The 72,089-nt window shown below is 37.0% G+C and overlaps 3 protein-coding genes across 3 annotated transcripts; all 3 read left to right on the top strand.

The window, feature by feature from the left end:
- The first annotated feature begins 20,348 nt into the window (after nt 1-20,348).
- Nucleotides 20,349-22,033, top strand: LOC127078396 (bidirectional sugar transporter N3). Its single transcript, XM_051018858.1, has 5 exons — nt 20,349-20,571; nt 20,662-20,872; nt 20,961-21,125; nt 21,235-21,354; nt 21,468-22,033. Exons 1-5 carry the CDS (start codon nt 20,492-20,494, stop codon nt 21,786-21,788), a joined length of 897 nt encoding a protein of 298 aa, XP_050874815.1. The 5' UTR covers nt 20,349-20,491; the 3' UTR covers nt 21,789-22,033.
- Nucleotides 22,034-40,561: 18,528 nt separating this feature from the next.
- Nucleotides 40,562-42,067, top strand: LOC127079264 (uncharacterized). The gene is made up of 2 exons (XM_051019672.1): nt 40,562-41,780; nt 41,871-42,067. Exons 1-2 carry the CDS (start codon nt 40,562-40,564, stop codon nt 42,065-42,067), a joined length of 1,416 nt encoding a protein of 471 aa, XP_050875629.1.
- A 338-nt stretch (nt 42,068-42,405) lies between these two features.
- On the top strand, nt 42,406-45,784 carry LOC127079263 (uncharacterized). Its single transcript, XM_051019671.1, has 3 exons — nt 42,406-42,832; nt 43,456-45,092; nt 45,197-45,784. The coding sequence occupies exons 1-3, from the start codon at nt 42,406-42,408 to the stop codon at nt 45,782-45,784; spliced, it is 2,652 nt and encodes an 883-aa protein (XP_050875628.1).
- The last annotated feature ends 26,305 nt before the right edge of the window (nt 45,785-72,089 follow it).

The following is a 72,089-nucleotide window of genomic DNA, read 5'->3' as shown; positions in this document are numbered from 1 at the left end:
AAATTTCCAATGCATTTTATTCCACCTAAAAATCATAAAAAATGAAGGATTTAGATCCTTGGGAAGTTGACCCAAAATGAGGGTTTCAGTCAAAATGACCTATAATGTTTTGAAATTAATGATGACCTTCCAAGTTTCAAATGAAATTTTTATGAACATGAAAGTTGTTAATATGGTTCTTAAGAACTGTTTTTCTCTTGGGGTCATCTTCATTTGACAAACACATCAAAAGTTAGGTCTCAGTGGATTTCAAAATAGTCAGATGAATTGACTGATCAACTTCTCAAGTCCAAACTTCAAATCTTAATTAGTTGATGATTGAGGACACTCACATGAGATAATATATGCATAAAATGATGAATTAAAGAACTTCCCTTGATTTTATTTGATCATGGGTTGAGGTTGCTTCATGAGCAAGGCACAGTCAATACACAGATGAATTAGGGTTTCCTTGGGAAACAATCCTCAAGCCCTTTGGTTTATCTTGATAAAATTGGCAAATTAAGACACTTGGGAGGCATATATGATGATTGAGAGCTTTGTGAACCACTGTCATGGTTTCTTTCATCTTCATCTGGCCATTTCAATGAGCATAGGGACCTCCTAGGAGCCTTGGATCACATGATTGCTTGAGCTTAAAAAAAAACAAAGTTAGTGACATATTTTTTGTGCTTTTGGTTAGTAAACAAAATAAGAAAAGCAATAACATACAATTCAAGCATGCTTGGTGGTCTCAAACCAACTCAAACAAGTCCCAACCCAAGGGTTAAGGAGCCAAGATGATATGATCCTTGAGGCAAATGCAATGTGCAATGATATGGGTCAAAATTAGGGTCTTACAGATGCCCCTATTTAAGGTCATTCTAGCCGGAGATATGAAGGTTAAGATCTTCGTCTCGACGAGGTAGAATATGCTTAAATAATAACAAAGAGACGAATTTTGGTCCCTAAGAGACCTCATGATGCAAATGTATGTATGCAAAAGTTAATGCTCTGTGGGGATATATGTCCACAAAGGAAAAAGAAATCAGGAGAAACTGAAAATCCATATGAGTAATACACTCATAAATGGGACAGAGACTCTAGGGATTTTTACTGGGGAATAAAGGGGAATAAAATGCGTGAGCAGGTCACGACTTGAAACTTGCTGAGACACGAAGGGATTCCATGAAAATAAATCAATGGAAAGACTCGAGCTGACGCAAAGATGCATGTATTGGGGAATATGCCAATACAGCAAACTATCCACAAAGGATACTTCGAATAAAAATCTGGACTCGGGTGGGGAATGTCCGCGAAGGACTCAGCTGAGGAAGAAACAAACGAGGTATTACCGGTTACTGGGTAATAAGCTCAAAGAGACATGCGATCAAAACACCAGTATAAGGGTGAGAGAACAACACGCTCGGGGAGAAAGAATATCCAAGACCGGTATAAGGGTGAGAGATATCAATCATCCAAAACATCTGAGGAAAAACCTAAAAGGTACATTTCAACTCAGGAAAATCTGACTCCACAGGGGACAAAAGGTCATAATAGGGAGAAGAAAGGAAGGAACACCAGAGATACCGGTTACTGGGCATATAATAGGTGACCAACCAGGCGTGAATTGGGGAATATTTCTAAGACACTCATCATCCAAAAGGAGGGCTGAAAAGCAAACTCGATCACAGGATGGACATTCGATTCCATAAGGAAATACGAATCTTACTCGACTGGGGAAGAAAAGGACTTCGACTGAAGAGCGCATGAGATACATTATCTATTACCGTCAGAACATAGATAACATACTCGCATGGAAGATTATCCACAACCGGTTACTGGGTTAATAAAGGATAAATCGACCAAAAAGAAAGGACATCGGGATACCGGTTACTGGGTATAAAATGATGACCAATCAAAGGGAGAAACAATCATTACCAAATAAGGGTAAATGAAAGATGACTCGCTGGGGATACATTGCTTAATCAGAGCAATTATCCAAGAGATATACCACCGGTTACTGGGAGATATACTCAAAATGAAGGAATATCAATACCGAATATTGGATAAAGATAACCAACAAGGAGGGGATTACATCTACCGATTACTGGATAGAAAACCACAGAAGAGAGTAACCGTCATCGGTTAGGATGGACACAAAGCAAGGGTTACCTCTGCAAGGGGATAAAAATGGGATTTATAACTACCGGTTACTGGGTAGAAAACCAAAGAAGTAGGACTTACAACTACCAGTTACTGGGTAGAAGGCCACAACATCCGCTGGGGAGAGAATGAACAATTACTATTTACTGAGCAATTGATCACCTGAACCACATGGAAGTGCAAGGGATAAAACAAGAGGAGTCAATCTAGGAACAAACTAGAGAGACACACTGAAACAAGACTCAACCCAATGAGGATATAACTCAGGGGAGTAATTCTATCCCAATACATATTTAGGGAGGAAACTGAAGCAATAATCATCCATGAGGACATAACTCAGTGGGGATGTGGAAGAAAGGATATACACTTTCTGCCTATGGGGCTGACTCTATATGGGGAGATCATGCGCAAACATCTGCTTGGGGAAATATATATCACCATATAGCAGGAGATAACAAACAAAGATATATGGCAAACAAATGCAACATGAATATCCGAATGTTATAATTATGCGTGTATATGCATGGTTTATGTATGATTAATGCTGACAGACATACATATCTAACACAAACCGGTCCAAGAATCAATGGACAGACATCCGGTACTATATCTCAAAAGAGAAAGCCAGGCCCACAGGAGAAATCCAATCTGGTGGGGGCAACAAAATACCAGAAAACACCGATCTCTATAGGGGATAAGGACCAATGTTGAGGATCCAACAAATTCGTTGTCGGGAACAAAGACTACTGCTAAGGGAGCAAACAGAGGATCAATGGGGAATCAGAGACCGCTGTCGGGAATAAGCAAGGGATCACAATCACCAAAGTTGGGGATCTTCCAACAATACACAGAGACACAGATAAGATCAGTCAGAAAAGAAATCTACTGGGAATCTTATCAGGGGATGATGTGGAATTCTGTGGGGAACAACCACCAAACAGAAACACATCAAACAAGTATTCACTTCTAATCACGGAAGGAAATATCTCTGCTACGGAGAAGGAGGACCAGTCACTCCGTTGGGGAAGAAGACAACACGTCCTTCTCGAAGTTCCAACGCCAAACTAAAATCAGGTAAAGCTTTAGCTGGGGAAGCTATTTAATCACCACTAGGGAGCTTAACACGGGTAAGATCCACTGTAGAAGTAACTCTACTGGGGAAGAGCCAAGGAAAGATAAGAAACTCTGTGGGGAATAACTACCAAACAGAAGTTTCATTAATCATCACATTTCCTCACACTGTTGGAGAAACAATCTCTGCCGAGGAGAAGAGAAATCCCGCTTCGCTGGGGATAGAGAAATAAACATTCGTCACCCGCTCTGCTAGGAGGAAAACCATCCGAGAAGGAGGAAACAAACATCAATCAGGCTCTGATCAGGCAACTCCACTGGGGAACAACTGTTGAGGACTGAACCAGGAACAAACTGTAGGCGATCAGCTGGAAATAAACTGTTGGTGACCAAACTGGGGAAGTCTAATGTGAGCAATTCTGCTGAGGATGAACAAGAGGCAAACCTGCTGGAGATCAATGTAGGCGAATCCACAGGGAATAAGCTACAAACCAACTTTCCTAAAAAATTCCTCTCATGCTGGAATTTCCTACTCACTCTGCGGGGAATTTCCAATCTGAATAAGGGAAGACCAACTTCCTCAAAAAGATAGCATGTCAATTTATCAATCTATAAGGGATTTTAGGTCAATCCGCACAAAGGATGACAACCATATAATTGATAAAACACAAATGCTAGATCCAGACTCACCGGGGAGCTAGAAGATTACAACCAAACTCCAAACTCTCTGGGGAATCTGGGTGGTGTATCATCCTTCTCTGCGCTCACTGAGGAGACAATCCTGAAAGATGATGAAGAGGAAAACAAATATGCCAGGAATATGAACAAATGTCTTACCCTTTTGGAGATCATACTATCCTTGGGAGAGCACTGAAGATGTCCCAATTATACTTTTCAGTTTTTTTTGTGAATGTTCACTTTGTTTAAAAATAGTTTATAAAAACTTTAGTTGTTTAAAACAATGATATTTATCAATTAAAACATGCAAACATTTGTTGAACAGAAACAAGTAAGGGTGCAAAGAATTGGATAAAGGCTCAAATTTATTTGATGGAATGGTAGTCCGCAAATGGCAAGACTCCGTGGACCTTTACAAATTTGAAATTGGTGATATATATTGGAAAAAGGCTACATTGAACATAATGACCATTTCTCCACCAACTCTGAATCCAATGTATTTGAAGCTTCAGTTGACGATGTCTAAGCCAAATTCTTTGACAGAAGACGGTTGTAGAACAAAGTCTTGTCAGGATGTAGTTACTTGCCAAATCCCTAATTTTTTCCTAGATTGCCCCAGGGTGAGGTACTCAATCTAGCGAGATATATATATATATTCATTTTTTATGTCTCTAACTTTTGCCTGGACCGCCCTTTCGGTTTTTCAATCCACCGAGACGCTCATTTTTGCCTAAGTCGCCCTTTCGGGTTTTCAACTTAGCGAGCTATTCTGTTTTTATTTTAGGCGAAGTATTTCTTGACTGCATCTGAATTCACAGGACGAGTGAAATCCTCCCCATCCATAGTTGTAAGTATCAAAGCACCACCTGAAAAGGCTCTCTTAACAACATATGGACCTTCATAGTTTGGAGTCCACTTGCCCCTGGAATCGGGAGCGAAAGACAAGACTTTCTTGAGCACAAGGTCACCTTCTCGGAACACACGAGGCTTGACCTTCTTATCAAAGGCTTTCTTCATCCTTTGCTGATATAACTGACCATGGCACATGGCAGTCAATCTCTTTTCTTCAATTAAGTTCAACTGGTCATAACGACTCTGAACCCATTCAGCCTCAGTCAACTTGGCCTCCATCAAGACTCTCATTGATGGGATCTCAACCTCCACGGGGAGCACAACCTCCCTGCCATATACAAGAGAGAAAGGGGTTGCCCCTGTTGAAGTGCGGACAGATGTACGATAACCATGCAAAGCAAATGGCAGCATCTAATGCCAATCTTTGTACGTAACAACCATCTTCTGGATAATCTTCTTGATATTCTTATTAGCAGCTTCAACAGCCCCATTCATCTTGGGTCTATAAGGAGAAGAATTATGATGTGCAATCTTGAACTCGCTACACAGCTCTTTCATCATCTTGTTGTTCAAGTTAGATCCATTATCAGTAATGATCTTATCTAGCACACCATAACGACATTGATTCTTGATAAACTTCATAACCACCTGCCTGGTCACATTCACATATGATGCAGCTTCAACCCATTTGGTGAAGTAATCAATTGCTACGAGAATAAAACGGTGACCGTTGGACGCCTTTGGCTCTATCATGCCAATCATGTCAATTCCCCACATAGAGAAAGGCCATGGTAAGGAAATAACATTCAGAAGTGTCGGGGGAATATGAATCTTATCCACATAAATCTGACACTTATGGCATTTCTTCACATGCTTGCAGCAGTCAGACTCCATTGTCAGCCAATAGTAGCCTACTCTCAATATCTTCTTTGCCATGGCATGTCCATTGGAATGAGTACCAAATGAACCCTCATGGACTTCAGTCATTAACAGGTTTATTTCGTGTCTATCCACGCATCTGAGCAGAACCATGTCAAAATTCCTCTTATAAAGCACATCGCCATTAAGGTAAAAATTTCCAGATAATCCCCTCAAAGTCTTCTTATCTTTAACAGATTCCCCAGGCGGGTAAATCTGACTCTGAAGAAAACATTTGATGTCATAATACCATGGCTTATCGTCTTTCACTTCTTCAACTGCAAATACATGAGTTGGTCTATCCAAGCGCATCACAATAATATTGGGGACTTCATTCCAGAATTTCACCACAATCATCGAAGCAAGTGTAGCAAGAGCATCTGCCATCCGATTCTCATCTCGAGGAATATGATGGAAATTAACTTTAGTAAAGAACGTTGAAATCCTCCTCGCATAATCTCTGTATGGGATGAGGCCAGGCTGATTCGTCTCCCATTCACCCTTAATCTGATTAACAACAAGGGCCGAATCACCATAAACATCAAGATGTTTGATCCTAAGATCAATACACTCTTCTAATCCCATAATACATGCCTCATACTCCGCCATATTATTCGTGCATTTGAAAGTTAGCCTTGCTGTAAAAGGAAAATGTGGGTCCTGAGGAGTAATAATCACTTCCCAATACCATTTCCATATTGATTTACAGCGTCATCAAACACCATGCCCCAACGGGAACCAGGCTCTGGCCCTTTATCGAGTGTAGGCTCATCGCAATCTTTCATTTTCAAATACAGAATCTCCTCATCAGGGAAGTCGTACTGAACAGACTGATAATCCTCAATTGGTTGATGTGCCAAGTGGTCAGCCAAGATACTACCTTTAATAGCTTTCTGAGCTCGATACTCAATATCATACTCAGATAACAACATCTACCAACGGGAAATCCTCCCAGTTAAAGCAGGCTTCTCAAAGATATACTTAATTGGATCCATTTTCGATATCAACCAAGTTGTATGATTCAACATATACTGGCGTAAGCGCTTAGCAACCCAAGCCAGAGCACAACATGTTTTCTCAAGCATTGAGTACCGAGACTCACAATCAGTGAACTTCTTACTCAGATAGTAAATGATATTTTCCTTCTTCCCTGATTCATCTTGCTAACCCAGTACACAACCCATAGATTCTTCAAGAACAGTCAGATACATAATCAAGGGTCTCCCTTCCACAGGCAGAGACAGAATCAGAGGCTCAGATAGATACTCTTTAATACTGTCAAAGGCCTTCTGGCAATCCTCGGTCCAATCATGACGCTGATCTTTCCGGAGGAGCTTAAATATTGGCGCACATGTGGCAGTAATGTGGGATATAAATCTGGAAATATAATTCAAGCAGCCAAGAAAACCTCAGACTTGCTTCTCAGTTTAGGGCGAAAGCATTTCTTGTATTGCTTTGACCGATCAACTTCAATACCTCTCTCACTGACAATAAAGCCCAATAACTTGCTGGAACGGACTCCAAATGTACACTTGTTCGGATTCAGGCGGAGTTTGTACTTCCTTAAACGCTGAAAAAGCTTCAACAAGTGCTCAACATGTTCAATTCCATTCTCGACTTTGCAATCATATCATCAACATATACCTCGATCTCCTTGTGCATCATATCATGAAACAAGGTAGTCATAGCTTGTTGATACGTGGCTCCGACATTCTTCAAACCGAAGGGCATCACTCGATAACAGAATGTTCCCTAAGGTGTGATGAATTTTGTCTTCTCCATATCCTCGGGTGCCATTTTGATCTGATTATATCCGGAAAATTCGTCCATAAATGAGAAGACATTGAATTTAGTTGTATTGTCTACCAACATATCAATATGTGGTAGAGGAAAATCATCTTTCGGACTAGCTTTATTCAAGTCTCTATAGTCCACACATATTCGGACTTTTCCATCTTTCTTAGGCACTTGCACAATATTGGCCATCCATTGAGGATATGTAGAAGTCACCAGAAACCCTGCATCAATTTACTTCTGAACTTCTTCTTTAATCCTCACTGCCATATCAAGATGAGTTCTTCTGAGCTTCTGCTTCACAGGCACACACTCAGGCTTCAAAGGAAGGAAATGTTGCACAATATCAATATCTAGACCAGGCATGTCTTCATATGACCAGGCAAAGACGTCGACATATTCTCGTAGCAACTCAATCAACCCCTTCTTCACAAATTCTTCAAAGAGTGCCCCAATCTTCACTTCACGAACACAATCTTCAAACCCCAAGTTGACTATTTCCAGATTCTCAAGATGTGGCTGAATGATCTTCTCTTCGTGCTCAAGCAGACGGGTGATCTCATCAGGAATCTCTTCAACATCATCTTCTTCGGCCTCAAATACAGGGAACTCAAAGTTGGGAGATGGTGTTGGATCATTATGTTCAATGGGTTTGATCAACCTGCATAATGATTTTGGATATAAAAGAGATTTTAGAATTCAAACAAGGCAAATCATTATGCAGATGAAAAGATTGACTTTATTCTATCTTTTAGGGTTTTTTAGTGATCACCAATTTCATGCAAAAAGCAAAAAGTGAAAATAATTTGGAAAAACAAACATTTAACATGAATTTATTGAATGAATATCATTGTATTTATGGGCCAACAATGTCATCACTTCTCCTTTTGGCATGGGAGACGGGTTTTTAAACAAAAATGAACATTACGTGGACTTATGGACAACTGTGGAACATCAACAGCGATCCAATTATTGCAGACTCCTCCAGGGATGACAAAGTTTCCAGAATCTTCCTCTGCATCATCTTCCACTATAGCAGCAACCTCTTGGTCTTTGATCGTGTGGATGAAACCATCACTCTGGAACAGACCATGCTTGTTGAAAGTGCCCGAAGAGTACCCTATGCCAGCCCGGGATTTATTGTCTTCCAACTTGATCATTTGTCCTAAACCAGTAGTTGTGCCATGCTCAATGGCCAACTTCGCATCATTGTAGGACGCAAATGAAGAAGTTCCTTTCTTAGAAGGCTCAACAATAGACAAGGCTTAGAACGACATCCCAACCTCATCCTCACCATCAATATAAGAAAAGGAAGACAAATGGCTTACCAAGAGAGCCTTCTTTCCCCCTACCACCACCAACTTTTTGTTCTTCACGAACTTCAACTTTTGGTGTAGGGTGGATGTCACGGCGCCTGCCTCGTGAATCCATGGTCTGCCCAACAAACAGCTATATGATGGGTGGATATCCATGACCTAAAAAGTGATCTGGAAATCACTAGGTCCAATCTTGACTGGGAGCTCAACCTCACCAATCACAGTCTTTCGGGATCCATCAAAAGCTTTGACGATCACTCCACTCTGCCTCATGGGAGGCCCCTGATATGAAAGTTTGGCCAGAGTGGATTTTGGAAACACATTCAATGATGATCTTGTGTCTACTAGCACGTTAGACAAGGCATCATCCTTGAAATTCATAGAGATGTGAAGTGCCAAATTATGGTCCCTTCCCTCCTTGGGGAGATCAGCATCACAGAAGCTCAGGTTGTTCAAAGTAGTAATGTTTGCATAAATGCTATCAAACTGTTCTATGGTGACGTCGTGATCCACGTACGCCACGTCCAACACCTTCTACAAAGCTTCACGGTGTGGCTCAGAGTTAATCAACAAAGACAACACTGATATCTTTGAAGGAGTTTGTAGCAGTTGATCTACAATATTATATTCGCTCCTCTTGATGAGCCTCAGCATCTCATAACAGTCCTCTCTAATCATGCCATTCTGGCCAACAGGGACAGGAGCTCTAGCAACAGCGACAGGTCTGTCAACAGCAAGTGCCGGATTCGGACAAGAAGAAGAATTCCCCACAGGACGGGTAGCACTATCAGCAACATCAACTCTTCTGGTGTCAGCCCAGGGTTTCGGCGGCGCCTAAAAAACACGACCACTACGGGTCAAACCACTGACATCAACAATATTCACAATAGAAGTTAAGGGTAGGGGCACCTCCTTCCCATCTTCTAATGCAACCGCATTATAACGATAGGGAACAACCTTATTGGAAGAGTTGGGAACAGGGCCAGCTGGCTTAATAATGAGAGTAGGAGAGGCCTTTTGCTTGCTGCCATCGTATCTGACAACAACAGGCTCAGGTAATCTGAATACAGGCGATATAACATTAACTTCATCCTCATCACGATTCTGAAGTATCTCGATCACACCCTGATCCAGCATTTCTTGGATGTCTTTTCTGACTTGACGACATCCTCTCTCATTGACAGTGCAAACACGACAACTGTCATGGTCATGCTCATAGTGACTGTATCCACATAACAGTCTATGCATCTCGACCAGTGATTGTCTGATATGGCTGACATATATGACCTTGTATTTGCCAGGGCAACCCTGAACCATATTAACAGCAGATTTCCCATGCTCGGGCAATGGGTTCTTCTTGACGTTAGGACCTACGTCCTCGAAAAACAGAATACCACTTCTAACAAGGTCTTGAACCTTGGTCTTGAGAGGGTAGTAGTTCTCCACATCATGTCCGGGAGCACCGGAATGATAAACACAGTGAAGTTCGGGCTTATACCACCACTGAGGGTTGGTAGGTATAACAGGTGGGTCACGTGGAGTAATCAGCTTCCATTCAATCAGTGAAGGATATAATTCAGCGTAGGTTATTGGAATAGGATCAAAAATGACCCTCTTCCTATCATAGCTAGTGCTGGTTTGATTGTTGTTTCGAGGCTGGTAGGCCTGCTGTTGAGGACGGTGATGTTGTTGCTGATACTACTGATGTTGTTGTTGCTGGTTCTAATGCTGATAATGCTAGTTATTGGCCGGACGCACAGTCTTCCTCTTCACGGAGGGTCTTCTTGATTTAACATGGGAGGTCACAGCATGTGCCTTGCCATCTTTCTTCTTGGCAAACGCCTCATAACGTTTGGCAGAAGAGCCTTCTTCTTTGGTCAGGCGCTCTTCCCTGATTCCCTCTTCTAAATGCATCCCCATGTTCACCATCTCGGTGAAGTCAGAAGGAGCGCTAACAATCATCCGCTCGTAGTAGAAAGAGCTTAAAGTCTTGAGAAAGATCTTCGTCATCTCCTTCTCTTCGAGCAGGGGCACAATCTGTGCAGCCAATTCACGCCACCTCTGGGTGTACTCCTTGAATGTTTCTTTCTCCTTCTGGGACATGGCCCTCAATTGGTCCCTATCGGAAGCCATATCAACGTTGTACTTGTATTGCTTGACGAAGGCTTCGCCAAGGTCGTTGAAGGAGCGAATGTTCACACTATCCAGGCCCATGTACCATCTCAAAGCGGCACCAGACAGGCAGTCCTGGAAGTAGTGGATCAAGAGTTGATCATTGTCAGTCTGAGTCGACATCTTGCATGCATACATCACAAGATGGCTGAGCGGGCAAGTGTTTCCTTTGTACTTTTCAAAGTCAGGCACTTTGAACTTGACAGGAATCTTGACATTAGGCACGAGACAAAGCTCAACAACAGATTTGCCAAAGAGGTCATTTCCTCTGAGAGTTATAAGTTCCTTGCACAACTCAAGGAATTGATAATTCATAGCGTCCATTTTCTCGTACACATCTGGGCCCTCAGATGGCTCAGAGTGGTAAATGGTGTCATCTACTCTCGGCAAAGTACGCACGACTGGAGGTGGCACAACAAGGACTAGGCTAGATGTCGGCAGAGAAGCAAAAGTAGGGGCGAGACCCTCTGGAGCAAAATTAGTGGGCATTCCCTAGGGAAACCCGGCTGGCATAGCAGAAGGAGCAAAATAAGCACTTGCAGCAGGCACGGTAGAGGAAGCAACCTCTGAAATGACCATCCTCTGGGGAGGAGTTGAAGGTGTTGGAGAAGACTGGCTTTGGGCGGACAAGAATGACTCTATCAGGGCAGTCAATCTTGCCACTTCCTCCTTGAGTTCTCTGTTCTCTTGCTCGAGGTAATCCATTAGCTTTGATGAATTGGCTCTAGTGTAGTACCGGTGCGTCAGCTTGTCTTTAAAATAAATGAAGAACACAGAGTTAGACCACTGAACAAGAAGCCCTGGAACAAAACCTGCTTATGCGCATGATGCATGCAATTCTTGTGCATATGATTTTATTTTTTAGTTAGAGGAACTTTAGATTTCTATTTGCAACTATTTGGAAATATTAATCATTTAGACATATAATGGAATAATCATATCAATAATATCTGGGAAAAAGTTTACACCAAAGAAGTACAGTCTTGGTAACCAAATACAATACAAGAGAGAAGGAAAATGAACATCCTATGGAACCCTAGAAACAAATCATCCAAAGCTCTCGAGACCGGGAGATAAGCTGCACGAAGCCTCTTCACCTCTCTCTCATAGGCTGTCTCCATATCCGCCTTCTCCTTGGCGAGTCAATCGTACTTCCTCTTCCAAAACCTGGAAGACTGAGGAAGAAGAGAAGTCACCACATCATCAGGCTCGTCGATAACCTGATGCTCCAGAAACTCTATCAACACATCCTTATCTCTAAGCTGCTGAAGTAGCTCCTCTCGCTCACAGACCCAAGCACGTGAACGGTATTCATCTCTCAACTCCTCTACTCCTTGGTTAGGGAGGGTTAAAGGCGCAACCATAACCATAGGTGTAGGTCTCGGGTAATCATAAGGCATGTGGTACTCAGAAGCTCTCCTCCTCACCCACGAGGTGTAGGATTCCAAAGAAATACAATTCTTCGGACCAAGCTCTTTCCTTCCCTTCCTATAGATCTTGCGCCAAGCGCAGACCATCCTGCCCTTCAAGTTTTAGGGATCTTTACCCTCTTGAAAGAACACACCTTCTAACAAAATGTTATTAGGTTTATCCTTTAAGGGGAACCCAAGCTGACGACGTGCCAAAACAGGGTTGTAGTTAATCCCACCACATGTACCAAGAAGAGGCACATTGGAGAATTCACCACAAGAGTCAATAATTTGCACACCATCATATACACGGTTATACCAAAAGATATTATCATTAGTGAGAGACATAAGTCTCGTGGACCACCGTAGACATCCTTTGTTCTCCTTGAAGGCGGGCGTCTGTGGAAAGTGCGAAATAAACCACTTGTACAGCAGAGGCAAACAACACACAATGGTACCACCACCCTTTGCATTCCTCATATGCAAATATAAATAAGTGTCACCCAACAAAGTAGGAACGAGATTAAGAGTAGAGAAGATCCTAATAGCGTTCATATCCACAAACTTGTCGATGTTGGGGAATAACACTAGCCCATAGATGAGAAGTACAAATATGGCCATAAAGGCGTCCTCACTCGTGGCCTTCCCAAACATAGTAGCTTGAGCAATGAGGAAATCATATGGGAGACCTTGAATTCCACCTTTGGTAGTCATATGAGCACCAACAATAGATTCATCTATATGCAACAGATCAGCAATCTCTTGGGAAGAAAGAACTCTCTCCAAGCCACTGAACGGCAACTGATCTAGAATAGGTATACCCACAAGATAGGCATACTCCTCAAGCATAGGCAAAAGCTGGAAATCCGGAAATGTGAAGCAACGGTACAAGGGATCATAGAACTGCACCAACACACTCATCAGACCTTCATCCACCTGAGTAGCAAGAATAGACAGAAGCTTCCCATGGCGAGCTTTGAACTCCAAGGGACCTTCATCCAACACACTCCTTAACTCTTTCAAGTCGGGTTGTCTGAAACTGTACTTCTTCGTATTCCTTCTTTGCTTATCCATGTCTGAAAATTTGCAAATAGACCTCTTAAGTTCCTTTAAAATTTTCTCATTGTTGATGATATAGATGTGTATGAATGTATGAATGCATGGATGCAACAATCACACTCAAGGATCAAGCAAATCACACCACACAAAGGTCATGGGAATGATCAAGTCATCCTTAATATCAATCATCCATTTTGGTTGATTATGGTTTACACGCTATCAACACCTAAGTTCCATTGATATTAAGGATACCCAAGAACAGATCAACCATGAATCAAGGGTTTGTTACAAGTCACGAGCATGGAGTCTCGGTTAAGAACCACCCAAAGGGAGTGTACTATGGTTAAACCTGACAATCATGTTCTACAAGAGGTTCCCATAGTCATCATCCCATCTTTCGGATATTATCGGATAAACGACTACTCGTATTCCAAAAATATTCTCAAGAGAGACTCTTATGAATGTAGTATCGCGTAACAATCATATCAAATCTTACACTTGAACGACCTTCGCACTACGTCCTAAAAATAGGCCAAGATGGGCTTGGTAAACTAAGGTCCTTGGCTTCTAAGGCATATATTGGAAAGAGTAATGCTTAACCACGACTACTCGTGTGACATTATTAATCCCAACATAATCTCCACCAAGTGAATGGGCTTGCAAGTCAACTTGCTAAGGAATAACTCCACACAAGTCAACAAGACTATGCCATTCTCCTATCATAAGTGCACTCGAGTTCGGGTATAGAACTCATCTCACAAAAGACCACCAAGCATACAAGCAATTGATATATCAAGCAATTCATACATTACAAACAATATAGTCATCCCAAATTTGCACAAAAATATGTCACAAATAAATATAAACATACAATACAACAAAGGTAAAAAGTAGGCAAAACCCACTAGGCGCTTCATCCCCAGCAGAGTCGCCACTTTTTTGTAGCGGGGTATTCGTTACCTTTAGATTTATTGACTAAATCAAAAGTAAATCATACAATTCGAGTCGCCACCGCACTTCTATTTATCCAAAGGAAAGGTTAGAAAGCGAACAAAAACCGAGAAGTTTTATCAAATCAAAAACTAATAAAAATGTCAGAGATCTGGGTAAGGGGGTTGGTTATGCAATGGGAAGGTTTTAAGCACCCAAAACATCCTTAGTACTCTAAGGGAGCCCTTTTTACAAATGTTGTAAGGTAGGTTGGTATTTGTGAAAAATATTTGTGCAAACATGATTGGGGAGATGAGAGAAGAATATACAAATTATTTACAATTTTTGTGTTTGAATGGATAAACCCATTGCCTACGTACCATCTTAAAAAAGAGTAGGATCAAAACCTCGTAGTTCGGGGTAAAAATCTCAAAATAAGTTGGTGAATTGATTGGTCAAAAGCCTTAAGGTCTTTTGTTATCAAAGGGAGAAAACTCAACCTAAAACCACAAATCCACCATGTGAGGAGAGCTTCAACATGCTAGTGAGGGGTTAACCCTATAATAAGCATGGAAGACTTATAATCCATCACCAAGGATACAGGTGAGTATTATATCAACCTCTATGATAACTCAAACCTAATAGCTAATGTTTATGAAAAGCTTTAACACAAATGGTCATTGGAACCACAAAAACAATTTGAGTGAGTTGTATTTACAAATGAAAAGTACTCACAAAATAAGGTCAAAGTTGACTTTGGATTCAATTCAAAATAAGTGTTATGGAAAGAGTTCTAAAAAAAATCAGAGGCATAGTGCCTAAGTTTCTAATTTTATGGGTTTTATAGGCGTGCTTGGAAGAGAAAACGCTTCAAGTTAGCATTAATAGTTGATAAGTTAATGTCTGAACCCATAATTTCCTAGAGTCTAGGAAACGTGATGAGTGAAAAGATTCGGTTGTGGGCTGAAGAGACGTGGTTAGGAAAAAGGTAATGATGACTCTGATGTCACTAGACAGTTGGAGAAACTGAAAAGTTTTACAACATTAGAACACTTGGCACAATGTCAGAGTTGTTAAGGCGTCGAAGCATGGTATAAAAAAAGTCTTTTTCTCTCGTATGTCGAAAATAACATTTTGGGGGGGGGGGGGGGGGGGAGAGAGAATTTTTTAGCTCATAATTTCGACGCCCACTAAAGAATTACCAAAAAGGAAATCCTATGTAGAGATGTTTCGACCAGGAGGAGATGTTCGACCAGGTAGGGGTGTTTCGACTAGATAAGGGTAATAAGAGTTAGCGTGCAGTTGGGACTTCAGAAATATTTCTTAAAATGGTTGAAGACGATTGTCGATTGGAGGTTCGAAATTCAAATAAAGGAGGGAACTTTTCTCTTATCTGAAATTGTTGACGGTCCACGTGAGGCATAATGGATAGTTACATCCATGCAAGGTGCCATGTGTCTCGACGTGATTGAAGGGCCGTTAGAAACAGTTATTTTGATTGGGTATAAATAAATGGTCTTAGTGTTAGGATCAGCGGGTGTAAAAAAAGTGTGTACAGAGTCTGTAAATTTACCAAGTACCCGTGTGAAGAGGAACCGTAAATCAAAGAATGTACGTTTGTTTACACCATTGTTAGCTATTTTAAAGCAATACCATTCATCTTTATTTTTCTTCCAAAAATACATTTCTTTACTTATTTATTTCAAACAGTCTCCCTTTACTTCGTTAAATCACAGTCTTAATATTTCTTTATTTAGAATACTTATTGTTGCCACTTGGTTATCATCATAGTCTTTTACAATTTCTCTCCTTAATTCATATTAGCCTTTTTACCGTAAGTTTTAATCACAAGTCCCACTAATATTGTCGAAGTGTTCATGATCATTAAGATTCATTTTTAAAAAACAGTTAGCACATGTCTTAGGATCAATATGATCGATCCTGTGAGTAACCAAATTTAAAAATTTGGAAGATCAGCAGTTGTTTACTAATTTTCAAGGTAAACAGTTACTCACCCTCTTTCTCACCCACATTCATTTATCCACCCACACACAATAACAAATAAATACACAAAAAGTATAATTAAATTAAAATAAAATATTTACTAAAACTAGGGTGTTACACCGGCAGATGCTACGTTTACAAGCCACACAATGTCTCCGTTATTGTAACATAATGAACTCGCTCCTCAACAACAACAACGACAACGACAACATATACGACTAACTCTTAGTAACGATTCCATTTTAATTCCTTTTGTGCATGTTGTTGTTATGTTCAATTTGGATGTATTTGGTTTTGGATTCAATTACGTTGTGCTTGTGCTGGATCTTGATGTTGTACTATTGATGTAACGATATAAATATTCTATGTTGCTGTTATTTTTTATTTTGTCGCGTTAAATCGGATTTAATCCTCATAGTCGACATGATTCATATGTTGTTTCTCTATTGGATTTTTGTTTGATATATTGATGTAACATGTCGAAGCGTATGCATGTTGTTTGATCGTGTTCGACGGTATGTTTCACATTCATCGTGTTATATTAAAACTCGCGCTTTAACTTTTGTGTCATCGCGTTACATTTTGGTGTGTTACGTTAACTCAACCTATGTGTTACATTTCATATACTTTTCGAATTCGATTGTGATGATCGCGTTGTGCGTTAGCAACATTGTTGGATTTTCATGTAATTACGTATGACATTTGCAATTCATTATCGTTACATTGCTTATATCATTCACCACATCTCTCACAATCCGTTGCGTTACGGCATGCCTTCACGTACATTAAGTTTCATTTTGTTACGATCTCTCATCTTTACGATATATTTCATTCGCATTTTGATTTGTTGCAATGATTGTGCTTCGCGTTAGCACCTTGTTTTTCATTCGTGTTGGCATGTGACATTTTGATGTCATTATGTTTAAATCGTCTCACAAAAGAATTCATGACCATAAGAAAGAATTTTTGGCCTTACGAAAGAATTTGCGGCCTTACGAAAAAATTGTGGGCTTACGAGGGAATTTGTGGCCTAACGAAAGAACCCATGGCCTTACGAGAGAATTCGTGGCCTTACGAGAGAATTTGTGATCTTGCGTTATCAATACGTAACAGGTCCGGACCAAGTCCGTGACCAAGTCAATTTTGCAACCTCGCGTTATAATTTGTGCACGTTAACTCCATGGGCTTCTTTAAGTTTTACCTTCGTGCATTAAACTATTTCGTGCATTGCGCTACTTTTCGATTATTTTTGCACAACTTTTCTTCAAACTTATTTTCACAACTTGATTAAATAATTTTTGTAATAAATCAGATGAAAAAGGACTAATTGGGTGTAGATTTCTTTTTTCCTAGAGTATTCGAACACTAGTTGTAAAGCTCGTTGTTCGAGAATTTATCATCTATATTAAAACACAGTAATTGACCAAATTTAGTTCATTTTTCTATAGAAGAAAAAATATTAATTGGGTGTAGACCTCTTTCTTCCCCCGAGTATCTAGACACTGGTTATAGAGCTTGTTGTGCGAATACTTGTCTTCCGCTGAAGAACCATTACTTAATTCGTCTCATATCTTTTACAATAAATACAAATAAAAAGGGATTAACTAGGTGTATACCTCTTTTCTCCTCGAGTATTCATACACTGGCTGTAGAGCTCGATGTGTGGATACTTGTCGTCTTCCTAAAAAAACCTCCAACCAATCAAACTTGTCTTTTCTCACCCCCGTGTGATCCAAAATCTTTTGATAAACGAATAGTGTTTTATCCATTCTACTACGATACAAACAAATGTTTAATCCTCCCATGCGCGAGCATACAAGCAACGTTTAACCGCTAGAAGTTGACCTAAATATTTGTTCTCTAAAATCAATCAACCAACACTTATTTGCTACCCAGAAGTATGTCACTTTGAATTCCTCATCCCACATGAGGATACGTAGGAGCAAGATTTACAATCTTGTCAAGATCCCTAATAAAAACCTTTTTATGACCCTTTTCTTTCAATCTTTTAATCACTCGAAGAAAAGAAATAACAATACACTAACATTCTAATTGCAAATCTAACTAAATGATTCTCGTTGAGTACAACGGATGTGAGCAGGGTAATACCTTCTCCTTGCGTAATCGACTCCCGAACTCGAATTTGGTTGCGACAATCATTTTCTTTTTTCTCTTAAGGGTTTATCGATATTTTCCCTGTCATTCTTTTGAATAAATAAAGTTCAGTGACGACTTTGTTCAATCATTCTGCGAGCTCGTGTATGTCGTATTTTTCGCGATACGCCAACATGTAATAAAAAAATTAGAATTAGACTCAATAGGCACATCATATACTCACATGAAAGACCATTTGGTTCAAGGATGATTTGTCGTCTAAATAAATTCTCACAGGTAGCAATCTTATCTTGGAGCAACTGCCAAAAAAAGACCACTACTTTGGAGGGAGTCCAACTACATCTAATATAAGACAAATTGGAGCCAAACTATCACAGGAAACAATGAGTCGGAATTAGCCTCAAACAAAACTTTATTGGCAAAATAAATTGATCATTCACAGGATGCCAACATATCTCGAAGGGGAAGATAATACCTTGAACTGTCAAGAGCAGATCATCAACCAACTCTTGTTCATTATCAAAAAAAGGGTGTTCTTTACTTCATATCTCAAACTAAGTTATCATCTTCTCAACAACCAATTTTCCCTAACTCACTCCCTTTTTGCTCGGAGATAGGGTAAAGTTGATAAAAAGGAGTTCTATGAGGGATAAACCCTACCCACAAGTCATTCCAGAGAAAAGTATGCATTTCATTCCCCCATCTTCCTACTAATCGTATCAACAAAACAATTAGAGGAGATATCACTCTCATATTCTAAAATAGACACACTTCTCCATCAAAAAGAAGAAGAATAATGAAGCCTTAAAGATCTACCCCCTAAGAGAAGAAACCACAAGATCTCTATATCTAGCAGAAAGAATATCACGTCAAAGCCCAAAAACTCATGAGAACAATATCCACCTCCACTTACTTAAGAGAGGTAGATTAACAAGGCAGAGATTACAGATATCAAGGCCTTTCAAATGCTTAAGCTTAAAACCATCAGACAAATTGACCTAAATGGTGTTTAATTTACATTCACCATATCCCATAAGAACCTCCTTTGGATATTAATAATCCTCTTTCAAATCTTAATTTTCAGAATATCTCAAATTTCATTTCTAGTCCTTCAAAATATTTCCTTCAAAGAATAGTCCTCCTAAAGTTTATCATCCATAATTGTGGTCCTTCATCCAATTTAGTGACGTTTTTTATAATTTAGCGACTGAATTAACGATAATTTATTATTTAGTGGCTGAATTAACGGCAGTTTTAATGACGATTTTAATATTAAGGATAAAAAATGTGGCTTGAACATTTTAGGAGGACTATAACAGAAATATTTTGAAGAACTAAAAACTAAATTTAAAATATTTAAGAGAATCACATAGATATTTAACTCAATATTCAATACTATATTCAATTTTGTGTACCGGTTAAATATAAATTAATTTACTGTTTTTATTTGAACTAGTTTGAATGTAAACACAATTAGTTGTTTACGTTCAAATTGAGAGGGAGTATTGAGTTTGCAATCATAGTGGATTTGGCGTGAGAAAATTGATGAGTTGTTAGTATTACTAAGAAGAAAAAGTTTTTTCCTTACTTAGCTTAATTGGCTACTACTTAAAGTAACTTTAAGCGATAATAATAATCAACACTATTTCTTCTTTTAACAAATATTATACTTTAACCAAAATACATTAAATTATATAAAACAGATTTTTTTATCCCCAAAAAGCAAAAAAGAATTTTTATATTTTAGCTTTTGTTTGTATGGCTTTCAAAGCAATAATGTGTTACACAATGATTAACACATAGTTCCATTATGTCCACGCAAAATAGTACACCTTGACACCTCACAATCCCATGCATGAACCATAGCAACCCTATATAAGGGGTGTTTACCAACACTCATTTTCATATCAAATGTGTTACAAAGAAAACTAAACTAGAACTAAACCTTCCTCTTAAACCTTCCTTCTCTCCCTTCTCACAAGGGACAATTCAGAGAGAGAAAGAAAGAGTTTTCATAAGATCATAACCATGTCCCAACACAGTCATCTATCTTTTGCCTTTGGAGTTCTAGGCAACATTTCATCTTTTGTGTGCTTTCTGGCACCACTGTAAGTAGAAACATGATCTTTTACAATCCAATTAGTTCTACATTTTAATATGTATTTATATAAAACATGTATCTTTTTTTTTTTTTGCAGACCAACATTCTATAGAGTTTGTAAGAAGAAATCAACAGAAGGGTTTCAATCAATCCCTTATGTGGCTGCATTATTCAGTGCAATGCTTTGGCTTTTTTATGCTTATATCAAGACAGGAGAAACTCTTCTCATCACCATCAATGCATTTGGTTGTGTGATTGAAACTATCTACCTAGCCATTTATGTCACTTACTGTCCCAAGAAAATTAGGGTACGTAAATAACACAGTTGGAATATCAGTGTCTTAATTAACTTACCTAAACTCTATGATAATTACTTCTGAAATTTTTGTTATCTAGATGTCGACATTGAGGATGATTGTGTTGATGAATTTCGTCGGATTCGGCACGATTGTCGTCTTAACTTATGTCCTAGCAAAAGAAGAAGAAGGACGTATCAAGCTTCTCGGATGGATCTGTGTAGTTTTTGCCACTAGTGTTTTTGCAGCACCTTTAAGTATTATTGTAAGTATATATATATACACACGATTACATGCTATAATTAATTAAATTTTTTAATTATGATTTATGCTTATACTAATCATGCATGCATGATTTTAATATCATCTTGTAGAGAGTTGTTATTCGCACCAAAAGTGTAGAGTTTCTTCCTTTTCCTCTTTCACTTCTTCTCCTCATAAGCGCGGTTATGTGGCTCTTGTATGGTCTTTCTCTCAGAGATATCTATGTTACCGTAAGTTCTCATCATCCATATACTGAAACTGAACCAAACTTTTTTTTTGTATTTATTTTTAGGTAGTAGTAATTAATGTTTATAACTAACGTTTTTGTTTTTTGTATGGACAGCTTCCGAACGTTGTGGGGTTAACATTTGGAATAGTTCAGATCACACTGTATGCTATATACCGAAACAGTAAGCCAGTAAATGATGAGAAGCTTCCTGAACACAAAGGAGATGTTACTAATATTACCAACAATGAAATTGAAACCGTGGTTCCAGCTTCCGATGAGAAGAAAATTGAAGTGAGTGTTGATATAGAGATCGTGGATAAAAAGGAAGAGCAGAAAGATGAACAGGATGAAGAGAAGAAACCAAAGGAGCAGGTAACTGAGGTAAAGAATGAGAAAGACAACATTGATGTTAACAAAAGTGGTTGTGAAGTCTAATGAAAAAAGAATTGCTGGAAGGGGTGAATCTGGGTCTGTGTTGTTGTGTGATGTTCTAATTACGTGTAAGATTGTAAGACGCGTATAAAGGGGAAGAAACAGTGTGGATATTGACGTCTGTGTATCTTTGTCTTTGTCTACACGTAGTGCTTTATAATTTAACTTTTTATGTGAGTTTCTCTTTTGTGTAGTTGAAACTAATTATAATAAAATACATGCCCCTATTCTAGAGAGGTTTATGGAAATCACTATCTCCTTATCATGCTGTTGTATGTACTTTTTACTGTCAACATATGGAAATTACTATCTCTTTTTGAGGATGAAAACATAGCTTTTTACATGACTCATTTTTGAAGCTTGGTGATGGATTATAACAAAGTAATTTTAAAATATTTGAATGGTGAAAAATGGTAGCTTCTATGAACTCTTTTGAAGTTTTTTTATTCAAAAGATTATTTAATTTTTTATAAGATTCATATTGATAGAATTGGACTTAGGCTGGTTTATATCCAAACCTTATTATTCTCATGAATGGCTTGTTTGGGCCAATCTATGGGCCACCAAATTATTTTCTCTACTTATGTGATGGATAGATCCGCTTCTGAAGTCCATTAAGGTTTGTTGGATTTTCTTTAAGTTGATGATCTTAATCATTCTTTGGGTTAGTTTTCTTCCAATAAGTTGTGGTTTTGATTCAGATCATGATATATGTTAACCCTAGGCTGACTTGTTTCCTGCATGTTTGTGTTTTGATGTTGATCTTCATCAATCTTATTGATTTTAAAGGAAAGTAATTTAAAAAGACGTTAGTTTATAGAACTAAGTTAAAATGATAGTAAATGAAAATAAATTTAACAGCTAAGATGAAATTGTTGGGATTAGATTTTATTATCCTATTCTAATGTACTATTGTGATCAATTATACATAATCTAGTCAACATTTAATATTATCACATATCACTCAACATATGTTATTTATGTCTAAATAACAACGTGATAACAATCATATTGATTAATTAATGATCTCTCAATCGGATAACCAATACGATAACATTAAACGTTCACAATGTATATGAATATTAAACATATATTCATATCTAGAATTTAGCGTTTAACAAATCAAAATTATGTATCTAGTTATGAAAAGTATTTATCAATAACATTTTAAAACATATATCAAGTTACAACATGCAATAAGAAAGAGGATAGTCAGCAATGTTAATGAATAACTAGAACATATCATGATCAAAAGGAATACATGAGTGTTTGAATAACTACATCTAACCTCCAACAAAATATAATTTAGTTACTCTTACTTGTAATAGCTTTACAAGGATGATAAAGAAAGAGATGAAAAAGTATCATCGACGATTTTTCTGATCGAATGACGCATCCACCTGCGATCTTCTATTCCTCCCTTGAGATTTCTCTCTCTCATGTTATCTTTGTGCTTTATCTATTTTTAATTAAAATGAATAATAATTTGCAAGTTGTGACGTCTATTTATAAAGTGACATCTATTTATAAGGGTTTAGCCAAACAATTTTGCCCGGCGAAACCTTTAGCTCTCCCAACGAGCATACCTTTATTCTTCAAGAAGTTACTTCTATCTCATTCAAGTGGGCTTTGAATCACTCTCCCAACGAGCTTGTATGTTCTCCTGATGAAAAAGTATTTAATTCACCATGAAGTAACTTAGTCAAGTGGGCTCTAAACCGTCTTGTTTCGTTAAACATGTTAGACGATAGTACCGATCTAGAAGGGGGATTGAATATATCAGTTTTGAAATTAAGCGTTTTTTAAAATATTTTCAACGGTTGCAGAAGCACCCTAAATTGAAATCGTCTAAACGATCCCGTTAATGGAATGTTCGGATATACGTGAACCGAATGGAATTACTTAAGATAGAGAGAATTAACCCCTATCTAACACAATCAATTAACTACTATGATCCTTGATATCGTTATCTCTAATGATGCTCAACACAATAAGAGATCAAAGAAAAGATTACTAAGTTTGTGCAAAATTAATTTTGTCGAACACTTGGTGTGCACTTCACACCAAGTATCAATTTCACTTAAGGTGAGTGTCCAGAATTTTACTCAAACAATTTATCGAACAGTTGATATGCATATTAATCAAGCGATATTGATTTTACGATCAATTTCACACACAAAGTAATTATGCATAATTTAAAGAGTTAAGGGATAGAGAGAACAAGACCAGATTTGTTGAGGCAGTTCATCTATCGTCTTCGCTTAGGGTACGTCTGCCCTCAATTCTAAATCTAGAATTGAGATGTTTTTATTAACATGTTGCAAAGTCAATACAAGAGAACAAATGATCATTGGCGATCAACTTCTAGAGTTGTTGCAGATCCTATTCTATTATTTCCCCTTGATTCGAGTTGAACCAAGATCTTCAAGCACTTCGAACAAACCTTTGTTTACCGCTACCTTATTGGACGAACGCCTCGTTCTCCAAAACTTCAGCTCGGCTGATTTCGAACGCAAGTTGCTTGAACCCTAAGCTTTTTTCACAATCCTCCATTTATCGCTACTTGTTTGGCCGAACCTTCCATTCTACAAACTTTTCACTCGGCTTAATCTGCGAAGCAAAGGTTAGTGAAAAAAACCCCAATTCTTGGAGGACAAAACCTCAAGGGTTTTATTCAAGAAAAACTCACACAAAGTCTTAACCCAAACTAAGACAATCCAATCTTATTTGGATATTATCACAGCCGCAATGCACAATGCTCAACAAAGATTATTATGTGTGATTATTTAGAAATGTTATGAAGAATGAAGATGATGAGCACTTTGGTGTATATCTTTCACTTTTCTTGTTAAAATGTTGAAGAAGAGACAATTGAATATTTATATGATGCATGGACAAAATAACTAACATAACATAATATAAAATTTTCACAAAGTTACACAACAGAAAATTTGGTGAAACAAGCGACGAGTCGACTCAAATAGGGGATGAGTCGACTCAAACAGAGTTTATTACATGGTTGAGTCGACCTGTTCGAACCCGTGGCAATATGATTGGGAAATGAGTCGACCTAAAGAGTTCATGAGTTGACTCATTCAGGTTTTCCAAGAATAAGTCGACCTGTGAGTCGACCTGTTCGGACCCGAAGGTTTTGCTTCGAGTCATGAGTCGACTCATAGAGGTTTAACTTCCAAAAATGAGTTTCCCAACATATTATGACTAATTTAGCCTATCTCTTATGAACCTAGTATGTTTACTATGATTAAGTGCATAATTCACATATAAGATATGCTCATATATGCTTGAACACACGGAACCTATATTTTGAACATGTTAAATGATGAATGCTTTCTATGCTATGATGGTACTATTCAAGGACACAATGTGGGCAAATAGAGAGGTTTGACACCATTAAAATAAGGACTAGGCATGTTTGCCCTCACATACTCCCCCTTTTTTATGATGGCAAACTGTGGCATAACGCTTACTTTGATGGATATCCTCCCCCTGATTTTATGCATTCCTTTGAACATCCTGCTGTATTATTCATCTACTAATGTTTGTTCCTGCTATATTATCCATCTTCTAGATTTTGTTTCCATTTTCTTTCTCCCCCTTTGACAACATCAAAAAGAGGCAAGGAAACGGTGAATCATGTAGTAAAATATTCAAAATCACTTAGTCAGCAACTTTGCAACACATGGTTATTAACAACAATGCACAAATCATGTAGTTAATAACAGAAGTACATGCATAATTAACACACTGTAAAAGAACCAATACAGAAATGACATTACAATAGGTGATCAATGAATACAATAAGACACATAAGTAACTAGAATAACATGCACACATAGTGAAAATTTGAAATGCGTTGAGTTTGAGCAATCATCTAAGGTCGTCTTCCACGGAATGATTCATGTCTGCCTCTATAACCGGAAGGTGGAAGTGCAAGTCTTTCTTCTTCAGAGACTGGTTAATACAATGACGTTTGTGTTCAGCGTGTTTATGGAGCCTACAAGAACGCGATTTAATCCTTCGATCCTTTGTAGGATGGTAGAGGAAATTTTCACTGTGAGTTTGGATTTGACTCCTTAGTTCCGCATATCGTTCCTCTTGGATGGAAGCGAAGGATGCAAAATTGTCACCTTGATTCTGAATTTGTTCCTGCAAGGCTGCGAACCTCTCCTCTTGAGGTGTAGCGAAGTTTTGTTGCTGGATTTTCATGGTTATTAACATTTCCATTACTTCAGAGTTTTCGGATGGAGAAGAGGGTGTGGGCATATAGGATGAACGATTGCTGGTCCATCCTGTGTGTTGCCATTCACCCCATCCTTGATTAACGGACGGATGTTGTCCAGGAGTAGGACCAAGCCAATCACCATGGTTAGTGACTTGATGGTCATGCTCCATTGGTTGAGAGTGAACTTTGTTATTTGCTTCCTCTTCTTCACCTTCTTCATCTTCATCATTATCATCATCATCATCATCCTCAATATCTTACACATACCGAGCATTGTTGCCTGGGACTGGTTGACGGGTTTTGTATACTCGCGCAGAGCGATCCCAAGTGTAACCCATTAAACTCAAGGTCTTCTGACAGAATTCTTGATGTACTGTTATGTATTTGTAAGGAATTCCTTGAACATAAACATTTGCTCTATCAAGTATGCTTTGAATGAATGAGGGATAACAGAGAGCAGTTCCTCTTCCTGACTCTTTCAGTGCAAAGATCCTACTTGCAATGTAGTACGGCCAATTGACTTTTATTTTGTGTTTCAGTACATACACCAGGTGTACTTTGGCCTTGTCGACACGGGAGTAACCGCATTGTTTAGGACACAGAATATTCGTCACAATCCAGTGCAAAATTCTGTCAAGAGGCTTCAACTTCCCGTTAGTCACATTAGTAGGAAATAAAGTGCTCTGAACAACTCCCGGAGCAAACGGTTTCCTCAGCATTTTGTTTAATGTAGTCCTAAAATCATAGTCGGGTGCGTACACACTGTCGGTGATCTTGAGATGAGTTGGAGACGATAGTGGAGAGATCTCAAATAGGGATTTCCACACGTCATCGTTCACTTCAACAGTATGAGTACCTATGTTGGAGAAAAATCTAAAGCCCTCGAATTTTTAAGCCACGCCGGTATAGAACTATTTAACTAAATCCTCATTGTACTCAATGATGCAGTTTAAGAATAAATCAATGCCTTGAAAACTAATATGATCAACAACATCTGGAATGTGCATGCGTCCAGCCACTAAAGGTGAGTAAACGTATTGCTTTATGGCAGTTCTATTTTTAAACTTCTTATCATAGATTTCAGCCAGATCACCAGAGAGTAGAGATAAAGCGGTTACCGGAGCATGTGATCGAGATGGAGCATTCTCGGTGTTAGAGGAGGGTCCTCTAGCAGATCTCTTGTTGGTAGCTCTTGATGCCATTAGGGTATTGTTGGTGAGAGATTATTAGGGTTTTTGTGTGAAGGAGAGTGGTGGAGAGAAGTAGAAGATAGAGTGACAAATATAATCAATTATGCAGGAAAAAAGTTTTCTTGAAAACTGAGTCAACCAAATTTCAAGGGTATATGCCTTGACCTAAGCAGCTAAGAGTCGAGTCGACCCGAAATAAATACAATCCCAGTATTGGGCAGCGAAGAGTCGACTCACATGTGTGATGAGTCGACACATTGACGTTTGAAAACACAAAAAGTAGAGCTGGGTAGAGATGAGTTGACGCATAAGCCGACTGCTGGGACCCAGAGATTTATGAGTCGACACACTGGTCGACCTATTAGGACCCGAGGAGAACTCCTAGATTTATGAGTCGACTCACAGGTCGACCTGTTAGGACCCGGGGAAACGCAGAAGTTGATGAGTCGACACATTCAGACGACCTGTTGGGACATATGTTACTAGTTTGATGATATGAGGCTCAAACCCATTTTCTTAACGCAGAATGCATCATAAATAACATACCTAAGCAAGTTTAATCATAATTCAAGCATAGACATGGATCATAATTAGTTCAAATCAATCAATCATGAATATTGAAGTTTAGCAAGTATGTATACATACATAATTGATTAAATAGATCAAATGAATAGGAATGATATTACCTCCAATGTTGATGGACGACAAGTGCCTTCATGTAGCCCTCACATATGAATCATGGAATGGATAGGCATGATATATATATATATATATATATATATATATATATATATATATATATATATATATATATATAAGCGCGATCCGAGATATCGAGACCACCAAGTTCCCTACGGATGTGTAAGAAAGGCTTTGCCACAAGTGGTTTTGTGAAAATATCGGCAAGTTGATTTTTGCTATCAACATGCTCGAAGACAACATCACCTTTCTCAACATGATCCCTAAGGAAGTGATGCCGAATTTCAATATGTTTAGTGCGCGAATGTAGTATAGGGTTTTTGGTTAGATTTATGGCGCTTGTGTTGTCACAAAAGATGGAAATACGTTCAAGTTGAAGTTCGAAGTCGAGTAATTGTTATTTGAGCCACAAAATTTGAGTGCAACAATTACCCGCATCAATGTATTCCGCCTCGGCGGTTGATAAAGCAACTGAAACTTGCTTTTTGCTGTGCCAACTTACCAAGGAATTTGAATAAAAAAGACAAGTGTCACTGGTGCTTTTCCTATCCGATTTGCAACCGACAAAGTCGGAATCGGAGTAACCAACCAAAGAGCAATCACTTCCCTTAGAGAATCAAAGCCCATACTTTGAAGTACCACAGAGGTATCTGAGTATGCGCTTGACGGCTTTTAAATGTGATTATTTGGGACATGATTGATACCTAGCACACATACATACACTAAACATAATGTCTGGTCGGGATGCGGTAAGATAGAGGAGAGATCTGATCATACCTTTATACCTTTTGATATCAACGACCTTACCATTTTCATCTCGATCCATGTTGACAGCGGTAGGCATTGGAGTGTCGATCACTTTGAAATTTGCCACATCGAAGCGTTTAAGTAGCTCATTACAATACTTAGTTTGGCTCACGGAGGTTCCTTCTTCAAGTTGCTTGATTTAAAGTTTGAGGAAGTAATTTATCTCCCTCATCATGCTCATTTCGAATTCTCCTTGCATCAACTTTGAGAACTCCTTGACCAAATTAAGTTAGTAGATTTAAATATAATGTCATATACATAGACTTGAACTAAGATGGAGTGTTTCCCTTGACGTCTAATAAAAAGGGTAGTATCAACCTTCCCTCTTGAGAATTCTTGCTCTAGTAGGAATTTGCTAAGACGCTCATACCATGCCCTAGGGGCTTGCTTAAGGTCATACAAAGCCCGCTTGAGCTTATAAACATAGTTTGGATGCTTATGGTTTTCAAATCTGGGAGGTTGAGATACATAGACCTCTTCATTTATGTGACTGTTAAGGAAAGCGCTCTTGACATCCATTTGAAATAACTTGAAATTTTGAGAGCAAGCATAGGCAAGGAGAAGGCGTATAGCCTCGAGTCGGGCAACTGGAGCATAAGTTTCCTCATAGTCTATGCCTTCCTCTTGGTTATACCCTTAAGCAACAAGGCGAGCCTTGTTGCAAGTTATGACTTCATTTTCGTCTAACTTGTTCCTAAACACCCATTTAGTGCCGATTACTCGATGGTCTCGCGGAGGGGGAAAAAGATCCCAAACCTCATTTCTTTTAAATTGATTAAGTTCCTCTTGCATAGCTAGAAACCAATTTTCATCGAGTAATGCGTCTTTGGAGTTTTTAGGCTCATTTTGAGAGACGAAAGCAAAGTGATAACAAAAGTTACTTATCTTAGACCGTGTTGTAACTCCCTTTGAGATATCTTCTGGAATATTATCAATGGGATGATCCTTGGAAGATTTCCATCCCAGAGGAAGGTCATTGTTATTGATAGAATGATCCTCCTCTTTCTTTTCGGAATTAAGATCTGGATCCTCCGCAGCTTTTTCCGGATGGGTGACAACACAATTTTCTTCTTTATCTTTTATGATGTCTTCCGAAGGAACACCTGCATCATTAACAAAACTACCTTCTCCGACATTTTTTGGATAAGACTCATCAAAGGAAACATGCACGGATTCTTCAATAATAAGTAACCTTTTGTTGTATACTCTATATGCTTTACTAGATTGAGAGTATCCTAGAAAGATACCTTCATCAGCTTTTGAGTCAAATTTACCAAGATTTTCTTTACCATTATTTAACACAAAACACTTACATCCAAAGGTATGAAGATGTGAAACATTTCGCTTCCTTCCCTTTAGCGATTCATAAGGGGTTTTGTTTAGAATAGGATGAATGAGTATCCTATTCAGTACATAGCATGTTGTGTTTATGGCATCGACCCAAAAATATTTAGGAAGGTTGTTTTCATTGATCATAGTTCTTCCAAGTTATTCTAAAATTCGGTTTTTACGTTCCACAACATCATTTTGTTGCGGGGTTCTTGGAGCAGAAAAATTATGATCAATGTCGTTTGTTTCACAAAATTGCTCAAAGAGGTGGTTTTCAAATTCACCTTCCTGATCACTTCGAATGGTAACTATGCTAATATTCAATTTGTTTTGAGACATCTTGACAAAATTTTCAAACGCAGAAAAAGTGTCGCTTTTACTTGCTAGGAAGATAGTCCAACAAAATCTAGAGTAATCGTCCACTATGACAAAACCATAGTGGTTTCCACCTAGACTTTTAATTCTAGATGGCCCAAAGAGGCCCACATGGAGAAGTTCAAGAGGTCTCGTTGTGGAACAACATTTTTAGATTTAAACAAGATCCTTGTTTGCTTTCCCATTTGGCACGCATCACATAGGTGATCTTTTGAAATTTTGATTTTGGGAAGACTAACTACTAGATCTTTTGAGACAACTTTGTTAAGCAAGTCAAAGTTTACATGCACTAATCGTCTATGCCAAAGCCACGAGACTTCACTCATGGAGACGATACATTTAGTGCTCGTCGAGGATACTTCATTCAAGTTTAGCATGTATACATTATTTTCCATACAGCCCTTAAGCACGATGTTCTTATTTTCATTATGTTCAATCATGCAACAGTCTTTTGAAAACGAGACTTTATATCCTTTGTCACATAATTGGCTAATGCTAATGAGATTGTGCTTAAGGCCTTCAACTAATAGGACGTCTGAGATAGTAGTAGATGAAGGATTACCTACACTACCTTTTCCAAGTATAGCTCCCTTGTTATTGTCACCGTAGGTCACAAACCCTTTCTTCTTAGCCACAAAGTCAAAGAATAAGAAAGAGTCACCCGTCATGTGCCTTGAGCATCCATTATCGAGAACCCATATTCTCTCTGTATCCTTAAGACATTCCACCTACAAATTTAAACAAGGGAAGGAGGTACGCAATTTTCATTGGGTCCTAGTGTGTGAGTGAAACTTTGGTTGCATTTAGGCAACCATTGAAAAATGCCTTTAGGAACTAGAAATCTCCTAAATCGACATTTAGCAATAGTATGTCCCTTTTTACAACAATGTAGATAATTCAAGTTCGGATGAAAGTTGCTTTTGCTCGCTTGATCCTTAACCACATAAGTGTATTTTTTTATAAGGATTATTCATATTGCTTCTAAAGTGTGATTGATTAATACAAAGGTAACTTTGGGTTGTAAAGCTTGTCTAATTTAGCTTGGAGAGTTCTAACCTCTCTTTGCCAAATACGACAGGTTTCACATCCACCCCATCTAAACCAAAATTCCTTATCGTCTTCTGTTTTGCCTTTAGTAGCCTCTATCATAGATTTCTTGAGGGTTTCTAATTCCTTTTCGGAATCAGAAATCTTCTTTTCTAAGTGGTTGAAAATTTTCTTATTAGAGGCCAAGTGTTTAAAAGCTTCATTGGCCTTATTGTGTAGAGTACTGTTGAAAGAGTATATCTTTGGCAAATATTTTTGTATCGTATCCACAGAGATTGGGTAATATTACCGCCGTTCTATAATTCAAATGTTATAAGTTTAGAAAGTAACAGGGTTGTTTTGTTTGGAAAAGTATCTTGTTAATAAATGTTAACAAAAACTATTAAGTGGTTTTAGACAAATATAAAAGCTTGGCAAGATTGGAGTTCACTATTTCAAATATCTATGATTCCCTATGATAAATAATTAGACTCAAGATTATTGATGATGTTCAAATATCCTCTCAAAGTCATTTATGTCTAAATGAAATCGTGATAGTCACTATATTGATCCTTAGACGATCTCTCCACCTAACTATCAATATAGCAACCTTTAATGTTCAATATCAAAGAATAGTAATGAATAAATCTATCTCTACAACTTATTCACTACTTGAAAATCTGTTTTATGTCTAAACTCGAGTAATCTCTCTCGACAACTACTCAAATCTGGTTTTCAACTTAAAGCAAAAACAGTAATCAACACATCAACAATCTCTATCTCATATATAAATCAAAGTGAATACATAGATAGATGAGAATAGCTACTACCTCCAATCTTGACAAAAGGGAGTTTAGCTCCTCATCACCATTGTTACAAAGCAGAAAGTTTTAGTAGAAAAACTCTGTTTTTCTCCCTTACAAAAGCTCTCTAGAACAATGTATGAATGATTCGAATAATTCATCCCTAGAATAATGTATTTTCTCTCCTAAAAGAGTTGACATTTCCTTAATTGGTCATTCTCATCCAATGCAGAAAAGCAATTCCAAGGCAGACCCAAAATGGCAAAAACAGCTGGCCTTCAAAACAGCACTTTTGACCCAAAAATCAGTTTGCTGGATTCGCAGGGTTCGCGGGGCGAACTTTGTTCGCGGGGCGAACTGGTCCTGTCATGCAGTTCGCGGGGCGAACTTTGTTCGCGGGGCGAACTGAAGCTGCCTCAGTTTCCTTGTTTTGCAAGCTTCATCCAAAATCTTCCATATTATGATGCTGCAATCCAAAGCTTTCTCATCCAAAAATTCTACAAAACTAACAAATATGTGAAATAACTATTCAAAATAAAATAAATTAAACCTAATTGCATTTATACAAAATAGTGAGAATAAAAGTGTGTAATTACATCAAAACTTGGTAAAAGGGACCAATAAAATGGTATAAAAAGTAGTACTAATTGGTCCCTAACAAGTACTAAAGGCATTTTGCAAATCAGAATAAGACATTTTATCAATATGATCATATTTGGAATGACTTACATTCTTTTTCTTCCTTTGATGAGCTGTGAGACAAAGATTGACAATTTCTTCTTCATCACTTGAGTTGTCATCGCTTGAGGGCTCGTTATCCCTCTCCCATGCGATGTATTCTCTTCTAGGTTTGCTTGGTTTGTTATGGCATTTGTCTTTTCCTTTGTCTTTCTTCAATAAGGGACACTCAGGCTTATAGTGACCGATCTTTCCGTAATTAAAGTGTGATCCTTTTGACTTGTTTGTCGTGCTTTCCTCTCAATTTGGAAATTTTGATTACCTTCTGTAATTTACAAGATTTTTGTCTGAATGTTGGACTTCATTTTTTCTAAGGTATCGATTGTACCTCCTAACGAACAGTCTCATGTCTTCATTCGATTCTTTGTCATCATCACTTGACTCACTTTCACACACATCATTGGTGGATGACTTGTATCGTGAAGCCTTTAACCCAATAGACTTCCTTTCGGTGTTCTTATCTTTCTCATTCTTATCCTTCTTTTAATTCTTCTCATGTTTCTCAAGATTCATGAGCTCTTGCTCATGCTCTTGAAGCTTTCCAAACAATGTTGTCATGTCCAATGTTCTTAGATCATTCGCTTCCTTGATCGCGGTGACTTTTGGTAGCCAATCCCTGTTAAGACATATTAAGATTTTATTAGTAGCAACATCATTTGGGGTATTTCTACCAAGAGCATTTAACTGATTGATTAGATGACAAAATATCTTTTGCATATCGGCAATGGTTTCACCATCTTCCATATGAAAAAGGTCAAATTCTTAAGTTAGGGTGTTGATTCTAGCTAGTTTGACATCATTGGTTCCCTCATGGGTAATTTGTAATGAGTCCCACATAGCTTTAGCACTAGTACAATGGGAAACCCTATAGTACTCATCAGCACCTAAAGCGACAATGAGCATATTTCTAGCTTTCCAATCGTAATTGTACTTTTTCTCATATTCTTCATTCCATTGTACTACCGGTTTAGGTACAACAAAGTCATCCGCATTGGTCATGGTTATTTCCATAGGACCATCTTGGATGACTTTCCATACTTTCCTATCAATAGAGTTGATATGGATACGCATACAATCTTTCCAATAACTATAATTTTCATCGGTAAAAATAGGCGCCCTATTGTACGCCCCTTTAGGATCGTTACTCATTTTCTAAAAAGTTATATGCGAAGCACTAGATGAATCAACGCACGTGATACCACTTGTTAGACGATAGTACCGATCTAGAAGGGGGGGTTGAATATATCAGTTTTGAAATTAAGCGCTTTTTAAAATGTTTTCAACGGTTGCGGAAGCACCCTAGATTAAAATCATCTAAACGATCCTGTTAATGGAAAGATCGGATATACGTGAATCAAATGGAATTACTTAAGATAGAGAAAATCAACCCCTATCTAACATAATCAATTAACTACTATGATCCTTGATATCGTTACCTCTAATAATTCTCAACACAATAAAAGATCAAAGAAAAGATTACTAAGTTTGTGCGAAATTAATTTTGTCGAACACTTGGTGTGCACTTCACACCAAATATCAATTTCACTTAAGGTGAGTGTGTAGAATTTTACTCAAACAATTTATCGAACAGTTGATATGCACACTAATCAAGCGATATTGATTTTACGATCAATTTCACAAATAAAGTAATTATGCAGAATTTAAAGAGTTAAGGGATAGAGAGAACAAGACCGGATTTGTTGAGGCAGTTCCCCTATCATCCTCTCTTAGGGTACGTCTGCCCTCAATTCTAAACCTAGAATTGAGATGTTTTTATTAACATGCTCCAAAGTCAATAGAAGAGAACAAATGATCACTGGTGATCAACTTCTAGAGTTGTTGCAGATCCTATTCCATTCTCTCTCCTTGATTCGAGTTGAACCAAGATCTTCAAGCACTTCGAATAAACCTCCGTTTACCGCTACCTTATTGGACGAACGCCTCATTCTCCAAAACTTCAGCTTTGCTGATTTCGAACGCAAGTTGCTCGAACCCTAAGCTTTCTTCACAATCCTCTGTTTACCGCTACTTGTTTGACCGAACCTTCCGTTCTTCAAACTTTTCACTCTGCTGAATCTGTGAAGTAGAGGTTAGTGCAAAAACCCCCCAATTCTTGGAGGACAAAACCTCAAGGGTTTTATTCAAGAAAAACCCACACAAAGTCTCAATCCAAACTAAGATAATCCAATCTTATTTGGACGTTATCCCGGCTGCAATGCACAATGCCCAACAAAGATTATTATGTGTGATTATTGAGAAATGCAATGAAAAATGAAGATGATGACCACTTTGGGGTATATCTTTCACTTTTCTTGTTAAAATGTTGAAGAATACACAATTGAATATTTATATGATGCATGGAAAAAATAACTAACATAAAAGAATTTTTCACAAAGTTACACAACAGAAAATTTGGTGAAACAAGCGACGAGTCGACTCAAACAGAGTTTATTACATGGTTGAGTCGACCTGTTAGGACCCGTGGCAATTTGAATGGGAAATGATTCGACTTAAACAGTTCATGAGTCGACTCATTCAGGTTTTCCAGGAATGAGTCGACATGTTCGGACCCGAAGATTTTGCTTCGAGTCATGAGTCGACTCACAGAGGTTTAACTTCCAAAAATGAGTTTTCCAACATATTATGACCAAATTAGCCTATCTCTTATGAACCTAGGATGTTTACTATAATTAAGTGCATGATTCACATATAAGATATGCTCATATATGCTTGAACACACGAAACCTATATGTCATACCCTAATTTTCAACCCTAAGATGCCACCATCATTTGTATCATTTGCATGACATCTAGCATCTTTGCACTACTAACCTATTGAAAGTACAAAAAGATTTTCTACTTTGTTTGTCTTAAGCTAGGGTTTTGTACCAAGAGCTTTCAAAGATTGATCAATCAAGACTTGGCATGAGTTTTAACATTTCAAACTCCTCATCCTTCCTAATTAATCAAGTGACTTCCATCAATAAGAATCAATTTCAAGATCATTCCATCTCAAATTTATCAAGGCCAGAGTTCATCTGATACCCTCAGTTAGGGTTTTGACCCAAAGTTAACTGGTTGACTTTTTAGCCAAGGCATGATCCCAAAGCTTGAAGTATGGTTCAAATACTTCAAATATATCATAAGTTATTCATTCACATCATTCAATATTCCTAAGAGATCCCATTCATTAAAGATTGTAAGAATTGGATTCATCCGATACAAAGTCAACCGATGCAAAGTCAAAGTTTGACTTTCGATATTTTTGGTCAACCATTGACTTCTCAACTCAAGGATAATTAAAATATGGTTGATGGATGCATTTGATCAAGAGTAAACAAGAAATTTGAGGTTACTTGCAAAAAGGGCAAGATTTGGTTTTGTAAAATTTTCTAAGTTATGAAAAAATACATGTTTAAGTACCAATCTTTCCAAGGCCATAACTTGTGATCCAGACCACCATTTTCTTTGCTCCAATGATCATATTAAAGGTCTTACTTTATAGTTAAACTTTGTTATTTATGATTAATTCCCAAAGAATTCAAGGATTTCAAGTTATGAAGCCATGAAGTTGGTACCATGAACTTAAAACACTTAGAAAAACTTTCAACCAAATCTGCCTTCAAAAAGTGTCTTACTTGATCATCCCTTTTCAGCATGATACACATTGTTTCAAGGATAACTCCCAACATTAAAGTTATAGAGTATTGTCTTAGCTTTCCAAAAAGTACAAGAGCATGAAATTATCATATTTGAGTTAGGATTTTCGAAGAGTTGAAGTTGGCTATCCAAATCTGCATTTTTGGGTCATTGTCATGACAAATTCATCATGTAACCTTGAGCCAAAGCTACAAGATCTTGCTTTACAGGCTATCTTACTTCTAAATCTCACCCTAATCAGAATATTACACAAACCTTTGATGCATTACACAAGGGATTGAGCCATTGACCAAGTCTTGATGCCATATTTGGAAGGTTTTGCAAAAAGCTTCATATCCATTTTGATAAAGGCCAACTTTTCCAACCACTCTTGCATTGAGCTTCTAACTTATTTCTTCTGATCATACTTAACCTCTAAACCAGAAGCAACATCCTAAAAGTACCTCTAAACTCCTCCTTTCACTCCACCTTTTCATCATGATCCATTACGATTTTTTGTGCAAAATGAAACCAAGTCACCAAACTAGCATTCCAATTGAACCAAGATTGACTTCTGCAAGTTACATGAACCATATGTAGCTTCTATAAATAGAGAGACAAGCCTCATAACTCAATACACCAGAATTGGCATAAAACTCCATTGTAGAAAATTCTCCAAACCTCAAACTTCCAAATTCCATTGTGCTTGTGTTTTCTCCAAACCAACACTTCAAACTACTTCTAAACATCCATTAGAAGTTGTCCAAACACTTGAACAACTTCTGTAACAGCCCTACCATCATCTTCCAAATCACATTTACATAGCTTGCAACTTGATTTTGAAAGGAAGAACCAAGCACTCTCAGCTTAAGCCAAGCATTCAAACACCTTCATAGAGGTGTAAGGAAGTTGTTCAGATCATAAAATTACATCTGGAACACCCATACTCCAAAGGACGATTTTCATTTTTGAGGTATGTATTCATTTCTGCAATTTATGATTTAAGGCACCATTTTGCATCATTCTTGTTACCATTACACTTGCCAAGATGTCAGGAACAAAACCCCTATGATCATTGGTCTTAATCGGTGATGTTTGGAATTTAATTTTAAATTCAATTTTTAGGGTTCATATGCATTTTGTTTGATTTCTGGATATTTATGAACAATAAATGAAATTGGCGAGTACCATTAGATTCCTTACGAAATTCTAAGCAATTTTGGTCTTTACAACTTTTGATTTCGTTAAGAATTGAGAGAGTTAAAGTTTTAACAGTAAGTGAGAATGGTGTAAACTATGGACTACGGGATGAATGAGGAAGATGAAGTTTGGAGCCATTTTTTAAATTTTAAAAGTCACTTTAATATATATTTTAATTGATGTAACTGAATACATTGGTTGGCATTGTGCCCCAGTGGTAAAACACTAGTTTGTTGAGTTACTGGGTGTGGGTTCAAATCTGAGTAGTGTAATGATTTTTTTTGTTTTTCACTTGTTAAATGTTCATTTTTCTTCATAACTTCAAATATTCATAACTTCATTATCCCTTAACATTTTTGAGCCATTCTTTTTGCCATGTGTTCATGAGAATGTCTATTTTATGATGACACCAAAAAATCCCAAAAATATTATTTATTTCACCACTTTTGATTGGATGGAAAATATGTGTTTTAAGTATTTTTTTTAAGGCTCCTAATTGATTCTTTCGGCTTATGTCTTATTTGTTCTTGATGTTGAAAGTTTGTATGATTAAAGCACACTCTTTTAAATGTTAATTGTTATCCTTAACATGTTTGAACTTGATTATTTTCATACAATGTATCAATTGATTCACCTTGAAAACATGTTTGAATGAATGGTTAGGAGGTGATTAGGTTTCCACTTAAGTTTGGTTTTATCATGAACTTTGATTCAAGTCTAATGTTTATTTTGTGAAGACTTATAATGTGATGCATGCTTGACCTAAATTGATTCATGTTGTGTTTACCATGTATCAATGAATGCTTTTACCATGTAAAGTATGATTTTGTCTTCACCATCAATATGTTGTGTCTTGTGATGTTATGTGAAACTTTGTCATGTCTTGTTTATGCTTATCTCAAGCCTAAAAATCCATGTTTAACATTGTCATACATACCTTGTGATTGCCATTGTACTTAGCCATATTTTGTGCCATAATGTTAATGCATGTTCAATCTTGTTATTGTTTATTTCCAAGGGAAAAGAATCATGACATTATTGTCATTTTGCGTGTGTGTGTTCATCTGCATTCTATACAACTTTGCTTCCCCTTAATCCAAAAACTTCTAGATACAATCTTAGGTTCCCCTCAATCTAAACCTTAGGATTCTATCTCTCTCTCCTTCTTATAATCACTTTCGTAATAAACTTTGACTTAGGTAATTGTTTTCCCTTTTATTTCTTAATCAAATGCTTCAAAACACTTAAGTATATTCAAAGATCTTCTCATAAGACCTAAAAAACACAAACTTAATTCAAACCCTTTTGCCACTTTGGATTTTCCATGTTTAAAACCTTTTCATAAAAGGATTAGACATGATTCATCCCTAGTTGAGATTTAAATCTCCTACCCCATAACATTGTTGAGATTGATATTGATTCTTTTCCATTTGGAAGAGGTATGTGGCATACTTGTTGATTCTATATCCAAGTGAGAGCCCTTCTTTCAATTTGATGCAAAGATCTATCTTCCACATGTTTTTTGGTGGTTTAAAAGTGAGTTTTATCCTTAAGATGAAAATTTGTCTCTTTCTTATAAAATCAACTCCAACAAATCCCTTCTTACTTTTGAACCCAAACTACGAGGTTTTGATCCTTCACGGGTACGTAGGCATAAGACTCAATGTCTTTCCAAATCGTCAAACAATAAAAAATGTTCTTTTTCTCATCTCCCCAAATCAAATAACAAACAATTTTAAACCCAACACATATATCCAAAAGGTTCCTGTAGAGTACTACATATGATTATGGTGCTAATACCTTCCCTTTTCATAACACACCCCCGTACCTTTAGAATCTCCCCCCCATTTTGCTTAGTTTAAGTTTAATCTTCTAGATTTGCATATACATATTGGGTTTATTTTTGAATCTTTTCCCCTTCCCTTGGATAAATTAAAGTTCGGTTGTAATATTTTGATTCATGAGTCAAGTCTAATCAATAGCTTGGTCTCCGATTCTTCACCGTGACAGAAATGGCGACTTCACTGGGGACATAATATTAAGTGGGTGATACCTAACTTGTTTATATGTGTTTATTATTATTTGTTTCTATGTTTTCCTTGGTTTCATTATGAATATCTATAAGTGGTGAGGAAATCCTAACCCGGATTAGAGAATACACATAAGATAGGATGGTGGTATAATCAAAGTTGCATGTCTGGAGTAATCCTAAGCATGATTAACATATGATATAACCCCGCTCAGTGGAGACCCCTTTGATGGTAATATTTTTTGTTATGAGTAAATCGTAGTGGCATTATTATCTTCGATCTGGGAGTCTAAGAAACTGAGGACCTTTAGAACCCTTTCAACCCCTCTAAGCCTTTTTAGGATATAGTGCGGAGATTATTCAGGTGTAAGATCTGAAGTAATTGTTACGCGATGCTACATTCAGACGAGTTTCTCTTGAGAATATTATTGGTCTACGAGCAAGTCGTTAAACTGATAATATCCGAAAGATGGATCTATGACTCTGGGGACCACTTTAGAACCTTATTCTACAGGTACAAAATAAACCTATTAGATCATACATTGTGGGATGGTTAGACCCTTGGCTCCATGCTTAATGTCAAAACCCTAAACTCATATTTGTGAAACATTCATTCATGCACTCATGCATCCATAAAAACCTTTTGCATAAAAACTAAGAAACTCAATAGTTTTCTTTTGCAAATATCGATAGGTAAAATGGAACTTGGAAGGAGGAATACCAAGAAATACACTTTCAAATGTCCTGACTTAACAGAGCTGAAGAAGCTTGGTTCTATGATAGTTAGTCCAGAGGATTTCAGAGCTCAGTATGGAAGACTTATGGGTATCTTGAAGACCAAGGTTGAAGATGGAGTTCTCAACACACTGGTACAGTTTTATGATCCACTCTACCATTGCTTCACATCTCCAGACTACCAGCTTATGCCTACTCTAGAAGAATACTCTTATTGGTTTGGTTTGCCAGTCTCTGACAAATTACCATTCAGTGGTTCAGAGAAGACCCCTACATCAGCAGCTATTGCAGAAGCACTTCACCTAGAAATGTCTGTTGTGAAGGACAACTTCACTAAAAAAGGAGGGATTCTAGGTCTAACCTCTAGATTCCTGTTGAAGAAAGCCTTTATCTTTGCAGAAGCAGATAACAGAGATACCTTTGAAGACATATTTTCTCTACTCATTTATGGAATTGTACTCTTCCCAAACATTGGTGACTTCGTGGATGTTAATGCTATACGAATCTTCTTAATTGGTAACCCAGTGCCCACATTACTTAGAGATACCTACCATTTTATCCATCACAGGACTACGAAAAGTGGTGGAACCATTATTTGTTGTGCACCTCTCCTATATAAGTGGTTTATTTCTCACTTGCCCAGATCTAGGCTCTTCAGGGAGAATCCGCAGAAGCTCAGATGGTCTCAGAGGTTCATGCCTATTGATCAAGGGAGTATACATTGGTATGACCCCTCATATGATGTTGGAGTAATTATTGACAGTTGTGGTGAATTTCCTAATGTACCTCTCCTTGGTGTACATAGGGGAATTAACTGCAACCCTATCCTTGCCATACGCCAGTTAGGATATCCTATGGTGGATAAACCTGATAACCTTCTGTTGTCAGGTTTCTTTTACCTCAATGAAGAAGAGAGTTCCGGTCTGAAGGACAGAATCATACATGCTTGGTGCAACATTCACAAGAAAGGAAAAGACCGATTAGGAAGAAAGAATTGTGTTGCTTTTAAGCCCTACACCCAATGGGTTTGTGCTAGAGCTAGTGAATTTAAGATGCCCTATGCTCTTGAGAAACCTTCATTCCCTTTTGTTATAACATCATCGTCCACCATTCCTATTGAGAATAGGGAAGAGTTTCAAGAAGTTTTGGATAGGTTGAAATTGGAAAGAGACACTTGGGAAGGCAAGTACCATGTCTTGAATGATAAGAAGATGAAGATGGAGCAGCAGCTAAAGGAGAAGGATGATTTGATTGAGATTTTGGAACAACAAGCTGTGAAGAAACAGGAGGAACAAGAAGGTTTACTTCTCTCTAAAGTCCAGTCATTTCATGAGTACTCCAGCATACCTCCTACCTCAGGTGCTTGGAAGGGAATCATCGACAAGCTTATGATCGAGAATGCTCAGCTAAAGAGGCAGAAAAGGAAGCACCAGCCAGAAGCAGGACCTTCTACATATGAGATTCCTTAAGAGTCATAGACTTATCTGTTTTCCTCTTGTATTGTTTAGGATCGTTGAAATTGTATTTCATCCTTTGTAATCCCTCAAATGTTTAATAAAAAGAGGTTTCTGTTCAGCTTATACCAAATTTTGTCTCTATAATATTTGCAATAAATTATTGAGTTTCTTAAAAATTAAAACTCATCTTTTCCATATGCATATCATGCATCATTCAAGCACAAGTTCCTGCATTTCAAGAAACTTACACGTGTCTTCTCCCTCCAATAGTCAAACTGAATCACCAGTACAATACTCGAGCCAGTCGTCGGAGAAGGGTGAGTCAGCTTGAACAAGAAAACCAAGAGCTCATGGAGGAAGTAATCACCTTGAAAGACGGTTTGGAAAGGCTTACTGCTATGATGGACACTTTGGTGGCTGCTCAGAATCAGACATCGAACAATTCTCAAGATCCATTGCAACGAACAACAATATCTGAAAATGTCTCGACGCCCATTCCAATGGCGGCCGTCAACGATCAACAATATCACATGCCACCTGGTTTCCCTTGGGGCATGTCTCACGGTTATATGCCAACAGGATACCGCCCTCAAAATGTTGAAGCTCCAGTAGTGACTGTTGTGATGTTTGTACCTCCTCCTGTGGTGCATACAACTCCTTATAATGAAGAAAACATTTTTCACGTTGCTCCAAGCGAAGTTGTGGGAGTAGATGAAAGGTTAGAGGGATTTCAAGATCAGTTCTTAGAAATGCAAAGGGAAATCAACGCTCTTCGAGGTAAGGATCTTTTTGGCAAGACCGCTTCCGAACTCTGCTTGGTTCCTAATGTTCAAATTTCGCCTAAATTCAAAGTACCAAACTTCAAGAAATACAAAGGAAATTCATGTCCTCAAAGTCATTTGGTTATGTATGCTAGGAAGATGTCCACTCAGATTGACAACCATCAGCTTCTGATCCACTACTTTCAAGACAGTTTAACTTGTGCCGCTCTTAAGTGGTACATGGGCTTGGACGGTGCAAAGATTCGTACTTTCAACGAGCTTGGTGAAGCTTTTGTTAGTCAATACAAATATAATACAGATATGGCTCCGGACAGAGATCAACTTCGGGCCATGCCTCAGAAAAACAAAGAGAGTTTCAAGGAATATGCTCAAAGGTGGCGTGAAATTGCTGCACAAATTTTCCCTTCACTTGAAGAGAAAGAGATGACTAAAATCTTTTTGAAAACTCTGAGTTCATTCTACTATTACCGCATGATCGTCAGTGCACCCAATGATTTCACCGAGATGGTAAACATGGGCATGCGACTTGAGGAAGCAGTCCGAGAGGGACGTTTGACTAAGGAAGTCAGTGCTTCTAGTCATGTTAAGAAATTCTCCAATAACTTCTCCAAAAAAAAGAATTAGATGTTAGTTTCGTTTCATATGGAAGACAAAGAAGAAAGTATCAACATGTTGCAGCCGTTTCACCAATCATTAGTCCATCAATGGTAGCGTCAATTTATCAGCCACAGTTCTCGCATCAACATCAACAGCATTATCCTCAACAGCATCAGCAACAACCATCAAAGCAACAACATCAACAGCCTCCACAACAGGCTCGCTCTCAATTCAACAATCAAAATCGTATTCAAAAAAGGCCACAATTTGATCCTATCCCAATGTCCTATGCAGAATTATTTCCTGCACTGCTAGCTAAAAATCATGTCCAGAGAAGGTCTCCACCACCTGTGCCAAAGGACCTTCCCTATTGGTACAAGGCAGATCAATTTTGTGCTTACCATCAAGGGGCACCAGGACATAGCATTGAAAACTTTTTCGGTCTAAAGTCAGATGTTCAGAGGCTCATCAAGAGTGGTATCCTTTCATTTAAGGATGTAAATCCCAATGTTAAAGTTAATCCTCTACCGCAACATGGTTCAGCCTCAGTTAACATGGTATATGGTTGTCCGGGCAGTTTCCAGATATATGATGTACGGTTGTTGGGTGAGAACTTAGTAAAGAAACAAGCTACATGTAGCAAGAATGGTTTTGTGCCTCCACATAATTACGCCTCTTGCAGGGTTTGTTCTAGGAACTCTCAAGGATGCCTAACTGTTGTAATGGATCTCCAGGATCAAATGGACCAAGGTTACATTGAAGCCTACCGAGATAGAGATTATAATCAAGTCAATATGGTCAATAGTGAAAATGGAGTGAATGTCATAGTTCCTCAGTTCAACGACTCTAAGCCTATACAGATTACTTATGACAGTCGGAAGACTTCTATGACTCCTCTGGTTATTAACTTATCGGGCCCAGTTCCCTACCAATCTGATAAAGTTGTTCCTTACAAGTACAATGCTACAATGACTGAGAATGGAAAGGATGTTCCTCTACCCTCCATTGTTAACGTCGCTGATGTAAGCAGAGTCACAAGGAGTGGACGTATATTTGCAAAAAGGACCAAGGATGTCACAGTAGGAAAGCAGGCTCATGTTGAGGTCCCTTTTGAACCGGTTGGCCAATCTGATAACATGAATCCGAAAAGTGATGATGATGAGGTGTTGAAGCTCATCAGGAAAAGTGAATACAATATGGTGGAACAATTACTACATACACCTTCCAAGATATATGTGTTATCTTTGTTAATGAACTCTGAGGCTCACCGTGAAGCTTTACAGAAACTCTTAGAACAAGCCTATGTAGACCATGATGTGACGGTTGGACAGTTTGATGGTATCGTCGCTAACATCACGGCCTGTAACAACTTGAGTTTCAATAATGAAGAGCTCCCCGAAGAAGGAAGAAATCATAACATGGCACTAAATATCTCAATCAACAGTATGAATGACTCTCTGTCAAGTGTGTTAGTGGATACAGGCTCGTCTCTCAATGTCATGCCGAAGTCGACACTTTCCAGACTTTCTTTTCAAGTTGCTCCTATGAGGAGTAGCGGGATTATTGTCAAAGCTTTTGATGGTTCCAGAAAAACAGTCATTGGGGAAGTTAACCTTCCTATGACCATCGGATCTCATACTTTCCAGATAACATTCCAGGTGATGGACATAGAAGCTGCGTATAGTTGTTTATTGGGTCGGCCTTGGATCCATGAAGCTGGGCAGTCACTTCCACTCTGCATCAGAAGCTTAAATTTGTGAAGAACGGGAAGCTAGTGACAGTCTGTGGGGAGAAAACATTGGTTGTGAGTCACTTATCATCTTTCTCTTATCTTGAACCTGAAGAAGCTGTTGGAACTCAATTCCAAGCCCTTTCTTTGATTGACAAAGATGTCAAGAGAGGAGTATCCATCTCTTCATTCAAGGATGCACAACGGCTAGTAAATAATGGTATAATCGATGGTTGGGGAACAATTTTGGATCTCCCAGAAAACAAACACCGAGAGGGTTTAGGCTTTTCTCCTACTTCCAAGAAGATTGCAGAAGGAAGTAGATATGTTCGTTCAATCAAAGAAACTTTCCATGGTGGAGGGTTCATCAATCCCACTTTGCCAAAAGTTAGTGTCATCACTGAGGATAATGATTCAACATGGGAACCCTACTGTGACGATCCTGAATATGATCTTGAGGCGGAAGATGCATATGTGCCTTTCTACTTTCCTCATCATAAAGAACTTAAATACATCCCGGGGTCAGAAGACGAAGCAGCTGAAGCCAATGCCACTGTGGAAGATAATCCTAAAGATGTTACGGCCGACTTCGTATCTCACGGAGTAATTCGCCAAAACTAGACCTCTGTTGATGTTCCTGTTGTTGTTCACATTTCAAAGTAATATTTTGTTGTTTGTTTTCTTTTCAAAAAAAATCCTTTTGTTATTCCTACGGCGAAAGTGACAATGTTTGGGCTTATGTTTCAAGAATTAAATCAATGAAAATGTTATTTTATTTCCATATTGTCGTTTTTATTGTTTTTCTGTTTTTTCTGGAAAAATGTTAATCTTAAAATTAAAAAAAATTAAAAATTAAAAATAAACACTTCCAGATAGCTGGACATGACTTCACACTTTTATCAATTTCTAAAACAAGCATAAAATCACATGTGCAGATTAATTCATGACATATTCATTAAAACCAATGACCATATTCCCTCTTGCAACTTTGAATTCCCTGTGTACGAAGCGGAAGAAGAAGAAGAAGAAGAAAAAATTCCAGATGAAATCTCTAGACTGCTCGAAAATGAAGAAAAGACCATTCAGCCATTCAAAGAGTCAATGGAAGTAATCAACTTGGGGTCTGAAGAGGATACAAAAGAAGTCAAAGTTGGAGCACTGCTCGCGCCAGAGGTCAAAGAGAGGATGATAGAGCTTCTCCGAGAATATACTGATGTGTTTGCTTGGTCATACCAAGACATGCCAGGGTTGGACACCGATATTGTGGAGCATCGTTTACCGTTGAGGCCAGAGTGTCAACCTATCAAGCAAAAGTTAAGAAGAACTCGACCGGACATGGCGATCAAAATCAAAGAGGAAGTGCAAAAGCAAATTGATGCAGGTTTCCTTGTCACATCAGAATATCCATAGTGGTTGGCCAACATTGTGCCAGTTCCGAAGAAGGATGGAAAGGTCCGGATGTGCGTTGACTATAGAGATCTAAATAAAGCCAGACCTAAAGATGACTTTCCTCTGCCACACATTGACATGTTGGTCAACAACACCGCCAAGTTCAAGGTCTTCTCTTTCATGGATGGATTTTCTGGTTACAATCAAATCAAAATGGCGCCCGAAAATATGGAAAAAACAGCTTTTATTACACCTTGGGGCACATTTTGCTACAAAGTAATGCTTTTCGGCTTGAAGAATGTTGGTGCCACCTATCAACGAGCTATGACTACTATTTTTCATGACATGATGCATAAAGAGATCGAAGTCTATGTAGATGATATGATAGCAAAATCAAAGACTGAGGAAGATCATGTTGAGTATCTTTTGAAACTGTTTCAGCCTTTAAGGAAATACAAATTCCGCTTGAACCCAAACAAATGCACCTTTGGGGTTCGTTCAGGAAAGCTTTTAGGCTTCATCGTCAGTCAAAAGGGTATTAAAGTTGATCCCGATAAGGTTAAAGCCATTCAGGAAATGCCAACACCTCAAACAGAAAAGCAGGTGAAGGGATTCCTTGGACGTTTGAACTACATTTCGAGGTTCATATCTCATATGACTGCTACTTGTGCTCCCATTTTTAAGCTCCTCCGAAAGGATCAGGGTTGTGTTTGGACGGATGATTGTCAAAAGGCCTTCGACAATATCAAAGAGTATTTGCTAGAACCTCCTATCTTGTCCCCTCTAGTTGAGGGAAGACCATTGATTATGTATCTGATTGTACTAGAAGAATCTATGGGTTGTGTCTTGGGTCAACAGGATGAAACAGGAAGAAAAAAGTATGCCATCTATTATTTGAGCAAGAAATTCAGTGATTGTGAGTCCCGATATTCCATGCTAGAGAAAACTTGTTGTGCTCTGGCTTGGACTGCCAAGCGTCTCCGTCAATATATGATGAATCACACAACTTGGTTGATATCCAAGATGGATCCGATTAAGTATATCTTTGAAAAACCTGCATTGACCAGAAGAATTTCTCGTTGACCGATGCTCTTGTCCGAATATGACATTGAGTATCACACTCTGAAAGCTATCAAAGGAAGTGTCTTGGCCGATCATTTAGCTCATCATCCAATCGACGATTATGAGTCTATGAATTTTGAATTTCCAGATGAAGATGTGATGTACTTAAAAGCCAAAGATTGCAATGAACCACTGCCAAATGAAGGGCCAGAGCCAGGTTCTCAATGGGGTTTAATATTTGATGGAGCGGTTAATGCTTATGGTAATGGTATTGGGGCAGTAATCATCACTCCTCATGGCTCACATATCCCTTTTACTGCAAGATTAACATTCAAGTGCATGAACAACATGAAGGAATATGAATCCTGCATCATGGGTCTAGAAGAAGCCATTGATCTTAGAATAAAAAATCTCGATGTTTATGGAGACTCAGCTCTAGTTGTTAATCAAATTAAAGGAGAATGGGAAACTCGTCAACCCGGCCTAATCCTATACAAAGACTATGCAAGGAGGTTATCTACTTTTTTCAACAATATTAAATTTCATCACATCCCCCGTGAGGAATATCAAATGGCAGATGCCTTGGCAACTTTGGCTTCCATGATCATTGTGAATCGTTGGAATGATGTGCTTAAGATCGATGTTATGCGTCTTGATAGACATGCTCATGTATTTGCACTGGAAGAAGTCTCTGATGACAAGCCATGGTACCACGACATCAAGTGTTATCTTCAGAGTCAAGAATACCCACCTGGGGCATCAAACAAAGATAAGAAGACCTTGAGAAGACTGGCTAATAACTTCTTTCTGAATGAAGAAGTGTTATACAAGAGAAACTTTGACATGGTTCTGCTCAGATGCGTGGATAGGCACGAAGCATACCTGTTGATGCAAGAAGTTCATGAAGGTTCCTTTGGTATTCACTCCAACGGACACGCAATGGCTAAAAAAATGTTAAGAGCGGGTTACTATTGGCTGACAATGGAAGCTGACTGTTGCAAGTATGTGAAGAAGTGTCACAAATGCCATATTTATGCTGACAAGATACATGTACCTCCAACTTTGCTCAACATTCTCTCTTCTCCATGGCCTTTCTCTATGTGGGGCATCGACATGATTGGTATGATTGAGCCCAAAGCTTCGAACGGACATCGTTTCATTTTGGTGGCTATTGATTATTTCACAAAGTAGGTTGAAGCGGCCTCATATGCAAATGTGACCAAGCAGGTGGTAGTTAGATTTATCAAGAATCACCTTATTTGTCGTTATGGTGTGCCAAGCAGAATCATCACTGATAATGGTTCAAACCTGAACAATAAAATGATGAAGGAAATGTGTGAAGAGTTCAAGATTGAACATCATAATTCCTCTCCCTACAGACCTATGATGAACGGTGATGTTGAAGCTGCCAACAAGAACATCAAGAAGATCATCAAGAAGATGGTAGTGACTTATAAGGATTGGCATGAGATGCTCCCTTTTTCTTTGCATGGATATCGTACGTCCGTCCGCACTTCAACAGGGGCAACCCCCTTTTCTCTTGTCTATGGCATGGAAGCAGTGCTCCCAATAGAAGTAGATATCCCGTCAATATGTGTCTTGATGTAAGCTAAGTTATCCGAAGTTGAATGGTGTCAAAACAGGTATGACCAACTGAATTTGATTGAAGAAAATAGGATGACGGTTTTATGCCATGGTCAGTTATATCAGCAGAGAATAAAGAAAGCATTCGACAAGAAGGTTAGACCTCGCGTATTCAGAGAAGGTGACCTTGTGCTTAAAAAGATTCAATCTTTCATATCTGATTCTAGGGGCAAGTGGACTCCTAATTATGATGGCCCATATGTTGTCAAGAAAGCCTTCTTTGGGGGAGCCTTGATTCTTACAAATATGGATGGTGAGGAGCTCACACGACCTGTGAATACTGACGTAGTCAAGAAATACTTAGCCTAGAAAAATAAAATAATAGCTCGCTAAGTCGAAAACCCAAAAAGGCGGCTTAGGCAAAAATGAGCGTCTCGGTGGACTGAAAACCCGAAAGGGCGGTCCAGGCAAAAATTAGAGACATAAACAGAAAATGATTATCCTGGTAGATTGAAAACCTGAAAAGGCAATCTAGGCGAAACAAAGGATTATGGCAAGTAACTGCATCAGATCAGATTGGATCACTTGAAGCAACGCCTGCCTGTCAAAGCTCTCAATTGGCTCTTATCAGAAGCCCAAATACATCTGGAATTCAAATTTGTTAGAGAGAATAGTTTCATTGTATTTTAATGTAGCCTTTTCCCGTATCACCATTTTTTTAACTTTGTAAATATCCATGGGATCACGCATTTGCAGATCACCATTCTATCAATAAAATTTGAGACTTATCCATTTATTGGCAATCCTTATTTTGTTTTTGCTCCACAAAAATATCATATTTATTTTGATAAAAATTCTTGAAACGAATATTTGAATTTTTTTTTTGTTTTTTTTCAAAATAAAATTTTGTTTTGAGTTGTGAATGCAAAAAAGAACATTCATAGTTAAATCCCCAAGCGGCGAGTAAGTTGTGAAGTGTTGGATGTTGGAACTCAATGTTCCCCAGCAAAGTGCTAAGCCTGGATTTTCTATCATGTTTTAAAATAAACAGTCAAGCTTTTTCAGTGATCTTCATTTTCCCCTGTGGAATCAAATTATGATGATGTCCCCAGAAGAATCATTTTGAAGGTTTTCTTGACCAATCTAGACTCGCCATTGGTAGAGTCTACATTTTTTTCTCCTGAGTGAAGTCTTCTTCTCCAGAGAAATTGGAACCCAGCAGCAAGATCTTTGCCCCGTCAAAGGTTCACATTTCATCCCCAGACGAAGCATTTTCCTCTCCCTAGAGAGAATTGGACCTCGCGACGAGACTTTTTCCTTTGATGACCTTTAACTCATCTCCAATGATGTTTTCCACCTTAATGAGACTAGCCAAATGTTGAGCTATGAAACATATTATGCCCCCAACGTCTGTTTTTGTCAGCATAAACATAACGTGCATACATGCTTATATACATACATGCATATATATCATGAATAACCAAATTCATATCCATTTTTGCATTCCTTGATGATGTTTACCTCAATTTCTTTGAATATGTTCATCCTTGGGTGTTATGTTTCCTTCCCTATAGGAGTCATCAACCTTAAGCAGAAAGTTTATATCCTTTCTAACTCCCCACTGAGTTCATTCCTCGTAGAAGATGGTTGTTTTAGTTGTCCTTTTCCATCTTTGGATATGATAAAATCCCAATTGAGCTTCATTCCCCATTGGTAGAGTCTTGTTTGATTTTTTTCCTCTCAAGTTGTTCCTGGAGTGATCCAAATATTTGGAAATTAATGGTGAATCTCTCTAGGTTGTTAAACCTAGACCGAGAGTGCATCTATTTTGCACTGTCTCCCCAGGAGAAACATCTTCATTATCGCCAGTGAAGACATATCCTTTTCTCCAGTATGAACACAAGTGGTTATCTATTTTGAGAAGCTTATCTATCTCGAAGGAATTATCAATATAGAAGTTTTCTTCCATCAGATGATTTTCTCTCCAGAGAAGTTTGATGAAGACTTCCAACAGGTAGCTGTCTCTTTATTTGAGAAGCCTGTTTCATGATCTCTGATCCCCAATAAGTAGCTATCTTTTCCCGAGAAGCTTATTGACTCCCATTTTGGATAACAAATGGCAACCTATTTTTGAGAAGTTTGTTTATCCCCAATGAAGTTATCAACATATCAAACGTTATTTCCAACAAATGGACATCTCCCAAGAAAATTTCGTCAGAGAGGTTTGTTTGAAGACTAATACAAGCACCTTTCTTTTATCACATGACTTTATATCCCCGGTGAGGTATTCCGTTACAAGGACTTATATCACCAATGGGGTGTTAGTCACAGCCAATGGTACTTTCCCCAGTAAATCACGGTGGAAGTCTGTTGAAGATCCTTACTGCGATTTTCTCTTTATTTGAGAATTCCATTTTTTTATAAGATTAACTGACCCACATCCTTCGAAGATACCCGGTGAAGTTACTTCTCTTTCCCCAACAAGTGGTCACCTTTTTAGGAGCTTGTTCATTAATCCTTTTCGAGAGAAAGACTTGGTTAAAGAAGAAACCAAGGCTCGTTCGCTGGTTTATGACCCGAATCGCGGATACGTTTATTTTTCCTTTTCTAAGTGGAATACTTAAGTAAAGAAGAAGTTGAATCATGTTTTGATCATGTAAGCATATTTTGACTCGTTATTTGAACAGGCGGTCATCTCTACCTTTGAGAAACCTGTTGCGAAGATATTTCCTCAGTGAAGCGTAATTTTATTTTGACTCATTATTTGAACAGGCGGTCATCTCTACATTTGAGAAACCTGTTACGAAGATATTTCCTCAGTGAAACGTACTTTTATTTTGACTCGTTATTTGAACAGGCGGTCATCTCTACCTTTGAGAAACCTGTTGTGAAAGCTAGAACTCGTAATTTGAACAGATTGTCATCTCTACCTTTGAGAAACCTGTTGCGAAGATGTTTCTTCAGTTGAAGCCATGATCATTTGGAATGATCTATTCCCTAGGGAGCCCGGATCCATTGGAATTTGCAAACTGAAGTTGTAATCTTTTCCTCGGTGGAATTTCCTTTTGTCTGTCCCCATAGTGGTGTTCCTTTATCCCTATGTGTTTTATCAACTAATATTACTCCCCTGTGACATTGTTCCTCACAGAATTCCTGAGTCCTGCATGCATATCATATCATAAGCATTTGGTGGCCTCTTAGGGCCAAAAACCGTGCATGTTTGTATTTAAATCTCTTCAATCACGTCGAGATGAAAATTCCAATATTCATATCTCCAGATTGAAGAAACTTAAATAGGGGCGTATGTCATACCCTAATTTTCAACCCTAAGATGCCATCATCATTTGTATCATTTGCATGACATCTAGCATCTTTGCACTACTAACCTATTGAAAATACAAAAAGATTTTCTACTTTGTTTGTCTTAAGCTAGGGTTTTGCACCAAGAGCTTTCAAAGATTGATCAATCAAGACTTGGCATAAGTTTTAACATTTCAAACTCCTCATCCTTCCTAAGTAATCAAGTGACTTCCATCAATAAGAATCAATTTCAAGATCATTCCATCTCAAATTTATCAAGGCCAGAGTTCATCTGATACCCTCAGTTAGGGTTTTGACCCAAGTCAATTGGTTGACTTTTTATCCAAGGCATGATCCCAAAGCTTGAATTATGGCTCAAATACTTCAAATACATCATAAGTGATTCATTCACATCATCCAATATGCCTAAGAGATCACATTCATTAAAGATTGCAAGAATTGGATTCATCAAATACAAAGTCAACTGAGGCAAAGTCAAAGTTTGACTTTCGACATTTTTGGTCAACCATGGACTTCTCAACTCAAGGATAATTAAAATATGGTTGATGGATGCATTTGATCAAGAGTAAACAAGAAATTTGAGGTTACTTGCAAAAAGGGCAAGATTTGGTTTAGTAAAATTTTCTAAGTTATGAAAAAATACATGTTCAAGTACCCATCTTTCCAAGGCCATAACTTGTGATCAAGGCCACCATTTTCTTTGCTCCAATTATCATATTAAAGGTCTTACTTTATACTTCAGCTTTGCCCTTGATGATTAATTCCCAAATGATGCAAGGATTTCAAGTTATGAAGCCATGAAGTTGGTACCATGAACTTAAAACACTTAGAAAAACTTTCAACCAAATCTGCCTTCAAAAAGTGGCTTACTTGATCATCACTTTTAAGCATGATACACATTGATTCAAGGAAAACTCCCAACATGATAGTTGTATAGAATTGTCTTATCTTTCCAAAAAGTCCAAGAGCATGAAATTATCATATTTGAGCTAGGAGTTTCGAAGAGTTGAAGTTGGCTATCCAAATCTGAATTTTTGGGTCATTTTCATGACAAATTCATCATGTAACCTTGATCCAAAGCTACAAGATCTTGCTTTACAGGCTACCTTGCTTCTATATCTCACCTTAATCAGAAGATTACACAAACATTTGATGCATTACACAAGGTATTGAGCCATTGACCAAGTCTTGATGCCATATTTGGAAGGTTTTGTAAAAAGCTTCATATCCATTTTGATAAAGGTCAACTTTTCCAACCACTCTTGCATTGAGCTTCTAACTTGTTTCTTCTGATCACACTTAACCTCTAAACGAGAAGCAACATCCTAAAACTACCTCTAAACTCCTCCTTTCACTCCACATTTTCATCATGATCCATTATGCTTTTATGTGCAAAATGAAACCAAGCCACCAAACTAGCATTCCAATTGAACCAAGATTGATTTCTGCAAGTTAGATGAACCATATTGAGCCTCTATAAATAGAGAGACAAGCCTCATAACTCAATACATCCGAATTGGCATAAAAACTCTATTATAACAAATTCTCCAAACCTCAAACTTCCAAATTCCATTGTGCTTGTGTTTTCTCCAAACCAACACTTCAAACAACTTCTAAACATCCATTAGAAGTTATCCAAACACTTGAACAACTTTTGTAACAGCCCTACCATCATCTTCTAAATCACATTTACATAGCTTGCAACTTGATTTGGAAAGGAAGAACCAAGCACTCTTAGCTCAAGCCAGGAATTCAAACACCTTCCTAGAGGTGTAAGGAAGTTGTTCAGATCATAAAATCACATCTGGAACACCCCTACTCCAAAGGACGACTTTCATTTTTGAGGTATGTATTAATTTCTGCAATTTATGATTTAAGGCACCATTTTGCATCATTCTTGTTACCATTACACTTGCCAAGATGTCAGGAACAAAACCCCTATGATCATTGGTCTTAATCGATGATGTTTGGAATTTAATTTTAAATTCAATTTTTAGGGTTCATATGCATTTTGTTTGATTTCTGGATATTTATGAGTAGTGTAATGATTTTTTTTTGTTTTTCACTTGTTAAATGCTCATTTTTCTTCATAACTTCAAATATCCATAACTTCATTATCCCTTAACATTTTTTACCCATTCTTTTTGCCATATGTTCATGAGAACGTCTATTTTATGATGACACCAAAAAATCCCAAAAATATTATTTATTTCACCACTTTTGATTGGATGGAAAACATGTGTTTTAAGTGTTTTTTAAGGCTCCTAATTGATTCTTTCGGCTTATGTCTTATTTGTTCTCGATGTTGAAAGTTTGTATGATTAAAGCACACTCTTTTAAATATTGATTGTTATCCTTAACGTGTTTGAACTTGATTATTTTCATACAATGTATCAACTGATTCACCTTGAAAACATGTTTGAATGAATGGTTAGGAGGTGATTAGGTTTCCACTTAAGTTTGGTCTTATCATGAACTTTGATTCAAGTCTAATATTTATTTTGTGAAGACTTATAATGTGATGCATGTTTGACCTAAATTGATTCATGTAGTGTTTACCATGTACCAATGAATGCTTTTACCAGGTAAAGTATGATTTTGTCTTCACCATCAATATGTTGTGTCTTGTGAAGTTATGTGAAACTTCGTCATGTCTTGTTTATGCTTATCTCAATGCCTAAAAACCATGTTTAACATTGTCATCCATACTTTATGATTTCCATTGTACTTAGCCATATTTTTTGTCATAATGTTAATGCATGTTCAATCTTGTTATTGTTTCTATCCAAGGGAAAAGAATCATGACATTATTGTCATTTTGCGTGTGTGTGTTCATCTGCATTCTATACAACTTTGCTTCCCCTTAATCCAAAAACTTCTAGATACAATCTTAGGTTCCCCTCAATCTAAACCTTGGGATTTTATCTCTCTCTTCTTCTTATAACCACTTTCGTAATAAACTTTGACTTAGGTCATTATTTTCCCTTTTATTTCTTAATCAAGTGCTTCAAAACACTTAAGCATATTCAAAGATCTTCTCATAAGACCTAAAAAACACAAACTTAATTCAAACCCTTTTGCCACTTTGGATTTTCCATGTTTAAAATTTTTTCATAAAAGGATTAGACATGAGTCATCCCTAGTTGAGATTTAAATCTCCTACCCCATAACATTGTTGAGATTGATATTGATTCTTTTCCATTTGGAAGAGGTATGTGGCATACTTGTTGATTCTATATCCAAGTGAGAGCCCTTCTTTCAATTTGATGCAAAGATATATCTTCCACATGTTTTTTGGTGGTTTAAAAGTGAGTTTTCTCCTTAAGATAACAATTTGTCTCTTTCTTATAAAATCAACCCCAACAAATCCCTTCTTACTTTTGAACCCGAACTACGAGGTTTTGATCCTTCACTTGTACGTAGGCGTAAGACTCAATGTCTTTCCAAATCATCAAACAATAAAAATGTTCTTTTTCTCATCTCCCCAAATCAAATAACAAACAATTTTAAACCAAACACATATATCCAAAAGGTTCCTGTAGAGTACTACAGATGATTAGGGTGCTAATACCTTCCCTCTTCATAACACACCCTCGTACCTTTAGAATCTCCCCTCATTTTGCTTAGCTTATGTTTAATCTTCTAGCTTTGCATATTCATATTGTGTTTATTTTTGAATTTTTTCCCCTTCCCTTGGATAAATTAAAGTTCGGTGGTGATATTTTGATTCATGAGTCAAGTCTAATCAATAGCTTGGTCTTCGATTCTTCACCGCGGCACTATATTTTGAACCTGTTAAAGGATGAATGCTTTCTATGCTATGATGATATTATTCAAGGACACGATATGGGAAAATAGAGAGGTTTGACATCATTAAAATAAGGACTAGGCATGTCTTCCCTCACAAAACGGCCTAGATACTTCTCCTAGTGATAATTTATTTCTTTTCCATGAAGTAACTTAGCTCAGAAGTATTTTGATCCATCTTTGTTCGCACAACGAGTTTGTACCTTTTCTCATCAAGGATATCCCAAAATGTATACTTTTCTCACCATCTTGATTTTACTGGTCGAACCCCTTCTCAATCAGCGAATCCTCTAATGTTCAAAATCTTTGTTTTGTGACTTTCTATGACATTCTAACTTGTATTTGTGAAGGGTATAGTCATAATGTTCATACAAATGTTGTACTTCATGTTTATACACTATTTATGACAAATTGAGAATTTTTCATATGATTTCTTGTTGTATAAGCTAATAATTGCTTTGTAAAATAAGTAATTTTGACACTTATCAACTCTCTCTCCAGCTTATCATTTTTGTTTACCCTCAAACAAAAGTCATACTAAATTCAAATGGTTATATATAATTATACGACCATGCATAATTTATTTAACGTTTGCATGATTTATGATATGCAAATTCAAAATCAAATTCACTATCATCCATAAATCAAAGCATGAAGATGAAAACATTTCTTATCCAAATTTGATTTCAATATAAGTTCAAATCAACAGTCAATATAGTCAAAATCTTAATCCTCGCTGAATATCGCCCAAACTGTTGGTTTTTCTTTACATTTAAAGGTGCCTTGAAGATTCGAGAGCATATTGTCGCGGCGCGATAAATATAACTACGAGCACATTGTATGCTCGGGGTGATAACAGAATAGTCACCGAACTTTATTTATTACAAACAAGGAAAGGAAAAATATTGATAAAATCCTTACAATAATGAACAAAATATGGACAATTAGTGCTCATGGGAGTGTTTTAATATGATAAGAATTATGCAATTGAGTTAATGACAATAAATGCATTTCCAATAATCCCATATAGAAAGTGATACTCACTTTAAAAGAATTTATAAAGACTTAAAAACATTAAACTCAACAAAGGAGTTAAAGAGGATAAAGTGCCATATGGATAAATGTGGTGGTCCCAAGCATTATGCCACATGTCCCATCCAAACAACTCTTTGTCAATGTCTCCACCGGCGACACCGACTCCGGCTTTGGGACCGGGACCGGGGGCATGAACGTAGAGGTGCTAGTGGCGGTTTGTAGGGGGCATTTAAGCACTTAGGCCCGACACATCGGAGCAATCGGGCTACTCGCGGCGTTATACTGGTTTTGGTCGTTGCTTAAAGTTTGAATTTCGAATTTAAAATATTCAGCACTTCATGAGTGGTGCATAATGTAACTATAGACAGACTATTGCAAACTCATGCTGAAAATGTATTATTTCATCAAGGGTTGCAACCTTGTGAAACAACACATGCATGACCTATAAATGAATTATTCAGTATTCAAAAGTCACAACAACAAAAAAGCGTGCATCCTCTTCAAATAATTTCAAACACTCTTCCATGCATTCAAATCTTCATAAGTCTTATGCAAATTCGATTAGAAAACTGAATTTTCCTGGATATTCTTGTGTTTCAACTCTAATACTATAAAGAGATAGCTTGGAATATTTTTAAGGAAAGTTACATCATTCACAACCAGTTTCGAGTTCGGGAGTCGGTTATGTGAGGGGAAAGTATTAGCATCCCTCATATCCATTGTATTCAATGGGAATCTCTAATAGATTAGGTTGAAAGTGTTTGTTTAAAGAATGTTTGCAATGTTTTTTTGTTAAAATATATTTATAAAAAAAAGGTAAAAGAGGAAAATGTTAGTTTTTTTATTAGTGTGCTCTACAGGGTTTCAAATCTCTGTGCCTACATATTCTCAAAGTGGAATGAGAAATTCAAAGCTTTGTAGTTCGTATAAAAAATATTTGTGGGTTGGTTGATTTTAGAGAGTAGTGTTATGTCATATTTTAGAGATTAAATGTATGCATTTATGTTCGCACGATGAAATCGTAAGTGTTGTTTGCATCCGCGTTAAATGGACCAAACTATTTTTTTATGAAAAAGAGTTCGATTTTGAATGCATGGGGGAAAAATAATTTGATGAATGAATGTTAATTTTAGGTATGAACGAATTTTTTTATTTTTTGTCTTTTATTATTTTATATGAATAACTGAAAAAGGGACCGAAACTGATTTACATAAAAATGAAAACATAACCTAATAACTAAATTAATTGAAACTAACTTTAATATGACACTTGATTTTCTTTACTTTTTGGCATTTAATTAAATATCGTAAAGAAGATTAAAAGAACATTTTTGTATTTTAATTTATGTTAATAATTAAAAGCCTAGCCTAAATTAAATTAATGAAAACAAAATCTAACAATTAAAACAACTAAATATAAAATGGTATTTTTATGTTTTTTAAATAAAAATTAAAAACTAAAATAAATAAAATAGGATTAATTAAAGAAACAAAATAAACAGGGAAAGAGAAAAAAGTTAGGGGGTGCAGTTTACATTGAATGGGCTAAGTGAGGGGTGTGGAAAGAAAAAATCAAGGTCCAACCTAAAGGAAAGACCCAAGGCTGAAGGATGGTCAATTAAGGGGAGTCCATGTTGATCTCCAAGGAAGCCCTTGGATCACTTTACTACGCAGTCAACATGAAGATATGAGGACAATTAGATCAAATTATAAAACAAAGTAATCTGGGAGGGATGATACCGAAACACAAGGGTGAGTTCATGGTAGGAATGTGCATATGAGATCAATGCTGGTGATTGCATTTGAGAGAGTATAAACCCTAAATCCTCTATTTCTTCCTTCATTTCTCCACATTCTTTCTCTCTCTTGTCTTCCCTATTATCTCCACCTCTTCTCTGACCCCTCTCCACTGAACCACCCTAAAAACACCATAGCATCTCCCTAGGAGCGTCGTCCTTAAACGGGTGTTCATCATGAACTTGATAAACACAACCCCGAAAACCCATGATCTTCATATTCTACCCTAGAACCCTAGGAACCCTAAGTCTAACTGAAGAACCCTAAGAACCTTATCCTTCATCTTATGAACCCTAACCTTATACCAACCCAGAAACCTCCATCTACCACCACTTATATTCATTCCTAAAGCCATAAATCGCCATGGTCCTTCAAACCTTCATCTTCAGCCTTAGTCTTAACCTTAACCTTTTCTAGAAACCACCTAAATCAACCCAAACCCCCACTAAACCATAAATCCAAATCCAAATTCAAAACAAACAAAAAAACTAAAACTTCCAAACCCTAAAAACCTAAATCCACTTTCGTTTGTCACAAACCCAGTCCAAATCAAACCCTAAATCATACCCATATCGGCCATTCAACTTATAAACACAAATCAAAGTAATAACAACCCGAAAAAATAAAAAGAAACATCAAACCCTAACCTAACTGAACTAATCAAAAATAATATTTACACAATAAAAAAACAAGTTAAACACAATAGCCTATATTGAAATGATTTAACAAGGGCAAATGAAGCACCGACCTTATCTCCAAGCTTTCAAATCACAGGCTCGGGTAACACATGTTCCTTCTCTATCTCTTTCTTACTCTTTCTTTCGATTTTGAATCCTTACTCCTCCTTCTAAGTTCTCTTACTTCTCTTCCCTTGCTGCAAGGTAACTGGAGCTTGATAGGGGCTGTGGATTTTAGTCAAGATTTGTCTTCAGTGGGAAGAAAAATATCTAGGGTTTATACTAGGATTTTTGTAAGTCTATGTAACTTTTCTAGTTAAATTTTTTTCGTGTCACTCTAGTAAAAATCACAGGGTTTATATAGGTTTAGGAATTAGGTCAGAATTAAGTTCTTTGATTCAATTGGGAAGGTTATAATCTGATTGAAACGAATTTGGCAGGTTCAAAATGTAATTGACATTGTTGTAATGAAAAATGATTCCCTTCGACTTTTGTATTTGATCTTGTTTTGGAAAGTTTGGATGAAGTTTTTGTGTTTGTGTTTGACTTTGACTCGGACACACACAAAAAAGACAAAAATAATAATAACAAATAATATAAATCACAAGATTAATCATCATAATAATAATTACCATAAATAATAATGAATGAAAAAAGAAAAAAGAAATATAAAGCAAACCAAAAAAGAAAAGGATAGAAAAAGATAAAAAGGAAATGAGGGACAAAAAGTCAAAAAATATCCCCTTTCACTTTTGGTCATATGAAACACATATGAAACAAATCTAAGATAATATGGTATCAAATCAAAGATAGAGTTTATACTAGAAAAATATCTAAGATAAAAAGTATCAATCCAAAGACCTAGATGGAATGGATTGATACCATATGAAACACAATATCTTAGATAAAGTTAGTGACCTAAATAGCCATTATGACAAAATCCAAATGGCCCAGATTGAATCAAAAAGTTTTAATCAAAGACCTAGAAAAATCATTTTACGAGACAAAAAAATGGCTCCAATGGATTAAATTGATTCAGGTGAATTAAAATGACACATAATAAAATAACATAAAAGATGACTGAAATAGAAACATCTTATGAAAATTATGGTCAAAAGAACTTGGATAACTAGTTAGAGATCTCTAACCCTCAAAATATATTTTCTCTTAGGTTTACAAACATCAACTCATTTTACTCCAAAGATTTTCGTGTCTTCCTTCACACCTCCCTAGAAAAAACTTCTTTAAATTCGCACAAACTTCTTCCAAATCTCCTCTGGTCATTTTAAAAGAAAAACACAGAAGATATGGATAATGTTAAGCATAGAATTACACAAGACAACTTGGCCCCTAAACTAACATATTTGTGCTTTTAAAAATTAGATCTATTAGATGTCATATTAACAAGAGGATTCAAAATTACTTTACGGCTAGAAACAGACTCTACAGGCAGTCTCAAGTATTCAAACGGGAGAATTCAAACTTACGGTGAAGAAAATCATCTATTAAATCAAAATAAAAATAGAATACACGTTAATCTCTTTCAAACTACTGTTAGACAAATTTACAGGAAGGTCCGAAAATGTAGCTCAATTGTCACGAACCTTTTAACTGCCAAATTGAACAATAATCCAATTTTTGTGTTAGCAAATGGTGATGGAGAAGCAGGGGCGACCATGTGGGGGTGCGAGGAGTGCTACCGCACAGGGCCTCCAACTTTTTAGGGCCTCGAATTTGATAGATAGGGTCAATATAATTATAAGACTAAGGAATATATATCACTAATTCCATTTTAATATATGATTGTAGTGTAGTTTAGCGGTGGCCATACTATTTTGGTAGTAATACAACCTAAGCTCGATTCCTTGTTCTTACATTTTATATATATTTTTACTTTTATAAAAAATGTCATATTTTCTTTTATCAATATATTGAAGTATATCATATCCAGTAGCCTATAATCTAAATAAATTATATTTAAATTTATTTAAAATTTAATATCGCAATTAACCTAATTAGTTTTTTTTTCTTTTATTAATATATTTTATAGATCTATGAAAAATTTTGAGATGTAATTTTGAAAATATTTATATTTTTGTATCATTGTGAATCGCTACATTAATAAATTTGAAATAGTAGTTGTGAGACTTTGAAATTTTATAATTTTACACTGTTGATTGTTTATTAAATAAAACACTTCATTATTAATAATGTGGAAATTGTTCAAAGAATTTTTTTCTTTTATTAAATGGTATGAAGTTTTTTTTATAAATCGAAGATGGTAAGAGAAGAAAGACGCGAATAACTAAACGTCGATAAATCAAATTTCTACATAATATTTTTTATCATCTTTTTCTCAATATATTTAATTTTATTTATAATTAAATAAAATATTTTTCTTTTTAATTTATTATGTTTTCATCTATTAAATATCTAATTTTATAATAGAATAGGGCCTCCAAATTGATTGGGATGGCGATGTGGAAAAGCAAAGGATCGTTGATATTAGAAAGAGGTATGAAACGAAAATAATATTCAGTGGTGGAAAGTTTTAGCTTTAAGGTTTTTAGACTTAGTGACTAGCTGCCTGATTATAATGTCAAAAAAAAAGAAAATAAATTGACACTTACATTGACAAGTATATATTATATAAGGATGACATATTACCAAAATAAATAAATAAATAAGTAGGGTATATATTGTTGGCAAAGTTTGAGTTTTCTAGTAGAATCTTTAATTTTGTCTATATGTGAATGTTGTTTTCTCTGAAGGCTTCTATTTTTCTATTGTCTCGGTTTCCATTGTGTTTGTTTGGGAGCCTAGCTCTATTTTTCTCATTAAACAAATGATTATTTATACAATGTTATCATAAAAAAATGGTGTAAACTATTTTCTCAATAAATATTGAAGTGTCAAAGCGGTTACTATTAAGGTGCTTTGGACGAATCCAAGCGGCCCTTGTAATTTTTTAAGTATTGTTTTTCAAAAATTTATTGTTGTAATATTATCAAAACATAATTAATCATCGAATCTGTTAATTTAATTTAATTTAATATTTAACTTTAATTTTTTAATTTAAAAAATATTATAAGATACTCATTTAACTCCACTTTCATTATTCTATTTGATTTCATCCGTTAATTTTTGGAAAAAAAACGTTAATTTATGATGACGTAACATGATAACAAAATTATTTGTACAAATCTAAATCAGCATATGTAATTAAAAACTGATACACCGTTAAAATTGCGAAAATAATATCCTCGCAATTTAAATAGTGTATCAGTTTTTAATTACATATGCTGATTTAGATTTGTACCAATAACTTTACTGTCACGTCACCAGAACTTAACGTTTCTTTTTTGTCAAAAATTGACGGAAGAGACCAAATAGAGTAATAGAAATAAAGTTAAAACACTAACTTATAATATTTTTCAGTTAAGAGATTAAAGCGAAACATTAAATTAAAATAGACTAAGACATATATTAAGCTTATTATCAACAATTGTATGCTATTTTAAAAAGAATATAGAGAAAAACACTACTATTAAATATAAGTATATCCTTTTTAAAATATACCTAATAAAGGAATTAAATCATTTTAATTTATAAAAATTCCTTTCTTTACATTTGAAAAAATTGAATGTAAAAGTTATGAACAATCTAATCTCACCTAGCCAATCGGTTTTTTTAAAGGGTGTCTTTTGGTCAATGGTGGAGTAGTTGTGAATGAGTTGGTTGACCTTGTTAAAAAAATTAAGAAGGATTGTCTCATTTTTAAGGTCGACTTTGAAAAGGCTTATGACTTTGTCAGTTGGGGTTTTTTGGAGTATATGCTTGTCATATTTGGTTTCCCTGAGAAGTGACGCACTTGGATGCGTGCATGTGGGTTTTGAGGGAATCTCGCTAACTTGGTTAATAAGTGCCCGACTAAAGAGATTAATATCCATAGAGAATTGAAACAATAAGTCTCGTTAGTATCATTCCTTTTTCTTTTGGTTTTGGAAGGGCTTTGTGGTTTTTTCTCCGTGTTGTGGATTTGGATCTTTTGTCTAGTTTTAGGATAGGCTCTTCGGACTTAGTCATCTCCCACTTGCAGTATGGCAATGATACTGTTGTGGCATCGATTGTGGATCTTTAGACTATTAAAACAATTCTTAGGGGAATTAAGCTTGCTTTTGGTCTGCGAGTAAATCTTGCCAAAAGTAGCCTTATTGGTGTTAATTTTGACTCCTCCTTCTTGAAGTTAGCTAGTGACTTCCTTAATTATTACCATTAATATCTCCTTTTCAAGTATCTAGGCCTTTCGGTGGGGAAAAAGCCTCGTCTTGAGGCTATTTGGGAACCTCTTATTACTCTCCTTTTTTAGGTGTTTGCTCTCATGGAAGGATGTTAGCTTGATCCTAAATGTTATACCTATCTTCTTCTTGTCTTTTCTTAAAATGTTTATTACAGTGCAGAAAAGTATTGTGAATATTCAGAGGTGGTTCTCGCGGGGATGAGGTTAACGGTAATGATAAGATACCTTGGGTTAGATGGACATATGTGTGTGAGCCTAAGAAAAATATTGGTCTTGGAGTTATGACCTCATCTTATTTAACCTAGATCTTTTAGGTCTATAGTGGTGGCATTTGATCTATGATGCCATTGATATCTAGAGAGATATCTCGATCGCTAGATATGGAATGTTAACGGTATCCTCTATCCTTTGGGGTAAGGTGTCTAGTATTTAGTCAATATCCTCGTGGTTGAGAGGGTTTTCTCTTCTAGATTCTAAATCTAATTATACTTCAGAATGATTTACAGAGTGTTTGAGGAGAAAGGTAGGATTTGGTATGCTTACTTATTTCTAGAATGATTCGTGGGCGAGGGATATTCCTCTTAAAGTTATGATCTACGGACTTTATCCTAACTCTAATTAGATAATAGGGAAGGTGAAGGTGTGAAAAACATAAGAAATGTGGGTTTGAATTGGGTTTTAAAAACAAAAGATTTTACTCAACTCAAGAACACCACTCAAATGTTAACAACAAAGAGATAAAACTTCAGTTAAGTAACAAAACTTCATAAGCTTGTCATTCTTCAGAAACTTGATAATCAGAGTCACGTCCAGAAGCACAAGTGAATAGAACGTTGAAGCGGCAACCTAACGTCTCTTCAAAAAATTCTCAGGAGTAAATCAGCATAGAAGCAGAAAGAAAATTGCAGCATTAACTTGATATCTTTCAGAACTTCTCATGATTAGGGCAGAAGCAGAATTTGGAACACAACTATTCAGAAACTGATGACGTTGCATGTCATATACTCAGAATCAGAAATGGTTGTTAAAGCTACACAATAACAAGCCATTAGGGTACCAAAATTATTCTCACACAAATACAACATTGTTATCATCAAAACTCAAGGTATAAATGCATAACTAAATCTTGTTCTAACAGAAGGTGGGTGAGATAGGGTGTTCAGAGGATGGTGGTTTGGTTTGGAGTTTTCAATTAAGGATGACCCAGTTTGACTATAGACACGATCTAGTTAATGACATCCTTCTGTTTATTCAGGGAACTATTGTTTCTTTAAAGAGTGATCAATGGTATTGGTCTCATGGGGAAAAGGAAGTATATTATATTGCATTTTCCTATCGTTCTCTTTATGAAGCTAACTCTAGTAGCAATACATGCTCCGATAGGTTAGATTCTACTTTGGCTTCTATTTGTTTTACTTCAACTCTCTCAAAAGTGGTTGTCTTTTCTTGGCAACGTCTCCAAGATAATATCCCAACTAGAGAAAATTTGCTTAAGATAAGGGTTATTCTTGACCCTGATGGTCTCTCTTGTGGTTTATGCGTTGGGATTGTTGAGTCTGTGTCCTATTTGTTTGTCACTTGTAGAGTGACAACAAACTTGTAGTATAGGACTTTTCGGTGGCAAGGGAAGATAAATGTCTTGCCGGGAGATATTATTTTGCACTTTGAGGTTTTTTCTTTCTTATGCAGTTCAACAAAGATTTGGGGTGGTCTTATCATGATTTGTCACTCTGTGGTATGGGCTATATGAAAAATCCCGAAGCGACTTCATCTTTTCAGGCACACCAATACACAATGAGAATATGGAAGATAATAGCATATCTCTTGCCTAGAAATGTTATCTTGATAGATAATGGATTACTAATGTTTTTTTCTCTAATTGGGTTATGAACCTCATTCCTTATCCCACCCAATAGTGATTCTAGTGTGTGTGCCTTGGTTTTCTTTAGCTTATGGTCCTAATTTGCTCTTAGATGAAGTTTTTCTGTTTATGGTGGTTTTTTTTCCCAAGTTCTAGTCTGGTTTTATTGGTGGTCTAGTGGTGTTCGTACATTTGGTTTTCATCTTCTTCTCTTTTTTTTTATTATTGATTTATTTTTATGGGGAAGTCGTGCACTTCATGCAACGCGTTTATCTCTCTTGTCTTTCCAACACTTTGATACACTTTTATCTTATATATATATATATATATATATATATATATATATATATATATATATATATATATATATATATATATATATATATATATATATATATATATATATATATATTGTTCTGCTAGACAACTAGAATTTATTAGAGATTGGAGGATGCGAAATACAACTATGGACTTGAACTTCCGGCACGGCGAAAAATGGACTGACCTATAAGGTTAACACTCCAACACTCAAGTTAGTGTGTGAGTAAGATGGGTGAATATAGTTTGAATTTGAATTTGTATTTCCTCCTTATGTAGTGGTGTTGTTATATGAACTTACTAATCTCTAAGGGTAGGATGCGGGAGGATGTTGAATAGATCCTAAATTCGGATTACCTGCGCTATAATGTAGGATAATACCTTTACACCGTCAGTGATTTGGTGGATTGTTGCCTTCTCTGGTTCGCGGTATTTAGGTCTTTTGACATTTTCTTTGTAGCGCGGGGGCTTTATAATAATTGTCCTTTCTCTCCAGTTGTAATCTAATTTAAGTGGAAAACCAAGAGGTGGTGTTGATTTCGTTGGAAACTCGCACCTTAAATAAGCCTCATGCTTTATATGTCTTTTCTTAGGTTTTATTATAATGACCTTGGAAATTTAAGCACTTGAGTGTTTTCCTAAGGTGATTCGGTTCATTGATAATGCTTATATATTTCTGTTGGTAAGACATTGCACGATCTATGAGGAATCGGTTATACAGTTTCTTGTGTTGTTATCTTTTCTCTTTTTTTCATCTATATTTCCACAACAAACTATTTTCTATAGCCAAAGAAAAGGGTGCCTATCATGAGTCAAAAATTGAAAGAGGATGCTTCTACTTTATGGGTTGATCCCGTCAATTCGATAAATGCCTCTGCATTTACTCGTGAAGGTGGCCTTAAGAAGGCATTCCTCGATGTGGGTCCTTCTTCAGATTGGGGTGTACTAATCCTTGAGGAAGACAAAAGGATTTATAGTGAGTATGGCAGGTGTGTGATTCCTTTCTATGAGTATAAATTTTCAATATTTGGGTATTCGTTTGGCCTTCAACAATTTTGAAATAGAGGTTTTTAACCATTTGATGATCGCTCCTTTCTAGTTGAACCGTGTGAGTTAAGCTTACATCAAATTATTACAATATTTGTTTGGCTATCTAGGAGGAAACCCCTCTTTATCTCTTTTCTTCCAACTTTCCAGAGTATATTGGCACAATTTACCCGATGTTTTGAAGTAGTTTTGGATAGTGTGAAGCATTTCGAAAAATTGGTTCTTTTTGGTTACCCCTTTACATAAAGAGGCTCACGTGATAGTACACACCATAGGAACTTGGAAGAAGAATAGTATATACAATGGTTGACTTGATCTTCCAGGGAGGTGAGAGATTAGATAACCTGCAAGTTTAGCACTCTAAAGCTTAAATTAATATGTGAGTATTATGAGTGCAGGTCAACACTCCAACGTTCAAATCAGTATGTGAGTAAGATGAGTGAATGATGTTTAAATTTTAATTATACCTGGAAAATGATGTGTTTCCTCCTAATATAGTGGAGAGATTATAACAATTTACTAATCTCAAGGCGTAGAATGTGGGGAGCCGTTGGATGGATCCTGGATTCGAATTTCCTACGGTCTAATCCAGGATAACACTCTTGAACTGCAAATGACTTGATGGATTGTTGTCTTCATTGGGTCGCAATTGTTGGGTCTTCTGATCGGCCTAGAATTATATATATATATATATATATATATATATATATATATATATATATATATATATATATATATATATATATATATATATATATATATATATATATATATATATATATATATATATATATATATATATATATATATATATATATATATATATATATATATATATATATATATATATATATATATATATACACACACACACACACACATACCGTACTAGAATCAAAAATAGAGTGAGGATCGGAAGTATCGGTAGATCTGAGCTTCTGGCGCGATGGAGAGAGAGCTGACCTGAAAGGTTGGCACTCCAACACTTAAGTTAGTACGTGAGAAAGAAGAGTGAATTTTAATTGAGTTTCAAACTTTTTACCTGAATTTGGTGTCTTCTCTATATATAGTAGAGAGGGAATACAAAACTCTCTATTTTCTATGAGTAAAATGTGGAAAGTAGTTGCATGTGAATGTAGTTGAGAACTTGTTGTGATCCTCAAGAGGAGAATCCTTGTATGCTGAGAAGGTTCTGGAAGGATTTCTATGGTTGGCCTAGAGCACTTTCCCCCTAAGCCCTTGCATTTGCGCAACAAGGAGAGGTTTTCTCATTTTAGCCTTGGATGCCGACCACTCTCTTTCTCGCCTTTCGAATAGTGGAAGAGAAAAGTTTTAACTTATTGGGGATTTTCACAATTAATGCTCCATATTCCAAATGTCTTTTCGGAAATGCCATCATTATGAATCTTGGGAACCGAAACACTTGAGTATTATGCGAGAGTGATTTGACACGTTAGATAGAGTCTATTTCCTTTTAAATGCTAGATTATAGTTCTTAAATAGCCATTGAGTCACTTTCTGAGTTTTGTGGTTATCTTCTTCTTTGGATACTTTGTTTCCCAACATCTGAAAAGTTAGTGCATTATGAGTAAAAAATCATTGAAGAGTGCTCACGAAGCCTAGGAGAATGATATATCTTCTTGGGTTGATTATGTCTAATTTCCCATCGTTTCTGCTTTTTCAAAAAAAAGGATTGAGGTTCCTTGACTCCAACTTAGGGTGAAACGATATTCAGTAAATATGGTGATTTCTCATTCCTTTTTATGAGTGCACCTTCTCGATTAACGGTCTTCGCCTTCCTTTCAGTACCTTTGAGATATATGTCCTTAAGCATATGACGATGGCTCTTTCACAACTTCATCTAATAAGTTGGGCTTATGTGAAGGTTTATCAATATTGGTTTAAATACTTGAAATGGAATCCTTATGTGACCTTTTATTTCACCTCATTAAATGTTGTAGTGGCTCTGCGACTCGGGCGCATAGCAGAGGGTTAATTTATCTAGTGTTGATTGTTTGGGGCTTTTTGCCTTTTCCTAAGTTGCATCATTTTGAAGATCAAATTTATCTGGTTACCCATATTTTCCCGGAAGCTCACGCTACGATTTGCATTGTTGGTGGCGAAATGGAGGGTAGATACACCGAGATGTTCCCTAAGTATCGGACAAAGAGTCATTTCCTTTAGCAGGACCTTTATGATGAATATCTTTATCAGAATAAACGAATGATGAGCTTCATTTGCGGCCTGGATTATTTCGGGGGAGGTAACCCATCGGAGGAGGCCGACCGAAAACATCTACAACGTCTTATTGATATTCTGTTGTTGATAGAGGCTCATATTCAAGAAGAAACAAAAGCTATTTTTGGTAAGTTTCAAAAGCTCTAGGCTTCTTTGTCTTCAATCTTCTAGTTCTTGACATATTTTTTTAGAAAATGATTATGCGCTAATTGGATGAAGGACGAAGTACAACTTCATCTTATAAAGAGGGGAATATGGCCAACTGGGAGTGACTATAATTTCAATACTCTTCCAAGGTTTCAGAGTGTGTAGGGACTTCCATACTTTCTGTTGTTGACCAGGTCAGGCTCACGTTTCTTCAGGGACTACCAGACTCCTCCTTCCAAAAAGGATTGCTTGTATATGGCCAATTTTTTCGGGCCTGTCCGGGAGGAAGAATTTCCAACTCTAGCTATGTATACCCGACACGCCTCTTCCATTTTGGCCCTTAGTGGAGGTGGTCGCTAGGAAGCTCTTTGGCCTGATCAACAACGAGTTGAGAAAATGCAAATAGAAGAGAATGTTCACAATATGAGGCTTAAATGGGATAAGTACCTGGAGGAAATACAAACAACTTTTACTTATCTTACTGAGATAAATGGTGATCTGCCCCCCCCCCCTTTTAATCTCCCTAGCTCTCTAGCAAGTCAGGTGACAAATCTGGTGATGACTGTGGCAAGGAAGAACCAAGTTTTAGTTGCTGCTCAAAGGAGATTGGAGTTTTTACACCTTAAAAAGGCTTCTAGGACTCAGAGTCTGGCTGAATGTGTGGCCGCCATTATTAGGGAAGTGTTACAATCTTTTGAGAATGTTTTGCATCAAGTGGAGCATTTTCACCGTCCTATACTTATCTCGAGGGGGCAGGTTTTACCGGATCAGATGCTCAAGGATGGAAAGATCGTCTCTTTGTTGTAGTTGCCTTATCGACCTCCTTTTTTTAGTATTTTTTTTATAATACTATTGTAATGGAACAATATATGTGTATATATTTTCCTATTTGGAATTAATACTTTTTATGTGCATGTGGTGTGTGTGTGTGTGTGTTTATGATCCAAAGTGTAGAGCTCTATACCTTTTTACAAACTTACGAGGTCTTCCCTATAAGTATATTGGACTTCACTAGGGTCGCTCTAGGCCAGTTGTTGATTTACCTCCCCCCCCCCCCCCTCCCAAGTGAAAACTCGGTATGGGGTGGACGTGTGGCCAACCCACCGTGACCTCTAGAGTGGCTAGCTATCATAGGGGATGGATCACTATTTCCTGTGGGGATTTGATTTCTTTATTCACACAACTAAAGCGTCTACGACAACACCCCTGGATTTTGGTGAGGAAGTGATTGCTTTAGTCGCACAAATAAAGCGTCTACAACAACGCCTATGACTTTCGGTGGGGAATTGATTGTTGCATTCGCACATGCAAAACATCTGCTACAACACCCGTAACTTCTTAGTGTGTGTGCTTTGTGACATGGGGAATTGATTGTTATAGTCACACGTGCAGAGCGTCTACAACGACGCCCTTGAATTTCTTTATGTCGGGCTTCAATCCCGTCGGTTGTGCCTCGAGCTTGCTGTTATTGTGCAAAATCACAAAGAAATGAATATTTCATAAACAATCACATTTCAGTCATAATTGAGAATTTCTCTTGTACGTGAGGAGAATTATTATACAAACATAACACATATTACATAACAAGAAAGAAAACATAATTGGGCGGGCTAGCCACCACTTATTTTCCATGTTTGCCACCTTATGGTTCAGCCATGTCTTGGTGGGCGGATGCTTGAGTCTCAGAGTTGGCTGTCATATATACCACATTGATCTTCATGGCTTCTCCCTCTTCTTGGTTTCGCTGGAGCGCTTGAAATTTTCTTTTTTCTCCTTCGAGATCATTGTTTATTATGGTCGGTTCACCCCTACTGATTATGGTATTTGAGCTTGAGGTGGACCGTCGAAGCTACAACATCCAATGTGACTGCAAACTGTCTTCACATGATGCAATTGTAGATGCTTATACATGGGACAACAAGGAATTGCAAATTGACTTTTCAGATGTCTTTTCCTTCACCCACTAAATTTGAGCCTTCATACGACCATACACTTCCTCTTTTGAGGACCATCTTCTCAAACAAATCGAAACACATGATGTCATAGGAGCTTCCACGGTCAATTAAGATTCGGGAGACATTAAACTGCCTGATTAGGGTGGTAATCACCGGGGAGAAATCTCATTAGGGATGCCACCCACCTTTTCTCAGAGTCCCACAACCCCAACATAGGTCAGTCAAGAGTCCACAACAAGGAGATTCCATCTTTTTTTGCTTCCAAACGATGTTATACATGTTATTTAGCTGCTCTTTAGCGCCTCGCAATTCAAGGTTAGCTCGTAGTAACTCGAAGTCATGTAAGGTTGTAGGTTGTGAGACCAGAGGTAGAATTGGTGGAGCGATCA

The sequence above is a fragment of the Lathyrus oleraceus genome, chromosome 5, assembly GCF_024323335.1.
Source record: "Lathyrus oleraceus cultivar Zhongwan6 chromosome 5, CAAS_Psat_ZW6_1.0, whole genome shotgun sequence".
In the NCBI taxonomy this organism is placed as follows: domain Eukaryota; kingdom Viridiplantae; phylum Streptophyta; class Magnoliopsida; order Fabales; family Fabaceae; genus Lathyrus; species Lathyrus oleraceus.
Note: the sequence above shows the minus strand (reverse complement) of the source record. Positions and strands in the feature narration are given on the sequence as shown.

Coding starts and splice junctions, on each gene's coding strand:
- LOC127079264 (XM_051019672.1), top strand. CDS start 40,562: ATGGAACTTGGAAGGAGGAATACCAAGAAATACACTTTCAAATGTCCT. Junction 41,781..41,870: donor GGAAAGAGACACTTGGGAAG/GCAAGTACCATG, acceptor TGGAACAACAAG/CTGTGAAGAAACAGGAGGAA.
- LOC127078396 (XM_051018858.1), top strand. CDS start 20,492: ATGTCCCAACACAGTCATCTATCTTTTGCCTTTGGAGTTCTAGGCAAC. Junction 21,126..21,234: donor CAGCACCTTTAAGTATTATT/GTAAGTATATAT, acceptor ATCATCTTGTAG/AGAGTTGTTATTCGCACCAA. Junction 21,355..21,467: donor TCAGAGATATCTATGTTACC/GTAAGTTCTCAT, acceptor TTGTATGGACAG/CTTCCGAACGTTGTGGGGTT.
- LOC127079263 (XM_051019671.1), top strand. CDS start 42,406: ATGGAGGAAGTAATCACCTTGAAAGACGGTTTGGAAAGGCTTACTGCT. Junction 42,833..43,455: donor GGAAATCAACGCTCTTCGAG/GTAAGGATCTTT, acceptor TCCAAAAAAAAG/AATTAGATGTTAGTTTCGTT. Junction 45,093..45,196: donor CTTTCCAGATAACATTCCAG/GTGATGGACATA, acceptor AAATTTGTGAAG/AACGGGAAGCTAGTGACAGT.